This window comes from Pempheris klunzingeri, chromosome 22, assembly GCF_042242105.1.
Source record: "Pempheris klunzingeri isolate RE-2024b chromosome 22, fPemKlu1.hap1, whole genome shotgun sequence".
Lineage (NCBI taxonomy): Eukaryota > Metazoa > Chordata > Actinopteri > Acropomatiformes > Pempheridae > Pempheris > Pempheris klunzingeri.
The window spans coordinates 1,779,478-1,850,958 of record NC_092033.1 but is presented as its reverse complement, the minus strand read 5'-3'; the positions used below and the strand labels follow the sequence as shown (position 1 = coordinate 1,850,958).

General features: G+C 43.0%; 4 protein-coding genes across 4 annotated transcripts; all 4 read right to left on the bottom strand.

Annotated features, from left to right (window-relative positions):
- Positions 1-3,996: 3,996 nt before the first annotated feature.
- Positions 3,997-7,324, bottom strand: LOC139222152 (interleukin-24-like). The gene is made up of 5 exons (XM_070854130.1): positions 7,124-7,324; positions 6,418-6,483; positions 6,164-6,313; positions 5,287-5,346; positions 3,997-4,382 (listed from the first exon to the last, which is right to left on the bottom strand). The coding sequence occupies exons 1-5, from the start codon at positions 7,322-7,324 to the stop codon at positions 4,269-4,271; spliced, it is 591 nt and encodes a 196-aa protein (XP_070710231.1). The 3' UTR covers positions 3,997-4,268.
- Positions 7,325-12,404: 5,080 nt separating this feature from the next.
- On the bottom strand, positions 12,405-25,475 carry mdm1 (Mdm1 nuclear protein). The gene is made up of 17 exons (XM_070854113.1): positions 25,424-25,475; positions 24,434-24,533; positions 24,081-24,230; positions 23,601-23,708; positions 23,283-23,348; positions 23,068-23,168; positions 22,827-22,964; positions 22,317-22,478; positions 21,563-21,672; positions 21,390-21,432; positions 16,986-17,215; positions 16,741-16,902; positions 15,575-15,657; positions 14,695-14,753; positions 14,342-14,615; positions 12,749-12,808; positions 12,405-12,663 (listed from the first exon to the last, which is right to left on the bottom strand). The coding sequence occupies exons 1-17, from the start codon at positions 25,439-25,441 to the stop codon at positions 12,554-12,556; spliced, it is 1,974 nt and encodes a 657-aa protein (XP_070710214.1). The 5' UTR covers positions 25,442-25,475; the 3' UTR covers positions 12,405-12,553.
- A 4,583-nt stretch (positions 25,476-30,058) lies between these two features.
- LOC139221549 (ras-related protein Rap-1b) lies at positions 30,059-36,304 on the bottom strand. Its single transcript, XM_070853451.1, has 7 exons — positions 36,238-36,304; positions 34,726-34,794; positions 34,123-34,179; positions 33,601-33,741; positions 31,495-31,638; positions 30,847-30,939; positions 30,059-30,685 (listed from the first exon to the last, which is right to left on the bottom strand). Exons 1-6 carry the CDS (start codon positions 36,292-36,294, stop codon positions 30,853-30,855), a joined length of 555 nt encoding a protein of 184 aa, XP_070709552.1. The 5' UTR covers positions 36,295-36,304; the 3' UTR covers positions 30,059-30,685; positions 30,847-30,852.
- A 10,696-nt stretch (positions 36,305-47,000) lies between these two features.
- cand1 (cullin-associated and neddylation-dissociated 1) lies at positions 47,001-70,096 on the bottom strand. Its single transcript, XM_070853571.1, has 26 exons — positions 69,782-70,096; positions 63,525-63,600; positions 63,337-63,404; positions 62,412-62,566; positions 62,122-62,245; positions 61,227-61,314; positions 60,963-61,131; positions 60,243-60,348; positions 60,014-60,159; positions 59,255-59,406; positions 58,358-58,498; positions 57,770-57,911; positions 56,843-57,051; positions 56,578-56,746; positions 56,368-56,457; positions 54,565-54,718; positions 54,239-54,476; positions 53,281-53,469; positions 53,032-53,175; positions 52,729-52,864; positions 52,474-52,650; positions 50,771-50,866; positions 50,401-50,570; positions 49,847-50,011; positions 49,123-49,230; positions 47,001-48,395 (listed from the first exon to the last, which is right to left on the bottom strand). The coding sequence occupies exons 1-26, from the start codon at positions 69,847-69,849 to the stop codon at positions 48,171-48,173; spliced, it is 3,705 nt and encodes a 1,234-aa protein (XP_070709672.1). The 5' UTR covers positions 69,850-70,096; the 3' UTR covers positions 47,001-48,170.
- Positions 70,097-71,481: the final 1,385 nt, after the last annotated feature.

Sequence of the window (71,481 nt, the reverse complement as noted above, 5' to 3'; positions counted from 1 at the left end):
ACACACACACACGGTGGGAAGTTTGCTGTTGTTTTAGTACTTCCTGGTGTCGCCTGTGTGGGAAATCCCCTGCGATGACGTCACACACACAGGTAGAGCACCTGCTGACCCCCCACTGAGAGCTAAATGACCAGGCAGCGGTCAGGGACACAGGTGTGTGTGTGGGGGGCCTCTTGTTCTTCTATCTCTATGAGGACCGGGGAGGTTTTTGTTGGTTTTAAGGCCACATGACGACAGCATGGATGTGTCATCAGCTTCTCCCTCGCTCTGCTGATGCTAACCTGCGATGCTAACCTCCTTCGTTTTGATTGGCCAAAGCGAGCTGGCAGAGCAAAATATGTTTGCGTACGAGTGGGCGGCAACTATAAACCATATAAAGAAGGTTTGACAGGTGGAGCCGATGCCGAAGAGCCTTAAATCTGAATTCTCTCTAGTGTCCAGCAGGGGGCGACTCCACTGGCTCCAAACAGGAAGTCTGATTGGATGGAAGTCAATGAGGAAATGAGCCGACTTCTCTCCTGATTTATCAGCTCAGTGAACAGTTTCTGCTCTCAGTCTCTAGTTTACAGTCTTCTTCAGCACAGCAGGACGTTCATTTGGTAAATTATGGTCCATTTAGAGGAAGATACACCTGGAAGAGGGGGGAGGGGCTTTAGGGCGGGGCTACCTGCTGAGTAACCAATCAGAGGCGGATGTTGTGGAACGAACCTCATTTCTGGCTCCAAAAAAAAACAAAGATGGCGGCGCCCATGAAGCCAAACTCGAAGCTTCAAAGCGACGGTCCCCTCTGCCGCCGCTGCCTCATTGAAATGACTGGAGGTGTCGAGCTACTATTATTAATGCTTCAATAGGTTTTAAGGTTACAGTGGTGCACAGGTGTGTCCTTAAAATGTGCTTAAGATGAATTTCTCTTAGTTATTAGTATTAATATTTATTAGGACTAATGGAGGAACATCTTATCGTATCTCTAATTTATGATGTTGTGATCAAAAGACGTTTGGAGGGCAAGAAGGAGCGAATGAATCAAAAGGGAACCGTAAGACTGATGACAAATACATCTCGGTTTTACATCTTAGTTGTTGTTTGGTCACGCAAATATGCACACACACACACACACACACACACACACACACACACACACACACACACACACACACACACACACACACACACACACACACGGTGAGTTTAAACCAAACCTACACTACTGAAAGTAGGTAATCAGGTCTCATCTACTTGTGGTTTCTGCAGCTTTCTGCACCAGCTTAAGAAATATACAGGTCAGTGTGTGTGTGTGTGTGTGTGTGTGTGTGTGTGTGTGTGTGTGCTCCATCAGATAAAATCTAATCTAATCTGATAAAACTGATCATGATTATCAATATTACATATTTCACAAGATATCATGATTTATTTGGTAAACATGGTGTAAATTGTTCTTCCTGTTTATTTATAAAAGTGTTTAAAATGTATAAAAATAGATGTTTCTCATTAGAAGGTTTGAGCTAATGGAGACACGGCAGTTTATATCAATATTATTGAATCAATATTATTGATATACATATTGATTATTATTATTATTTTATCTCGTCAGTGTGAATTATGTTTAATATTTGTGTTATTTATCTTATTAGACCTGAAAACAGCAGCAGCATGTTAATTCAGACTTTACATCATTATTGTTCACTGATTAATGAATGATGATCAATTTTTACTGTTTTCATTCAATTGTATTTATTCATCTTATTTTTTAAAATCATTTTTAAATGTAATTCTTTTAATCTATTATTGTTGTATTATCTATTTTATTTTTGTTATTTGTCTCACTGCCAAAGTTCATTATTCATTATTTAGTTTATTTCTTCATGCTTTTATTTTGTATTCTTGCTGAGGGACCAGATTTGCTCTCTCTGCCGACGACTGTCCAGGTTCATGTTTTCACAGCTCAGCAACTGTTGAGAAACTATTTCATGGTTTAATGTCACCTAAAGGATCTTAAAGGGCAACACACACACAAACACACACACAAACACACACACACACACACACAGTCACAGTCGGCATATGAGTCACTTCAAAACTCCCACACATGTTGTTCGCTCTATGTTGGCACGATCCTGATCCTCCGCTGCCCTATTTCCCACCGTACACCTCAGTAAGCATTAACTCCTTCCTCTGTGTGTGTGTGTGTGTGTGTGTGTGTGTGTGTGTGTGTGATAACCTTGAACAGGTCGCCTGCTGAGGAGCTTCAGTCCGTCAGCATCCGTCGATGTTTGGAAAAAGCAAAAAGAGAAAACCTATAAAACAACAAGTGAACATGAAGTTCAATGATTTTAGAGTTTTTAGTGTTCGGCTCCTTTAATTGAATCTAACTGAGGAGTCTTTAACTATCATTCATTTATCTGTTGATCTGTTGAGTGTGTGGACCACAGCATGGGCCTTTTTCTTTCAAAATAAAAGCCCCCATGCAGACTTTGAATGACCAGACGTCAGCTGGTCAGAGGGCCAGCTGACGTCCAGAGGTTCATCTGGGATGGTTCATCTGGGATGTGGAGAAACACTCTGACTGTCTGTAGCTGCAGCACAACAAAGCAGGAAATACATCCAAGAAACACATTTAAAGCAGCAGCAGAAGAAGAAACGCAGCCTGTTTGATCCCGTCAGAAACACATTTACAGCAGCAGAAGAAGAACCGCGGCCTGTTTGATCCCGTCAGAAACACGTTTAAAGCAGCAGAAGAAGAACCGCGGCCTGTTTTATCCCGTCAGAAACACGTTTAAAGCAGCAGAAGAAGAAACGCGGCCTGTTTGATCCCGTCAGAAACACATTTACAGCAGCAGAAGAAGAACCGCGGCCTGTTTGATCCCGTCAGAAACACATTTACAGCAGCAGAAGAAGAACCGCGGCCTGTTTGATCCCGTCAGAAACACATTTACAGCAGCAGAAGAAGAACCGCGGCCTGTTTGATCCCGTCAGAAACACATTTAAAGCAGCAGCAGAAGAAGAAACGCAGCCTGTTTGATCCCGTCAGAAACACGTTTAAAGCAGCAGAAGAAGAAACGCAGCCTGTTTGATCCCGTCAGAAACACGTTTAAAGCAGCAGAAGAAGAAATGCGGCCTGTTTGATCCCGTCAGAAACACATTTACAGCAGCAGAAGAAGAACCGCGGCCTGTTTGATCCCGTCAGAAACACATTTAAAGCAGCAGCAGAAGAAGAAACGCAGCCTGTTTGATCCCGTCAGAAACACGTTTAAAGCAGCAGAAGAAGAAACGCAGCCTGTTTGATCCCGTCAGAAACACGTTTAAAGCAGCAGAAGAAGAAATGCGGCCTGTTTGATCCCGTCAGAAACACATTTACAGCAGCAGAAGAAGAACCGCGGCCTGTTTGATCCCGTTAGAGACACGTTTAAAGCAGCAGAAGAAGAAACGCGGCCTGTTTGATCCCGTCAGAAACACATTTACAGCAGCAGAAGAAGAACCGCGGCCCGTTTGATCCCGTCAGAAACACATTTACAGCAGCAGAAGAAGAACCGCGGCCCGTTTGATCCCGTTAGAAGCTCCAACATCAGTTTAACGACCAAACCAGCTGAATCTGAGCAGAAACACTGATCAGCAGGAAAAACGCCTGTGAAACGCTCTCTGGTTTCAGGGTAACAATACTTTCGTCAGGTTTGTGTGTCAGTATTTCAGAGAAAAGGCTCAAAAAAATATAAATAATGTATAATCACATGAAAAAAGGCCTTTATGTTGTCATTGTTTGCTTTCAGTTGCTTTTTCACTTTTTATTGTCTTGTCTTTATTGGATTTATTGGACCTTCACCTTTAAACGGTGGGAAATAAGAATGAGAATAAGTGCGCCATTCAAAAACAGTGAACTGCTCCTTTAACTCCTTCGACACCAGCGGACAGACGAGCCGACGTTTATATTCAAACCAAACTTTATTTATTTTCAAGTAGATTTTTCTTCGCAGTCAGTTGTCAAACATTTAAATACTGTGACCTGTAACCTTCATAATAACCAGCCATAAAAATGGCAACATGATCAACACCTTCAGCTCAGGTATTAAGACACACTGATCAATAAATAGATCAATAACTAATCAGTCAAATATAAATATTGTACGTTCACATAAAAAATGTTAAATATGCTCTCAAATTAAATAGATAAAATAAATAAAGTATAAAAGTTGTTGGTATAAAAGGTGATAAATATGATAAATAGAAGGCTGTTTGCTCAGTGTTCAGTAGAAACAGTAGAAACAGTCGAGGCGTCAGTGAGCGGCGGCGCCGGTGGCGTTTCTCGGCTTGACGCAGAAGTCCTGCAGGTACGTGAACAGGATGGCGATCTCTCCCACGGCTTTGTTGATGCCTTGCTCGCGCCCCATCTGACACCAAAAAAAAAAACAATAGAGACGCATCAAAACCAAGAATTCTGAGTAGAAGTCTGGTATTACAGTGGGAATATATAATGTGGATTCATCCGCCGCTGAAAATAGTCCCCAACAAAATGCACTGAGAATCATGAAAACAGGGAACAGGAAGAGATTTTGGACTTTTCATGGCTAATTTTCATTGTTTCTCACAGGATTTGTCGCTAACAGGCCTGCAACTATTAGTTATTTTCATTATCAATCACTCTGCTGATGATTCTCTTAATTAATCAATTCAGTTCGATCAATAAATAGTCAGAAAATGGCCAAAGAGAACGATTCTAAATTGCTTTTTTTTGTCTGATCAACCAAAAACATTCAATTTGCCGTCACTTAAATTGAAGAAATTCTGCTAATCATCATATTTTAGAAGCTGGAACCAATAAATTATCGATCAGTTGATCAACTAATCATTTAAACGGCAGCCTGACCGGAGATTTACAGGCAGATTTCTGACATTAAAGATGTTTGAAATCAACCAAATGAATCATGACTCAATAAAACATGATATTTTTTATAAACTTTCTGTTGATGAGCCAATTGATTGATCATTTCAGCTCTTATTGATGATATGAAATGAAAAAATAACAGCAGATGTCTTTAATTATCTTGTTGTCTTATTAGATTAAATAATGTTTAATTATTGTGGGAAAGCAGGCATCTGTACTTATAAATTAAACTATAATTGACGACAGTAACCACAGTGCGTCCTATAAAAACTGTAGGTTAAAAAATTACATTTATTCCAGAGGAAAAACTTGATATAATATAAAAATATAAAAATATAAACATAATAACGTGCGGTAGAGACAAAATGGATCTTCATATCTGAATAACGTTAATAAAAGTTCAATCTTACCGCGGCGAGCTTCCTGCGAAACTCCACAGCGTGGTGGTGATCGTGGTAGTGAGTCACATTCTGGAGAGACAGACAGGTAGCAGAAGTTAGCAGCTGTTATGTGTGTGTGTGTGTGTGTGTGTGTGTGTGTGTGTGTGTGCACCTTCCCTAACCAAAACCACAGAAAGGTGTTATCGTTTGTTAAGATCGACCACACCGCCACCACACACATACACACACTCCAAAACAAAAAAAGCAGCTCCATCATAACTATAAAGGAAAAAAAAAACTTGTGTCTGTGAGCTAAATATGAAGCTACAGCTATCAGATCATTAGCTTAGCTTAGCTTAGCATAAAGGCTCACTGCTCCCGGATATGAAGTTCTCCGGCACTAAACCCCCATAAAACTTGTTGCTTGTACAGTTTAGTTTAGTTTTATCTGTTTCAATGCTAGCTGTTTCCCTCTATTTCCAGCCTTTATGCTAAGCTAAGCTAACCGTCTCCTGGCTGCAGCTTCAATCTTCTCAGCTAAATCTTGTTAAGAAAGATTTTAAGTGCATTTTCTCCCCCACAAAATGATTAAACAAGACAAATATAGCATTTTGTTACCTTTGGACAGAGCCATGCTAGCTGTTTCCCTCTATTTCCAGCCTTTATGCTAAGCTAAGCTAACCGCCTCCTGGCTGCAGTTTCAATCTTCTCAGCTAACTCTCAGTAACAAAGCAAATCAGTGTATTTCTCTCCCAAAAAATGATCAAACAAACCATATATTGCATGTTGTTACCAGGCTAGCTGTTTCCCCCCGTTTCCAGTATCTATGCTAAGCTACGCTAACCGCCCCGCTCGCTCTAGCGTCACATTTAGCATGAGAGTGAAAATCTCCAGCAGCGATACTCACACAGCCGTGCGCCTGCAGGTCCTCGCTGACGCGGGTGAGGTCGGTCTTCAGCCGCTCCATGTGGGTGTGGTCGTTGCCACGGTGACGCAGGATGCTATGCAGGTAAAAGTCGAGGATGTTGGCGTGCAGGCAGCAGATCTTCAGGTGGTCCTGGAGGAGGTGGAGAGGTCAGAGGTCGGGCTTGGTTAGGAGAGCGTTTCCCTCAGTGTTATTCTCATTATTGCTTCTTACGGCAGCGTTTAGGTGATTCTCACCTGGTCAGTGCTGACTCTGGGCATCAGCCTGATGCTGGAGTCGTCCTCTGTCTGCAGACTCTGAGCCTGAGGACACAAAAAACTCAATTAGCATCACATATTGAGCAGATACTCAGTCCAAATTCCCCCAAAAACATAACCCGAAGACCCTAAATGTTGTTTGAAACCATTCGACATCTAAAAATCTGTCCATGAAATGCTGAATCTAACATTTATTCAGGCTTCATTCAGCCCAGAAAGTTGTTCAAATGAAAACATGAGGCTAAAAATGTTGGACTTTTAGATATATGAGCTTGAGAGAGGACGTGAAATTCAAGTTTAACATTTAACAAGATCGGTGCTTGAATCAAAGATGAAATTTTCAGATTTAAAGCCAGATTTCGGATGATAAAATTGGAATTCCCTAATTAAAGGCAGCTAAGATATTTGACTTTACTTTACTGATTAATATTTCTATACATTAAATTATATTGAGTTAGTACAAATTAATGGATACGCAGTAATAATGTAGTCGTGAAATATAATGTTGTAAGACTAACGGTGTTTTTACAACTTTTACTCGTAAATAGGTATTTATATTATTTTAAAAGAATAGCTAAACTCTTATTTGATTATGTAAAAACCTAAATGTTAATATAATAATTTAAAGTGACATTAAATCAAACCAACATTTAAAGTTAAATTCTGTTTTAAATCGACCACTCACGTGTTGCGACACCAGCCGGACGGCCTCGTACGTCTCCGGGCTTCTCAGCGGCTCGCTCAGCGGCTGGTCGATAGGGAGCGCTGCTGCCTGCTCGGCCCAGCCAATCAGAAGCAGCGCCAGGAGAGCCAGCATGGTGGCAGCTGAGCGGCGGATGGATATGGCGGCGGCGGCGGCGGCGGTGGTGGTGGTGTAGGTCTTCATAGTTCAGCCGATTTAAATGATCTTAATCCTTTCAGACTGAGGAGAGAGTCTTTGTGCTGTCACCTGCAGGGCAGAAACAGATTGCAAATTAATTAATAAAAAAAAAAAACAAAGTAATATATTTAATTAATCCTCTGAAATAAAACATCAAAGTATTTAATGGATCCACTGCATCTGTGTCCTCACCTGTCAGTGGATGCTGTGGTGGAGACGTCTCTGTGCCCTGTCTCTTTATACAGATCAACCCTCCGCCCCCTCTGCAGAAATATAGGACAGGTAACCATCCAAAAAACCCCAACACACACACACACACACACACACACACACACACACACACACACACAGGTCAGTGCTGAGCTGGTACAATGTGTTTACTGTCATTTACACAAAGAGGAAATTAACAGTCAAGGTGTGATGACGAACTCTAATAACATTTGTCATCAATTGGCTACAAGAGCATTTGAACTGTTCTTCTCCGGTGACATCATTTCCCCCTTTTTTTTTTTTTTTTTTTACAGCGTGCACGTGTGTGTGTGTGTGTGTGTGTGTGTGTGTGTGTGTGTGTGTGTGTGTGTGTACACTTGCTGGTGGATTAAAAGTCCACATTGTTACATGAACTTGACAAACAAATAAAACTTGTCCGACCGGCTTGTGTGTGTGTGTGTGTGTGTGTGTGTGTGTGTGTGTGTGTGTGTGTGTGTGTGTGTGTGACAGTATCTCTATCTATGAAAAGCCGGTTTATTTTCACAACATTTCTATCGTTGCATCATACTGACAGCACACTTCATTATTATTATTATCATGTAATCATTTCTAATTTTTTGCAGGGTTTGGTCGCAAATAGGGAGCAATTTTGCAATTTTGTATGTTTTAATGATGCAAAAGCTAAAGCAAACATTGAGTACATCATTCAGAATTTGTATTTTGCTGCAAGATTTTATATAAAAACCACTAATTTTGTGGCTCTGGTTGGTAGTTTGGTGAAAGGGAAAGGCCTTAAATTACTGTGGCTCTAACGACCTCTAGAGGATGCGGCTCCAAGAGTGGTCTGATTGTGTTGAAGTGAAAGGGCAAACTCTCACTCTAGATAAAGATAGAAACAAAACTATAACACCAGTGACACCAATAAATGCTAAAAAAAATAATAATATCTAACAGAATCGATGATCCACAACAAGATGATTTTTAATTTTAAAATGCTAATGAGTGTTTTCACAGTAAAGTTCAGCAGTAAATCCTCTTACAGCTACTAGAAAAGTCTTTTTTTACACAATTATTTCTTAGTTCTCAGTAATATTTATCGCATTTGATGTTGAGCAGGTATAATATTTACTGTTTTCCCCACCATAGCTTAACATGTTAGCATGCTAATGTTGCTAATCAGCGTCATTAGTTTTTAAGGTATTTGGACGAGCTTGTGTATTAATGTGCATTTAACCTTTTAGATATAGCATGAGGGGATCATCAAAGGCTTTAGGACTCATCCTCTGGGGATCATGAATGTATGTTTTACACTGCTAGCATCATTAAACATTGTTGTATATTGCTGGAAATAGTTGTTGTATCAGTGCTGTCTAATATTTCTGCATCACTAGTAATAATAATAATAATATAATAACTTCATACATAAAGAAAACATGTTTAAAAACAGTTCAGGACATTAGAGGAATCAAACCAGAATAAAATTTTGCAGCTAATTTTCATCAAGCAACATGTTTATACTTCTATACACACTGAAATATCAATATAATCACCTTGAAACATTAATCAAAGTGAATTCATAAGCTAGTGGTGCATTTTTTACACATCTTGTTGACATAAAACAACATCATCACTCATTTGGTGTCGTGTTTGTGTTCACCTGAGGAATGAAAGTCCAGTATTCACTCTCTTTTAGCCGTGGATGGACATTAGAACTTCAACTGGGAGAAACCGTCGGTCACTCTGCAGTTAATTTTAGACAGAAATAAGAAAATACGGGACAATGTAGCAGCAGGCTCACAGCAGAATATCATCTGGATGACAGTGAAAATCAGCACCGTGTCTGTGGATGATATCCCCTGAGGGAACCATTTATAAGTACTGAATAAAAAGGGACCCAGGATGGGCCCCTGGGGGACTCCACGACCAAGCCAAGCCACTAAACTTGGCTGCTACTACAGAAAAGGACCAATTTGACAGATATCAATTACATAATCAGTAATATTGTGGTGATGTCCAGACTTTTGAGGCCATGATGGAAACAACCATTATGCTCATGGACTCATGCCATCGCAGTAACGCCCATTCTTCCGTCTCTGAGCTTTTTCTTTAGTATTTTCCTGTCAGGATTTTCCTGTTAAGATTTTCCTGGCATTTTCTTTCCGGGTGTGAAGTGAAGGATCACGTGGACGGGTCCTTTTTCTGATTAATTGCTCATTTATTGTGTTGGGTATGGGTGTGTGAATCCCGTGGAGACCAACAATGGGATTAAAGGCCTCATGGTTAAAATGGAGTTGCAGATTTCTAATCAACTGATCAGATGTCATCAGCTGATACCTTTTTAAAGGAAAAAAGTCAGCTTTCTCCTCTATTTACATGCAGCTCTTTATTATTATTATTATTATAAGCTCAATTAGAATTAAAATGCTTCAGGTGAACACCGCCATAAGAAACTCGGTCACTCTGCAACAAACGTCATTTTGAATGGTTCATATTTACTAGTTTCCTGTAAACTGCGGCTTTTGTTGGACCATTTTTTTCTTTATTGGTTCCATAAACTCATCAAATCAAGTGTTACGTCATCTCAAAAGCAGACGGTAGTCGTGACATGTCGCAACACAGTGCACATACATAGAGAGGAAGACGCAACCTGAAGTGGAACACCCAGTTAACAAAGAAAGGGAAATAACCTCCGACACAGATGAGCAGCAGCGACTGAGAACTGAGAGCAGAGCTGCTGGAAGTTTTGAGTTCATTCCAAAAGGGATTTCATAAAGATTTCTCATCTTCCAGACTCAAGATGTTTTGTGTTCAGGAGGTTTTCGTGCAACTACTGAATTAGAGAATCCTTAAAATTTGCAAAAACACAGGAGCCTAACTTAAGCTTTATTAAACCTGTGCCCCTATTAGTATATGTGTTGGTGTCTAAATGACAAATTTAAAATTTTTCAAATTGGTGTAGTAGATTCCCTCATCCACCAGACTCCATTGACAAAAATAGTGATTTTACCTCACAGAACACAGGAGCTGCTGGTCTACTGCTGCCCCAATCTGTGAGTTTGTTTGCTTTATTTCATGCTACACAAATATTGTGTTGGATCCAAACTATTCCATTAAAACACCAAAGTCACAGAAAACAACCACCAGAGCAGGTGGTTGACCAGCAGCTCCTGTGTGCTGCAAGCTAAAACTATTGGGTTTTTTTTCAATGGAGTCTGGTGGCTTCTTCGTTAGAAGGGCATCTTTGAGGGGAGGGGGGATCCTGGTCTGAAGCAAGGAGTCATTTTTCTATTTTATAACTATTATGACACAATTTAAGAGCATTGAAGGATTTAAGCAGAATAACTGTGTCACTTTTACCCTCTCACGTTGTGTTTCACGTGTTGTCACTCTTCCTTTGAAACTTTAGAACTGGACTTATTATGATGAAATCACAGGGGAGCCAACGCCCACAGCTTTACATTGTTTGCTCTGGCCGCTATGTGTTTGTGTGGGGAATTCACAGTCAGCTGGACCATCACTTCATACCTGGCTGCCGCCGTGTGTGTGTGTGTGTCTGTATGGTGTTTAAACAGCACGTATGGCGTTGCCAGGTTACCTGGACTCTCCGTCCGGAGGAAAAGATGATGTTGCTGTTTGTTCCTCTGACGTAGAGAAATATTTAAAGAAAGGAAAAATAGTTTGAGGAACTTTGTTGTGAATTTCCGACGCAATAAAACTGGATTTACTCGAGTATTTCCATTTTCTTTTCCTTTCTCCTTTTTATTCCTCTTTAGTCACTTTGAAATTAATTACGATCAACAAGTCAAACATTATGAGAGTTTTGCTCAGAATTGTTTTAATATTTCTGCTATTTGTGGTTTTTCTTTGTTGTTTTATTATTTCCTGGTTATTTCTTTCGTAGCATCTTTAATTATGATCATTACACACATATATATATATATATTTACATTTATATTTTGATATTTTAACTCCACAGTAAAAGCTTTTGCATGTTTTTATATCTTTTTATAGCAATTATCATGGTTAATTATTCTGTAGTTAATTATCCTGCATGTAACTGAAATGAATAAAGTTGTTGGGTGTGTTTACATCCAGTTAAAGCCGCTGTGACTGTGGGAGCAAAATTCTTGTGGTTTGTTTTTGCCCCCACGCTGAGAAGTGTAAAATTACTGGGTTTTTTCAATGGAGTCTGGTGCTGCATCAACTGCACCTGTTTACAGCAACTCCAAGCTGGAGCTGCTGGAGGTACAACAGAGTAAAACACGTGGAAAGTATTTCCTCTGAACTTTGTCACCTCCAAATCCCACCAGGAGGCTGCGTTTCTTCCTCTGTCTGCTTTAAATGTGTCTTGGATGTATTTCCTGCTTTGTTGTGCTGCAGCTACAGACAGTCAAAGTGTTTCTCCACATCCAAGATGAACCTCTGGTGCTAAAAACCCTCTGACCGGCTGACCTCCCACCTGGTGCCACTGATTATAAGATAATATTGATGTAGTGGTGGAATATACGATTGAAAGTCTGCAGGGGGGGGCTTTTATTTTGAAATCCACACCTCATCCGTCCGTCGGAAGCAGACCAAAAGCGCCGAGACGCTTCTGGGAAGCTCCTGAAAGGCGACACAGACGCTCCCGGTGTGATTTAGCCTTCAAAGCTCCAAACAGCAGCTCACATTAAAGAGTTCGAGGCTCAACTTCAAGAGGAATTAAAGATTTTGAGGTTTTCACACTAACTTGAACTCAGTTTTTATGGTTTAAAATAAGCATAAAATAAGAATAAAAATAACAGAGTTGGTGTTTATGTCACTTTTATGACTTGTTTAACAACATGTTTACTACATGCACATAATCACTACACTTAGAAAAACATCAGCGCCATAAATTAATCTATAAAAATACATGATTCTCACTATTAAAATTAATCACTTAAAATCTGTAAAAACACATTATTTCCCTACTGACAACTGAAGCTTCTACGAACAGCACGCTAGTTTCCATAGCAACAGCAGTGTCCCGGCCGGGGTCAGAGGTCATCTCTTCCCCCAGAAGTTCTCCCGTCTCTTCTGAGCGCGCTCCAGCACGGCGGACGCTATGGAGCAGGACGCCGCTGAGCGCCACGACATCACTGACAGCCGGTCGTCTAGGCAACAGGAGGATAGATAGTTATATTATTTTATTCTTTTAATGAAAATTCATAACAGAAGTTAAAGTTTTTAAATGTTCACCTTCGTCGGAGCCGCAGCCTCCTGAACCCTGCAGCTCCCTGGACCTCAAACCCAAATCACCTGAGGACGCACAGGTACAGGATTATCAATAACGTGCACAATATTGATCAGCAGCACACTACCGTCACTCAGAGGGGCGTTTGATACAGATAAAATCACATTATATGTCATTCTATCATGATCACGATGTAGATATATACAGCATGAAGTCGTCAATTTTCTGGAAATCCAAAGAGACTTAATAAAAATAGTGTTTTTAATCCTGGGCCCTGTTTGCACCTGATCACAGTAGATCCACTAAAAGAGCTTGTTTGATCCACTGACAGGCTCAGAGTGTTATTCTAAGTGTGTGACAGCATCATGGAAAGGATCCCTACAGAGAGAGACCTGGAAGATCCTTTTGGTTTAACCACAAACAGCCGTTATATCGCTCTCTGCACACACACCAGACTCCATTCACTAAAACAGGGATTTTAGCTCACAGAGCGCTGTAGTTGCTGGTCTGCTGCTGCCTCAAGGGGTTAGTTTGTTTGTGGTATCGTTTGTTACGCAAATATTCTTTTGAATACAAACTGAACCTTTGAAACACCCAAACCACACAGTAACACAAACAAACTAACAGATTGCTGCAGCAGTAGACCAGCAACTCCAGCGATCTGTGGCGTAAAATTACTGTTTTTGTGAATGGAGTCTGGTGAATGGAGAAATTACTCTTTAATACAGAGAATGGGGGATTTTAAAGCGTTTTAACAATAATGCCCAGAAAATGTTAAAGAGGTGGATACAAAGGGTCATTATTGGAAAACCCTGATGACCCACGACGCAGCGTGCAGTGAAATCTGCTTTTCCTGGTTGAATATGAAACCTGATCTGTTGAGAAAACTGGATGAAAAGAAGATGAGGAGGAAGTGAAGAAAGAGGGAGAATCCCTGTGTGTGTGTGTGTGTGTGTGTGTGTGTGTGTGTGTGTGTATTCATTCATTCATTCTGTTTAACAGAATCTAATCAGTGTTCAGGGCAGATATCTGTTTCCTATCATAAAAACATTTAAATATTAAAATGTGTTCTTCTGTCAAGTTAATTGAGAATTTTAGATTTTTGATCAGATTTAAACAAAATATAGTTTTTTCTTTAAATAAAATCAGAATCAGTTGTTTCTACATTTTAATGAAACTCTAAAAGCACAACCTGCAGATTTTAATCAATTTCTAACTTAACACTAATTGATATCATTGATGTATTATTATCATTAATGTGTGTTACTATTGATATGCATCTAGAAAAAGGTAAAAATAACCATCAGAGCTGATCAGAAAAATCATCGATTCATTATCAATAAACTGTCGGCAACTATTTTAGTAACTTATTGTTTTTTTAGGTAAGAATGTGAAACATCATTTTGTCTTTGGGAAACTGTTTCTACTTTTTATGTGTTTTTGACTTTTACCTGTTTTATTTGTTTACTATGTTTTTATGTGATATTTGATTTTGTCATTATTATTATTATTATTACATATTTAGACCAGACAATCACTTGATTAATCGTAAGCATCACAGCGGCATTAATCAATAATCAAACTCTACAGACGCTCACCGTTGTGCTGGAAGTCGGGGTGCCTCAGGGTGCCCTGGATGCAGTGTGGGGGCGGGACCAGCGGGTGCAGGGACGCAGGGGACAGCGGCGATGGCGGCGGCGGCTTCGTCCTGATTGGTTTGGAGGGAGGACTGACGGACGGTTTGTGGTCGGGGGAGGGGCCATATACGGAGTTGGGGGCGGGGCTAGTATCTAGCCACGCCTCCATCTGTTTGAGCGGCTCGTTGGGCGCCGCCTCCGCCCCCGCTGCCACGGAAACGGCTGACCCACACCTCTGAACACAAAACCAGTCACCTCAGTTTCATGATATAATACAATAGAATAAACTACACGATGGTTGTTTATTGTTTTACCTGCTTGTACAGAGAAGATTCATCACTGCTCCTCAGTTTTCCCACTAGCATAGCGCCACCTGGAGGACAGGTAGAGGTCACCACTGGTATCTGTGCTTTATTACTGTCCCCATTTCAGGACACTGACTTCATCTGCTACATTTCAGAGGGAAATATCTTATTTTCATTTCAATACAAGTATGATTTCATGATATTATGTGAAAAATTAAACTACCAAACAGTATATAAAGTTTGAGGTTAAACAATTAGTCAATTAATCTATTAGTTTAAGTTATTTTCAAAGCAAAATTGACTTAATAATTTTGCGGTTTGTGCTGCCGATGGGACAAAACAGGACCTGTGAAGGCGTCACTCTGTGAGTATAATAGATAATAAATGGATCGATGGAGAAAATAATCAGCAGATGAATAGTTCAAAATTAGCTTCACCTCAACCAACAATAATCTAATAATAGAATATATAAAAGTCACAGGGGGACAATTTAATTACTTTAACTATATTATTATACTCTCAGACTTTTATTTTTACAGTTTGGTTTTAGCACTTCCTGCACCTCTGTGTGTCCAATTTGAGTTTTGGACCATGAAGTGAGGACATTTAGGTCGGTCTGACTCCAGGTTAGGATGCAGTTTAGGGTGTGTGTGTGTTCTAGTACTTGTTACACAGTGAGGACCAGAACACGTACTTCACCAGCACAGTGAGGACATTTTGGCCAGTCCAATCACACGTCCAAAGGGTTGTTTTAAGGTTAAGATTTGGTTTTCAGGTTAAGGTCAGAGCTATATTTAGGTTAGAGTTAAGGTAAGGGAATGCTATATCTACATGAGGGACCTCACAAAGATAGAAATACAAGTATGTGTGTGTGTGTGTGAGTCAATACCGGTGGCAGGTGTGGTGAGGTCATGGTGAGTTCTCTGAACCGGCAGCAGCTTCAGCCTCGGAGTCGGTAACCTTCCCTCCTCCCTTCACACACACACACACACACACACACACACACACACACACACACACACACACACACACACACACACACACACACACACACACACACACACACACACACACACACACACACACACACACACACACACACACACACACACACACACACACACAGCATCAGTTCCTGAGAAACCAGTGTGCGGCTGCAGAGAAGCTTTGATCTGACTTTGGCAGAATAACTCACTTTCAAATGTTTTGAACTGAAAAAAATTTTTTCTTGATGTCTGTCTACCAGAAATATGTTCTCGTCTATGTGAGGAGTGTGAGACTTTCTAAATACTAAATTTAAAAAATTTGATTAGAAGCACAATACCCTGTGTCGACACAGACGCCAAGCAGGAAAACGGATTTTAACCCACTTAAAAAACGCCCATCTAAAAAACGTCAATCTCAGTTTAAGTGTCAATGTCAATCTCTTCCAAGCCACCAGGTTCCTTTAACAAAAACAGTAATTTTACCTCGTAGAAGACGGAAGCCGCTGGTCCAGTTGCTGCCTCATTTGGCTAGTTTGTTTGTGTTATTGTACGACTTTGGCGTATTAGTAAGAATTAATTCAGATCTGAACTAATGTGTTAAAACACCAAAGTGACAGCAATTGGACCAACCAGCTCCTGTCTGCTGCAAGGTAAAATTACTGTTTTTGTCAATGGAGTCTGGTGACCTTGAAGAGAGTAACGTAACGGCTACAGTTCCCCATCTGAAAGGGCCATCTGATGCAGTAAATATTCTAAACATAGCGTACACTTAAAATGATATTGTTGTTTTGTAGGTGGGCCCTTTTCTGCCTCCTCCACAGCAGTACATTGCTTATTATCTGTGCCTGTCTGGTTCTCCAAACTGGAAACATGCTGACTGCCATCTTTTGTAGGTAACACGCTGACTAAGGAGAAATGTCTAAATGTCTCATACAGCCACACTTCAAAAAGCCATAACTATCCCTTTAAGTGAGATAACACATACATAAAACAGGATAAACCCGGGTTATAAACACCCTTTAAATTACGTAAAGTAGATTAATGCATTAAAGTGAGATGAGACACATACTCATCTGTATTTTCTTCTTCTTCTTCTTCTTTTTCTTCTCCCCAAGCCATGCGCCTCTCTGCAGAGGGACTCGGAGGTGCTTTAATTCCTGTGTTTCTGTTTGATGGGTGTATTTCCCCCGAGCCCATCACAGAAGACCTCTTACTGCAGCTACTGGAGCGGCTGAAAACAAGGACAGACAATCAGGAAACGAGCTCAAAAAAAGGTTTTCAGGCGACGCTCTCTCCGCCCGCTGCGTCTCTCACCTGGCCAGGTCCAGGGCCTCCACGTGGGAACAGCAGCGGCCATCTGGATCGTCGCAGAGGTCGAAGGTCAGGCGGGGGGTGGGCGGGTCGGTGGCCGTGGTGTCTGTCGGCTCCCACAGAGCGTTGTGTTCGGACAGCAGCTGGCTCAGGTGATCTCTGGAGAAATTAGCTCCCCAGGCTCGGCGGCGGTACGCTAGCGCCTGCTGCCTCAGCTCCCTCAACTCCTTCATCTGGACGGGAACACACAGGAGGTGTTTCACCCTTTTTTTTACCAACACAGTCCAAGGTGCAAAGAAAAACTCAGTCAAACCTGTACACACAGATGTGATACACATATTTTTAGATTCAGGGCATCCTACATGTTCAGAGGATATCAGTATCTATCCATAGCTGTTCACATTATGCATGAACAATAACAACATTATAACATAATTCCTCCTCACCATTACTTTAAAGTGCATTTTTACGCTGATGACACCATTTTATATACGTCAGACTCCACCCCAGCCCAGACCAGACCCCGACTACTCTTTAGTCTGCATTTTCATTCTTTCCAGGCAGCACTTGTTAATCACAGACAGGTTATTCTCCACCTCCTCCATTGACTCTGAATGTCCGGCCATTCAAACTTTAAATGGCACCCATATTGCTTTTACTGAGTCACACGGATATTTAGGAATTTGGCTTGACAGCCATTCAAGGCTCAAAAATTACATATCAAACTGGGTTTCCTGTGTAGAACTAAAGGTTGTCTGTCTGCATCCAATCGTAAAACTATGCAATCAACCTTTTTCTGTATTGCCATGCAGCCCCATCAACTCTTCAGCAGTTAAACCCTCTGTATCACAGTGAATTACGTTTTTATCCCAAATGACAAATTTAGGATTCATCACTGTACCAGAAGGTTTGATGGACGAGAAGAAACATTCCCCTCACGTTAAATCCACTCATTTCAGTACTCGATCCAGTGCCAACCTAACTTTAGAGATCAGGTACTAATTAAAATTTTATTTTAAAACCTTATTACCTGCTGTCTTTGTTGATTTCTTGTTTGTGCTTTTCTGAATGTTGCTTGTTTCAAGGTATTTTTTGCAAAACAGATATTAATCTCAATGCCTGGTTAAATAAAGATTAAATAAAAACAAAACAAAAATAAAGCTCAGATGTCCGATCCAATGAAATCCGTTCGGAAATCATAGAAATAAGACGTCTATAACTGCAGAACTTGCCTGAGAACCGTCATGCTTTTATGTTTTCTTCACTATCAAAGAAATCCCCTGATAACTGTCTAAACGTTTGTGGTCACATTGCAGCCAGGAGCTGCTCACAGTTCATTCGGCATACTTTACTTTAGATATTCATGGTTTCCAGAGGTCGGTTCGTCCTGACCTTTCCTCTAGTGCTCTACAGACTACCAGTGACATTAACTGGTCCTCAGCTGCAGCCCTAACCAATATATTCCAAAGCTGACAGACATGCTGGTACTTCATGAACCCGACAATCGCTGTGGATTGTTTAGAAAGCAGCAACACGACGGCCACAAACAGAAATGTTTAGCTGCTGCGTTATGAACACATGATGACACTGTTTTTCAAAACTTCTCTGTTGAGAAGTCGAAAACGTATGTAAATGTCGAAAAGCGAAACAGAAGTAGAGCAAAGGAGGATGTGAATGTGTAGGAATCATGTTGGCGTTGCAAGTGATGCAGTTCACAAACGAAACAGTAAATGGGTAGTAAGAGGGCAAGACTGTATCAAAATTAGTCAAATGTAATTTGTTTGAGTTGCAGCTTTTGAAAAATCGCAGGCTGTAGATTCTGGTAAACGGTAACCGGACCCTGACCCCAGTCCAAACCCTGGATAACCCCCGGCCCTGTTTTCAAAGCTAACCTCAGTGTCTCTAAACCTAAACCTCAACCCCAAGACGAACCGTAAGCCTGATGCTGCACATCTCTCCACCAGCTGTCACCCTGCTAAGTGACAGCAGCTGTGAGTCTGCAAAGGTTTATTTCCTCAGAACAGGTAGCACCTGACGTCAGCTGACAGCTTCCCTCCACACACTGAAACCCTTCACACGCCAGACTCACCGCAGGGATGGAAAGTTAACTGGACGGTTACACATCACCCACAGATTCATAGATCTCCGGCTCAGGTTCATTGAATTTCTTCATTTAGTTTGTTTTTAATCATGTGAAATAAAGAGATGCCGCAGCACAAACGGCTGTTGTATCGCTCCATTCAAACCCACCAGACTCCATTGGCAAAAACAGTAATTTTACCTTGCAGAACATGTGAGTGTCTGGTCTACTGCTGCATCCATCCATTCGTTTGTTTGTGTTGTGTTGTTGTGTTGGATCCGAACTAACCCTTTAAAACACACACAAAGTCTCACAATGGCACAAACAAAACTAAATCGAGGCAGCAGTAGACCAGAAATTCCTATGTAAAATTGCTGTTTTTGTCAATGGAGTCTGGTGGCTTTGAAGAGCGCGATATAACAGCTGTTTCTTGTTAATGGAAAAGGATCCTCCAGGTCTATCTCTGTAGGGATCCTTAACGCTGTCAGACAAACTTTGATCAGGTGCATCTGCAGCAGTTCTAGCTCTTTCCCCACATGCTGAGGTGATCCGGTCATTTTGAACCCAACATATCTAAAAACAGGGCCCAGGTTTGAAGATATTGAAGTTATCCTTTAAGTTCTTCCACACCAAACTGTGAAAACGAGCCGTTTGAGGAGCCGTCTTCGTCATGTTGAAACAGGAACACGAACTGTTGCCACAAAGCTGGAAGAACATAAGATTTCACTCACTCTTGTTTTTGTCTTTGAATGCTAAGACCAAAAAAGTGACAGTAACAGTTGTAAGAGCGGTTTCCCTGCACAGCTTTAGGGAATGTACTTCACGTCGTTTGATGTCATCTTCGCTGAACTGGTGTCAGCTGAAATCTGTGCATTTCAGGTAGAAAAGGGGAAAAGTGCTTCATGTTGCAAAAGCAGCTGCCCCCCTCCTCAGCCACACTGGAACGTACCTGTGTGTGTGTGAGTGTGTGTGAGACAAACACTGTGTTGTTTCCCTGAAATGAAGCTCTGTGGTTTTACTGCTGACACTCAGCACTCTGGTTTTCCATCCGCAACACAAACACACAGTTTAGCTAGCAGTCAAGCACTGCGTCAGGCGCTGCGCAAATCCCCCCGCCCACCCACCCCACGACTACCACATCAATGAAACTGATTGTAGTGATCACTCAGATCAACCGTCTCTGAGTAGTAAACATGCCACTGACACTTGCTCCATGGAGCTTAAATCTACACACTCATCGCTAACTTTCATTGCTTTTCATTGGATTTGTTGCTAAAAGGGCTGCAGCTATTACCCACTGTCATTATTGATCACTCTGCTGATTGTTTTTCCTCGATTAATCCACCTGTTTGGTCTTTAAGTGCCCAGCTGTTTAAGGAACTATAAGTTTGTGAGGTGTTTTTAAGATTTACGCCTTCAGCAGTCACACAGTTTGACGAGGAAGACCAACGCATCGTGCTGACGACGCTCCTACAACTGAAATGTTCGCTTTTGAGTCACATTTGTCACATTTTTCAGGGATGAATTGACTCTTTTAGCGTCCGAAGAGCCTCTTTTATATGTCTTGTGTCCTGGCATTTTTCCTATGAATTCCTACACCAGACTACAGCTTAAAAAGCCTTGAATTAAGAGCATAAATCCTTAGCGTCTCACCCAACCCCCCAGGACGTGCGCCAGGCTTTGAAGCCAATTTGACATAGTGGTGACACCGTGTGATTACAGCTGTTGGGCTGAGAAACACTGTTTTTCCACAGACTCACATTGTGAAAGAGACATATTTAGATCAGCGGATAAATTTTTTGAGTCACATCCCCGCAGAGTGACTCACTTCACCATCAGAATTTGATCCACTCAGTCCGATAACATTTGGAAAGTCTAGAAGAGCAACACGATTAAATCATATTGTCCTTATTCAAACTAGCAGAGGAAGCTAACAGGAAGTTAGCTGGCTCGGCAGGCACAAGACGCTTCTACGCCGTGATCTATGGGCCCAACGATGCAGCAACTCGGGTACTTTTATGCCCTGGAAGTCGAACTTTTTTGTCTTCATGCGTCACTGAGCAGCTTTCACAGGGATGAACAGAGCCTCTGTTAACTAAACCCAGCTGAACACACAACTACAATACTGAAGACAGTTTTTGGTTAACGTTTTTTCTCTGTAATGGTGCTAAGCTAGCAGTTTCCCCCTGCTTCTAGCCTTTATGCTAAGCTAGGCTAATTATGACCAACAGTCTGACCTGCAGCTGGATGACTGAGTCCAATAATAAAGGCTAACTGACGCCGCCCCCCCCCGTTATGATGCGTGCTTAAGAAGACTAAAGCCTGACCTGGGGGCCGTCGCGACCCGCGGCTCCGCCCTCCTCCCGGATCCTGTAGAGGGGAGAACGAAAGCTGGACTCATACTCTGTCAACATCCTGTCAGACAGACAGACGACTTCGTGAACGTAATGAAGTCACGATGCACGACAGCACACACACAGAGACGCACACTGAAACACACCTGTGTCGTCTCTGCGCTGGAGGAGGAGGAGGCGTGGCGTCCTCTTTCTGAGGGGCGTCCTGTTTGGGGCGGGGCTTCTTCGCTGACACCTCCATCCTCTTTCTGTTGGTCTGGAGATGAGAAACGCTCAGTCGGGGCCTTTTTTTGTGAAGAAGAATTACTGCAGGAACAACGGGATCATCATGCTGTCTGCCTGTCGAGGTGTCTGTTATCAGGAAGTAACGGCTCTCTGCCGCCACGTCATCCATTCATTCCTGCTAACGGACACCTTATTGGGCTTTATTCTGCTTATGTCATGGTCCCTGGTCAAAGTCATGACTAATGCCTGGAATAATCATTACCATCCCATTATGTTCTCATGCAATGACAACGTTGGTCACTTCTCCAGAAAATAGGATGGACCACAGATACGACGTGGCAACCGGAGATATTTTTTAATCCGCTCAGCTGTTAGCCAGAAAGCTAACGTTATGCTAGCAAGATTCAACGTCAGTTAATTTAATGTCACAGTGTGTTTAACAACATTATTATAATAATAATAATAATAATAATGATAACTAGGGTTTATTAATAGGCAGACATTTTAAATTCCTTTCTCCAAGCAGTTGAAAGTTGCAATAGAGCTCAGGTGTGTTTTAGAACATGTGTATAAAACTGTTCAAATGGAAACAGTAGAAATAGAAAGTGAGGCATTAAAATGATTTTGCATTAAAGTAAGTTTGAGGAGTGTGTGTGTGTGTGTGTGTGTGTGTACCACGTGTGTGTGGAACAGGGGGACCCTCTGGTGTTCCAGGTGTTTCTGAAGGCGGGGCTCGGTGGGCGGAGCCAGACCCTGGAAGCTCCGCTGGTACTCGGTTTCCACGGAAACAGGGTTCGCCTTCAAGGGCTGCACACACCTGCCGCTGGTGTGGAGCACCTGCATGGGTGGTGGGAGGGTCAAAGGTCAGCAGCAGCACCACTTACACACCAATCAATGAAATCAAAGCGCAGCGAAGTCGCCACAGACTGACTGAACAACTCGGTAGTTGTGTTAAACCTCATCAATAGAATGACCAGTTAATCAATAATTATCAGCCAGTGAACTCATCAGTAACTCTGAACCAGTAAACAGACAGTGTGGCTCCCCCTGGTGGACACACAGCTGAGCTACAGCTATTTAAACTGCACTCTGCTCACTCCTACTACATTTTACATGGATGTAGTATTAGTACTTATTAGATATGTAGTGTTTGTACTTATTAGATATGTAGTGTTTGTACTGTACCTGCTCTGCGGTCAGTATGGGTGAAGCAGCAGCTGCAGGCTTCTTCCTGCTGAACTGTCTGTGGTACTCTGACCTCGGGCTTCCTAACCTTTGACCTCCTGACCTCAGCCCCGCCCGCCACCGCAAAGCATGCTGGACCTGCAACATGGGACGGCAGCGACGCTGTTAGTTCAAACTACAACGAAGATCGTGTTAGAGAGACACGCGGTGGAGGCGGTAACATAACCACATTTTGGCTCACGTCATCGGCCGAGAGCTGCCGTCCATCAGGCGCTGCTGTCAAAGGGCGGCTGAGCTGTGGTTGGCTGTCAGGCTTGGAGGGGTGGGGCTTCGCCGAGGAGACTGAAAAACAGCATTTTGGACAATAAGAGGACGAACCGCAAAATGAAACAGCGTAGAATCATCAGGGGTCTAAAGACAGACGCAGCTGTAGGATGTAAGATGAAGTATTTTTACCAGATTTTCCAGCAGCTCCTGGTTCTACTGATGGTCCCGGATCTGGAGCAGGCCGTCGTCCCGCTGAAGGTTCCCGGTCAGCAGCAGGCCGTCGTCCCGCTGAAGGTTCCCGGTCAGCAGCAGGCCGTCGTCCTGCTGAAGGTTCTCGGTCAGCAGCAGGCCGTCGTCCTGCTGAAGGTTCTCGGTCAGCAGCAGGCCGTCGTCCCGCTGAAGGTTCCCAGTTTGCAGCAGGCCGTCGTCCCGCTGAAGGTTCCCAGTTTGTAGCAGGCCGTCGTCCCGCTGAAGGTTCCCAGTTTGTAGCAGGCCGTCGTCTTGCCGGTGTCTCAGGCTCCACCGGAGATTCGGGGTCTGCTCGGGCTTCAGGAGGTGTTGGAGGATTTGGCTCGAGGGAGGACTCCTTCCTGGGGGCTGAGCGACTCCTGGAGGCTTTTGATGAAGACGTGGATGGAAGAACAGTTGAGGAACACTTTATTAGCTTGCATAGGATGCTAACATGCTAACATTAGCATACTAACATGGTAACAGGCAGCTTCTCTTGCTAACATTAGATATGACACATTTACAATATCACACTAATGTAGGTCGACAGTAAAAACGAGCATGTTCACATCCTAACTAAGCTCAAAGCACAGCTGAGACTAAACAGACTCGTGGGATCAATATTTAGCCGGACGGTGAAGCCAGAGAAGCTCTGAACCGTCCGAAAATTGCCGCCATACTTTAACAGGTTTGCTGTGTTGTTGTGTGTTTTTACTCTAAAGTCTGTCTGAGGAGAGTCTTGTTATGGAGACATCCTACCAGCAGGGGGCGCTGTTCTGTGCACACGGGGAGTCGGCTCAGGGAGGCAGAGCTGTGGATCCGGCGGACACAGCAGGGAGCCGCAGGACCGAGCCAGACCTCCAGAGCTGAGCATCCTCCGACGCTGCAGACCTGGTTCTCTGCTGACGCCTGAGAGGAAGAGACAAGCGGCGAGTTTAGACTTTCAGAAGAATAGTGACCAAAGTCTGTGATGTTTCATATTTTCACATGAGTCCTGGCGTTCTGGGATTTTATACCATGAAGTGTCAAGTGTCTCAAATCTTGTCTCAGACTTTAAGCTACTTGACGTCAGAGACAGAACTCCATATCAGGGCTCATATCAGGGCTCTTACCCATCTGGTCTGAGCGCAGGCCGGCCAACAGGGCGCACCGCTGAGGAGACACACTTCTGGAGCGGGGAGCCCTGTAGCTCTTCTGATATTCACTCTTACACTAAAACAAAATGATGAGATTAAATGTCAGACCACATGATGTGACTGGTGCTGAATTGATTGGAGTAGTAAGTAAATGTGATAATAAATTAAAGTCATTTAACAGGAAAAACAGAAAGAATTCACTGGTTGTGGCTTCCAGTGGGGACATTTGCTGCTTTTCTCAGCTTCTCATCACTGGAATATGACTATTTCATTTAGGTTTGGACTGCTGGTTGGACAAAACAAGCTTGGCTCAGGGACATTCTGACATTTTACAGACCAAAGAATGAGTCCATCAATTGATCTTTGTGTGGCAGATGAATAAATAATAAAAAATAATTGTGATTTGAAGCTTTAGTTGTTGCACAAATGTGTTTTTCTTCTTTTCTATCCTGTCAAACTCTGGGAACTGTGATAAGACTCTCTGATGTACTGATTACCTAAGAGGTCAATCAACAGTTATTAGAATCAATAGTTGCAGCCTGAATGTCATAACTGAGTTAACATGTCCATCAGAACAGGGAAACTAAATGATAATCAATGCAGACATTAGAAAACAACCACTATGTTAACAACTGGTATTAAATGCAGAGTAGCTCTGATGTAGCGCCAGTTTGTTGTCATGTTATTAGTAGCTGCAGTTGTGTTTACTCAGTCAATCTGAAATTGATTAGCCGGATTATCTGATTACATCAGATTACATCACATTAATCCTGACTCTGCAGTCTCGTGCCGGGCTCTGTCCGGTTCAGAGGGGCCGGACAGGTTCACTACAGCTACATCTGACTGTCATTTCATCACTTCCAGCTCACATGTGTTGCACTTAGCGAGCTAAAACAGCTAGCTACGCTGGTTAGCATCAGTGTGCTCGGCTAGCCGGTTGCTAATGCTAACACACCTGTTGCTCACCTTGAAGCGGACGGTCATGACGCTGTCGCCGCGGACAAAACACCGCGAGACGTCCCTTCGCCACTAGGTCTGACTTTCTCAACTAGCTGGTTAGTGTCGTGCAGCGAGCCGAGCAACTTAACCAGCATGCTAACCAGCTGCTCCGCTTCTCCACAGCCTCAGTAACAGGAGCAAGCTGCCGCCGTTGCCATGGCAGCTCAGCGTCTTGCGCAGGCGCGTTGGCAGCAAGGTGGGTGACGTTGCCAAGTGACGTCAGCTGTAATGAAAATCTGTATAACTCAATAATAATAATGAGCTTCCCCTCTCCTGATTGATTTATATTATCAATTTAGTCCATTTCTTTTCTTTTTTTAAGACAACTTTTTTTTAAATTAAGTGTTCCTTTAAGTGTTGAGAACATTCTCCTGCTCTGTTGTGCAGATAAACAAATAAAATCCTCCTGGATCAGCTGAAAACAGGCTGTTTTTGAGAGCTCGTGAAAACTTTTACGACTTTTCAGAGATTGTAGTTTAAATAAGATAAACTTTAAACATTTACAGCAGTGAAATGCAACATGGACACATTATATTAATCCACAAACATCTGATATAATATGAAAACACCAACATTTTACCGCAACCGCAAGTTTATGTGTATTCTGCAGATAATTCCAACACAGCTGACTTAAGTAAGGTTATGAATGCGTAAAGGGTCTGAAGACTTCTTCTTCCACTAGTTTTGGACTGAATAAAAACAATCTATTTAAAGACATCACTGTCCAGAGTTAGGATAATTATAATAATGATATTTATATTTACAGTTAATTATATTTTTACTATCTTATAATGACATTTCTTACATTCTACCCATATACCATATAGTTTAATATATACAAAAGTGAATATAAGGAGAAATTGATCTTTCCTCTCTCCATCTAATCCAAAATGACTCGACTTCCCAGGTTGCTGTTACAAAATTGCACCACTTTTATTCATTTAAGGCTTTTTAGTTTTTACTTTACATTTGGCTTCACCCCCCCTACCCCCTCCCCTCCCCCACCTCCCGCTGCTGCTGTGGGTTTCTGTACTTGAGGAAACCAGTTCAGGCCATTTTCACACCAGTTTCAAACTCCCGACGGCGGGAAAACGCGAGGATCCAGCCGAGCGGAAATGGGATTTTAACTTGATGCCTCGCTGGCTGAACTGGTTTCTTTTACATTTCACTGGTCATCATGCCATTACAGAGAAAAAGAAGCAGATTTATTTCAGTAATGTAAAATAATTTCTTCTTGTTGTGAATGAATGAGTTCAGTTTGCATTTGGCTGCGGCGGCGGTCGTCACGTCAGAGCGACTTCACTTCATCTAAGGAGACATTTTACAGGAGCCGAGTCAAGTACAGAGATAGGTCCGGGATGTATTTAGCCTAGCTTAGCACAAAGACTGGGAGCAGAGGGAAACAGCTAGCCTAGTGCTAGCTAAAGTGAAAGAATTTGCCTTATAACAGCCTAAATTTGGCATGGATGTCAAGGCCTCTGTATGCTTGAAACAAGGTGCTTGTTGAATAATCTGACAGCGTCTAAAACCTCCTTTCTGACAACAGAAGCTGTCAGAAAGTCCAACAATCGCATCCAGAAACATCTTTGCCTTTAGACGTCGTCCGACAGCAACATCATTCAACCTGCATCTTCTGATGCACACAGATCTGCCAAAGGTCTGTGACGAAACCAGCGACAATCACAGTCCCAGAAGTCGCACGAAATGACGAACGCCGCCGCAGCCTCTGTTACTGTGGAAGCCAGAGAGGTGTGACTGCAGCCACGGCCAGGCATTGATCTGATTGTTCTGATCGCTGTGGGAGCTGCCGACAGCCAGTGAGCAACATGAGCGTCCCCTTCGCAGAAACACCCGATAATACCAGTTTTAATTCCACCTGTTCAGCATTTATGAACACACAAACACTTAATAAAGTGTTTATAACTCTATTAAGTAGTTGTAAAGAGGTATAAGGACATTTTAAGTGTTCACTTCCCACTGAATGATTCATAACACAGTATGACACACCTGTAATCACATAAAAATGGTGAATTAATGAGGTATTTATACATTTATAAATACAAAATCCATTTGTTTATGAAAACTAGTGAGCGACTTTGAGACGAGATTTTTTTCCGACATGTTTTCATGACTTTTAAACACATTTGTAAGCCATTTTAAACCCACCTGTGAATCATTTGTACATGTGTATAAACAGTTAATAATGATAATAATATGGCAGCTGTGTTATCGATCATTCATGAACTGCCTTTACACCAGGAGCAGTTATAAATATTGATATTGAACAGATCAATTAACACCTTAAAATGTCCTTATTTCTTTACAACTACATTATAGCAGGTTACAAACCATTAATTAAGCCTTTATGTGCTGATTATAAATGATGCAAAGTAGAATTTAAAGTAAAATGTTGGTGAAAACCTTAGGGAGGCTGTGTACCGCTCTTTATCACAGGAGGAAGTTCACCAAACGTGCGTTTTCAAAACAAAGTAGTAGTACTAGTCTGTTTTCGGGTGTGGAACAGACTCGCTGTTGCTCCTTGTGGCCGAGAAACAAACTCATCTCATCAAGCGAACATGCAGCGAGTGTTTTCTGCCCTCCGACCACAGGGGGCGGTAGTGAGCCCATTAACGCATAGGAAACACTGTACACTGATTTATCAGAGGGGTTTCACAGCCGCTTCCCTAAACCTTTCACTAGACATCATCTAGGTTCATTTGCTGCCCTATTTGTTAGCATGCTAGCAGCTTTATGCTAACAGGAACGCCCCGCCATGGCTGCAAACAGACCTTTCACCTGGAAGCTTCTGCTCGGCATGCAAACTGTCGCAGCACATCCTGGAGGTCAGACTGAGTACTGACAGAAACATCAACATGCTACATGACTGAACGTACTAGAGGAGAACCAGAATACTGACAGCAGTACCACGCCGTAGTACTCCCGGTAGTACAACACTGTGCACAGCAGTACTCACAGAGGTCACTGGTCCAACACACCGAATCTGTAAAACGACCACTCTCACATTTCAAACAGAAGACGGATATTCAAGCTTTCTGTGCCTGCTGCTTCACAGGCCACGCCCCCTCGCAACGGAAGGGGCGTGGCTTCAGCTTCAAGCCCAACCTGCTCTGATCGGTCTCAATCTAAGCCGTGCTACCGCTAAACAGAAACACTGAGATTTCAGTTCCAGCTCTCTGCTCTAACTGATTGAGCCCGTGTACTCCATGCTAACACTTTAACACGTTAGCTTTAAGCTACAGTCACTCAACCCAGTGTATGCTATCGTGCTAGCATGAAATACTACACCCATGCAAGGACATGGACGACCAGCTACAACATTTTTTGGTCAAGTCTGGTCCTCCATATGTGGATAGTTTAATATAGGCCCATCAGTTCGAGGCAGCATTGACAAACAGGACGCTAAACTGATAAGTCAGTGTTTCCCTGTCAGATGTGTTGTGTTAATAACTTTAATAACTGGGTAATAACATGGTTAATAATATAGAAACAACACCTGCTGGCTGCCGTACTCAGTAAATATAACACAAACCACCCCCAGGCCAAAAAGGTCATCACAGAAACTGGCCTGATTCACTGTTGTTATGCAGCTCACTTACTCACAAACACACAAAAACACACACGCACACGCACGCACGCACGCACACACACACACACACAGAAGGTACTGGACCAGTGTGAGTCTGCTGTCGAAAGGCAACATGTCCGCCCTGAGCAGCAGATCTAGAGCCAGCTCACCATGCTGCTACGCTAACATGTTAGCATGCAGCTAATATATTCCTTTGTTTCTTTGAGGTTATGGTAACGTTAGCATCCCCTTACAGCAAACCAAATATATTGCCGTTAGCCAACAAACTAGCCCTCAACTAGCATCACCCACTACTATATTTGCTGCTTAAGTTTTGCCTCCAAATACTCAAGTTTTTCACAGCTAGCTGACAAGCTAGCACACAGCAACAACCACCCATTTGTTTGTGAATATACCAACAACTCTAAGACTCCACAAGCAGTGTGTTAGCATTGTTAGCATGTTCTCACAAAACAGTTAATACTTTCCACTTGTCCTCAGTACTAGTAGCTAGCTGAGAGATAGCCAAGCTACCATCTTAATAATGCTAACATCCAAAAAACAGCATTACAATGTGTAATACCAATTGCTATGCTAATAGGGTGCCCGTACCTATAAGTACACATTAATTTATTTCAATTAATGTTGAAAAAGCCAATAATAATAGTTAAATGCCAAGGCCTTTTATTTGCTATTGGGACTAGGAGCTAGCCCTTAGCCGATAGCTAATTTGGGGATAAATTTGGGGGATAATTTGCTCCCAATATTTTCAGTGTATTTTTCTTTAGCTGTAAGAATAACAAGGTAGCCCAAAGCTACATAACATCACATTAAGCTCTTTAAAATTTGCCAATGAATAAAAACAACAAATAGCAAATTTGGATGGTTAGCATTCTCTCCGAATAATTCACGCTCACTCAAGTTAGCTAAAAGCTACCAGCGCGGTGAGCTGACTACATGACCTGCTGCACCCCCTAAAACCCCCCCCCCACCACCCGCCCCCACCCCCCAAAAAACAAAAACATTAAATGACTTTTATATCTTTTCACACATAATCATAATAATAACCACTGTAATAATAACCACTGTATGGATCCACAGGTTCCGCCAGAGCCACACACACACACAGAGTCAGCCATGTTGGCCATGACATCACCATGGTAACCTATGGTGGTAACCGTGGCAACAACATGGCTGACGGTGAAGCGGTCGAACGGCGTGTGAATGGCTCGGGATTGTTGGAAAAATAAGTAAAAAGGAAAGGAAAGGAAAGAAACATTTAAAAGAAAGAGCAAGAAGCCACTCCCCAGCACAAAATGGCGTAGCAGAGAGCATGATGGGAACCGTAGTTTAAATTTGGGCAGTTGTTTGGACAGCCCCCCATTCCTGCAACAGCAGAATTATTTATCTTCATCATCATCATCACCACCACCGCAGTCTTTTGATGTTTGGTTTTAATGTTTCCAAGGCAACCGTCTCCGTCAGACAGTGTGGTGAGGGGATGGAAGATGTGGTCGTCACGGTAACGGAGGTCAGAGGTGGCTGATGCTGATGATGACACGGTTGTGTTAAAGGGGCGTGGCCAGCTGGAAGATGTGGTGTGATTGGTTGGTTGGTTGGTTGTCGGTCAGGTGAGCAGGAAACTGAAAAGAGAGAAAAGCAAAATAACAAGTTTGTACAAGTGTGTGTGTGTGTGTGTGTGTGTTTAAGAATAGTGTGTGTGTGTGTGTGTGTGTGTGTGTGTGTGTTTAAGAATAGTGCGTGTGTGTGTGTGTGTGTGTGTGTGTGTGTACTGGAGACCTACCTGTCATTAGAGAAGTTGACAGGTGGACTTTTTGCGAGTTTTCCCTGGAACTGGACTCTTCCTGTTAATCTGTCGCACAAGATCATAGAAGATCTACACACACACACACACACACACACACACACACACACACACACACACACACACACACACACACACACACACACACACACACACACACACACACACACACACAAAGTTGAACACAATACAACTTTATTACACCGTGGTCCATTGCAGATACACAGCCGTTATATATTGCTCTCTTCCAAGCCACCAGACTCCATTGAAAAAAACACAAATTTTACTACACAGAACACAGGAGATGCTGGTCTACCTCTGTCTCTATCAGTTTGTGTTATTGTGTGACTTTGATGTTTTAAAGAGTTAGTTTGGATCCAGCACAATATTTGTGTGACACAAACTACTTGATGGAGGTGATTTAGTTCGGACCTAAATCACCTGAACTTCTGTGTCCTGTTCTCTAAAATCCCTGTTTTAGTGAATGTAGTCTGGTGTGTGTGCTGTTTGTGGTTAAACCAAAAGGATCTTCCAGGTCTCTCTCTGTAGGGATCCTTTCCATGATGCTGTCACACACTTAACACTACACTGTACACTAAATGTGTGTGTGTGTGTGTGTGTGGTCACCTCATTGACGTTGATCTTGCTCTTGGCTGAGGTCTCCAGGAAGGCGCAGGAGTTCCACTGGCGGGCGAGGCCGATGCCCGACTCTTTGGCCACCACACGCTCCACCTCCAGGTCGCACTTATTTCCAACCAGGATCATGGGGACCTGCAACGCCACACCGAGTATTCAGGCTCATATTCAAGCTCATATAGTTCAGCGTATGGTTACACGGCTCTCTTCAAAGCCACCAGACCCCATTGACAAAAACAACAATTTTACCTCGCAGAACACAGGAGTTTCTGATTGACCTGCTGCCTGGATCGCTTAGTTTATTTGTGTTATTGTGTGTTTTAAAGGGTAAGTTCGGATCTATATTAACATGTTAAAACACCAAGTCACAGCAACTAGACCTTCTACTCCAGCATGCCAGGCGTTAAGACTCATGCTGCAAACCTTGTTCGACTTGCTAAAATTTAATTTTTAGTTGTAGTGAAGATCTTAAAGATTATAAAGATACCAAGTAAATCAGACTGAATTTTGAAGAAATGTGAGTAATATTTAAATTTTATGAAAAAATGCAGGGTATTTGTGTAGTTAATGTTACTCAATATGTGTTGCACATAAAAAAAACGCTGAATAACCAAAATTATTGCGCGAGTTTGCTGTTTTAAATGGTTAGTTCAGACCAAACAAATAACACAAACAGATCAATCAAACCAACGCCTGTGTTCTGAGGTAAAATTGCTGTTTTTTTCAATGGAATCTGGTGTATTTGATTTCACTGCAGTGCCTGAGGGTTGGCCTGCAGGTGTCACCATTTACACTCACATCTCTTTGCAGTCATCAACCATTTTCAGCACAACAGCTCCAAACTCATTAGATGTTTTTGGAAAGCTTAATTTCCCCCATTGCTTGTTGAACTCTAGCGCTGAAACAATTAGTCAGATAATCCTTTAAAAGCTTGTCAAATGTGAGGATTCACTGAGGATTTTATGTGTTTATTACATATAAATTAGATATCTTTGGATTTTGTACTACTGGTTGGACAAAACAAACAATTCACAGAGGTCATCTTCAGGTCTAGGAAACGTGGATGGTCACCTTTTAGTTATTTTACATTTTACAGACCAATTAACGGAAAAACGTGTCCACTTTTTAGCTCCACAGCCCGTTTTTCCAGCTGGATGAAATGAGCTCCAGCAGGTTAGAAAACGCTGCAGTGCAGCACCTTGAAAGCACCTCATGTAAAACACATCCAGTGAATGTGAAGAGCTGCCCTGGATTCAGACGTCTGCGGGTGTCACTTTACTTGATTCATTACTCCAGGCTGTGTCTGCCTGCAGCTTTGTCCAAAAGCCAAATCAAGCACTTTTCAAGCACTTTTCAAGCTTTTCCAGCACTTTACGGCTGTGGTTCTTTAAATATGTCAATCAGGCTGTCTCGGATTTATGTTGCTTCTTTATCTAAAAACGCTTCAGTCAGATAGTGATTTTATAAATATCGATTTAATTAGAATTTCAAGTGTTTTCAAGCACTTTTCAAACCTTGAAAACGTCACATCAAAATTCAAGCATTTTCCAGGATCTCCAGCACATTATTATAAAACCTCCCCCCAGCAGGGGGCAGCAGAGAGCTCAGACTCACCCTCACTGGGAGTTTGTCAGACAGCTACAACCACCGCAGTTTAATTTACGAGTTACAGACGCGAGTTGAACGGAGGCTAAACAGGAAGTGACATCGTGACGTAAGCCCCTCCCACAGAGAGGCGAGGTCCCGCCCCTTCCTGTGTTTGTCAATTTAAAAGATAATTTTTAAGTCAAGAAAGTGTGTGTGTGTGTTTGTTCTTGTTTGTGTGTATGTCCGTCCTTCTGTCCGTCCGTCCGTGTGTGTCTCCATCTGTATTGTGTGTGTGTCTGTCCGTCCACGTGTGTGTGTGTGTGTGTGTGTGTGTGTGTGTGTGTGTGTGTGTGTGTGTGTGTGTGTTTGTGTGCGTCCGTCCGTTCTTGTTTGTGCGTTCATGTTTTTATTGGTGTCTCACTATGTGTGTGTATAGTGTGTATAATGTGTATAGTGTGTACGTATATGTGTGTTAGTGTGTGTGTGTGTGTGTGTGTGTGTGTGTCGTACGTCCTCGGTGTCCTTCACTCTGAGGATCTGCTCTCGGAGGTCCTGGAGGTCGTTGAAGGTCGATTGAGCCGTGATGGAGTAAACCAGAGCGAAGCCCTGACCGTTCTTCATGTACAGGTCTCTCATCGCCGTGAACTGCTCCTACACACACACACACAGGTGGTCAGGGAGACGGACAAACACAAACTACAGCCAAAAGTATGTGGACACCTCTGAATACTTCAGTGGCTCCAGTGACGAGGAATCTTTTAACAAGGTTGAAAGATTGAAGCGTTTTTTTCCACACAGATTAAGTTAAGATGCATCACTGTGAACCACGAGAGAACATTCACACCGCTTATTGGCCAGATGTTAGCGAATGTAGCGTGCTAATGTAGCATGCTAATGCAGCGTGCTAATGCAGCATGCTAATGTAGCATGCTAATGTGATCAGTGTTCTACTGCATGTTGCTGCATGCACCAAATCTTATTTTCCTATTTTCAACTTTTTGTGTGAGAGAAAGAGAGAGAGACAGATCTTACTGTTCCTGCTGTGTCCAGGATCTCCAACATACACTGCTGTCCATCGACCTCGACTTGCTGCAGAGAGACAGACAGACAGACAGAGAGACAGACAGTCAGTCCTCAGTGCTTCAATCCAAACATCACTACCAAACTCTTCACCATCATCTCACCACAAACATCAGTGGAAACTGCAGGATTTTCTGTGTGTGTTTATTATTTACTTTTGACTTCTTATCTCATTTTCATTTAATCTCATAGTCTTGATTTATTATCTAATCATTTTGATGTATTAAGTCATAATCTTTTTTATTATTTAACTATTCAACAATAAATTGACATCATTTTAACTCACTAAGTCAAAGTTTTGTCGCACTGTGAGCATTTTTATTTTCATCATGAACTTTGTTTTCTTCCATATTTGACTTTTTCTACATTTATTTGTGTTTTGTTTTCCTCCTCCTCCTCCTAGGAGGTTAGCGGCTAACGTTAGCATTCAGACGACCCTCCAGCCATCCCATCAGCCCCTGGGAACCAGCCCCCCCCCCCGTCTCACCTCACTCTCACTGTAGACTGACTGACATGTTTCAGCGAGGAGAGACAGACGGGCCAGAGCTGTCTTACCTTCCTGTAGGAATCCTCTATCGTCGGGTCGTACTTCTCCACAAAGATTCCCTGAACAAACTGGACAGTCTGGAGCCGGACAGACAGACAGACAGAGAGAGACAGACAGATACAGAGAGAGAGAGAGAGACAGGCAGTGAGATAAAGAGAAGTAGGCCAGTGGTGTTAATGGAGCTCTGTTCTGGTCTCCATTGGAAGTCATTAGGATGGAATTAATGTGACACACTGACACATCTCCATTATATCATCTGGAGTGAAGCACTTCATTGTAGTGAGACTTACAGCAGTGTGTGTGTGTGTGTGTGTGTGTGTGTGTGTGTGTGTGTGTGTGTGTGTGTGTGTGTGTGTGTGTGTGTGTGTGTGGACTGAACAGAAAAACAAAGTGACATCAGTTTGCATCCGTTTCCGCGGAAAAACTGAGTGAAAATCCATTTGGGTTATTCGGACCATAAATAACGATAATTAACCAGATTAATGGACGAATGTTTAGAGACAGAACGTCGATCCAGGAAAACAGTAAACTACATTTATATATACGTTGACTTATTTAACTTGTATATTAAGTTTTCTGTTATAGTTAAGATCCTAAAGTTTATGAAGATGAAAAATAGGTCAGATTACATTTTGAGGAAATGTGTGTAATATTTTGATTTGGTTGAAATATCTCACTCACTATGTGCTGTGCAAGTGTGACAATTGAGTCTCAATCAAACCTTTTCGTTTAACCAAAAATAGCCGTTATATCGCTCTCTTCATCGCCACCAGACTCCATTGACAAAAACAGTGATTTTACCTGGCAGAACACAGGAGTTGTTGGTCTACTGCTGCCTCAGTCGGTGAGTTTGTTTGTGTTACTGTGTGACTTTGGTGTTTTAAAGGGTTAGTTTGTGATCCAATTAAATATTTGTGTAACACACAATAACAAACAAACTAAGTGATCAAGGCAGCAGTAGACCAGCAACGCCTGAGGTAAAATTACTGTTTTTGTGAATGGAGTCTGGTGTGTTTGCAGAGAGCATGTAAAAACAGGGCCCAGGTTTTAAAATACTTTGATGCTCACTGTAGTTTTTACCAAACAAACAGGAGGAAATAGAGTACGTGTATTTGGGGACTACTTTTACTACTTTCAGCGGCGGATGAATCCACATTTATTGTTGTTGGTGGTGCTGAGGGAAGATGTCACCAAGTGCAACAGTGAGGCTCATTGATGAGTTTTTAATAGTTTTGGACAACAGGAGCTCTGTGAGCTCAGAGGAGGAAGATAAACCAGGCTGTGACACACACACACACACACACACACACACACACACACACACACACACACACACACACACACACACACACACACACACACACACACACACACACACACACACACACACACACACACACACACACACACACACACACACACACACACACACACACACACACACACACACACACGCACGTTAGTAGATTGGACTGATCCTTTAATACAAACAGCAGAAACATGGAGGTTAAGTGACTTACCAGAGCCGACTTTCCAACTCCTCCTGAGCCTAAAACAACCAGTTTGTATTCACGCATCCTGTCTGTCTGTCTGCTGGGCGAGAGACACAGACAGGGAGAGAGAGTGGGGGGGTAGAGGGAGAGAGAGAGGGTCAGAGAGAGACACAGAGAGGGGGAGAGAGGGGTGGGGAGAGACAGAGAGGGAGAGGGGGGGGGAGAGGAAGAGAGGAGTTACCATGTTAGTAAATTCACTCATGGACTTCATTTCCCAGCAGCCAATCACAAAGCAGCATCACTGTAAGCTCCTCCTGTAAACACCTGGAGCTGTAAAACTATCAGTTACACACACAAAGATTCCCTCCCTCTCACTGGGAGGCAATAATTACCCAGCATGCATCTGGGTGCATTTATGAAAACGGAGAGGTCACGTGATCACACAGCTGGTGGTGATGTCACAGCTGTGGAATCCTTCCTGGTTACTGTCGCTGCACACCCTCCTCTGTTCGTGTGTGTGTGTGTGTGCGCGCATACCAGTCATGCCTCGCTGTCGTGGCAGCAACAAGAAGCAACACGACACACACACACACACACACACACACACACACACACACACACACACACACACACACACACACACACACACACACACACACACACACTTATCTCATCGCCATGGTAACCTTGGCAAACCCTTAACAGAGATGAGAGGCTCGGGGTGTGTGTGTGTGTGTGTGTGTGTGTGTGTGTGTGTGTGTGTATGTGTGTGTGTAGTTGGGCAGGTGGTGTGAGGACCAAACATTAACATCTCTCTCTAACTGCCATTTTCCAGTGTGTTATTTACCCAGAATCCCCTGTTTCTGCACCATTACGATGGTGGCAAACACCAAAGCTGAGCAGGGCGACACTGAGGGTGACGAGTGTGAGTGTGTTAGCGATCCGATGTGTTTTCTCCCTTTTGTGCCATTTCATAGTTCAGGTTCTCCATTTTCTCCATACAAACACCCTCAGTGATTAGAGGCAACACTCAAAGTCAAACTGCAAAATGGTCTAATGTGTGAAATCTGATATTTGACACATTAAACGTCCAAAAAAAAAAGATAAGAGAAGCTGATTTTACACTGATGTTGAATTCTGACATTTCCCACGTGAACATTACCAGAAAACGGCACAAGCTTCTTCATGTGAAAAGTCCAAAAGGCCCACAGAAGTAATTCACATACATTTCTACAATGTTAGAAAACTGAAGAAATAGAGAAGTATTCACGTTATTTACAGTGGACACATAATCAATATAATATAATCATTTTGCTAAATTAAGTCCGATCTTTTCCCACTAAGGATCAGTGTCGTTAAATGTGACGGATTTATTCTTGATGTGAAATTATTTCTTCGTTTCCTTTTCGGACCGAAGAGGAACAGAAGCTACGACCTGCATTGATACTTTATGATCAAGTTTGTGATACTTTATCGATACTTTATCGACAGCTATATTCTGTGTCAACATTATAGCTAGTGACAGCTCCATCATTAGTTTGATGTGTCGGGCCACGGCAACACACGTAGCAACCACCCTGAGCATTCTAGAACTTCCACACGATGCCCTTGCAGACACCTAGCAACACACGTAGCAACCACCCTGAGCATTCTAGAACTTCCACACGATGCCCTTGCAGACACCTAGCAACACACGTAGCAACCACCCTGAGCATTCTAGAAGGGCCAAGAAACACCCCAGCAGACACCTGATAGCATCTAGCAGTAACCCTGTGATAACCACGAACCAGCACGATCTTAAGTCACAACAGGAAGTTTTCTAGAGCTCGATATTTCTGTAACAACTGCCACCGTTTGTTTTAAATTAGTTTTCATATTCAATTCAACAGAAAATGACACATATTGATAAATATAATCTATATATAATTAATATCGGGGCCAATTCATTTTGTGTTGATTGACTTATTGATAAATTGACTTATTTCAGCTCTAAAATGCTCCATTTAAAAACATAAGAATGCATTAACACAAACCCAAAACATGGGGTCACCACATCAGACTTGAATTTTCCAGAGTGGAATCAATAAAGATTACTTTGTCTTATTTAAAATATGATGCATTTAAGACTAAACCACACGAACGTTATAGTTGAAATTAGCTCCACCTCAAATAGAACCAACACTAATAACAAAGTTCAGTTCACACAAGCTTTCATTTTCATTGCAGAGTGTTCCTCATGAATCACCCGTGCGCCTACATCTGTGCTTATAGTCCCGATGCTGAGGATGTATGAAGCAACTGGGCGTTAGTTGAATGCATCACCAGTGCCTGGAGGTCTGGACAGGTCCCGCCTCGCTACGTCTATCTGCAGTTTGATGCAACAAGTCCGGGCGAGTTCAGGGAACTGCAGGAAGTCACAAACTGAAGCGGCAGCAGCAGGCGAGGTTGATGAAGGGAAAGTGAAGCTGCTAAAGTCAAACATCGACCTCTTTGTGCTGAACCCTCCTCTGTGGCCTTTCTTACGACCCCTCGTACACCTCGGCGTCCATCTGTGAGTGTCTGGATCTGGATTTTACCCCCAAGTAAAGCAATAACATTTAAATCTGGATTAGTTTTCTTGGCCACTTGGGGGTCAGACTGATAACCCCGATATATTATCCCTTTAGGATCATGGTTGTGTTGCCTCATGAACTTAAGTCCAATATCATCTTTCTTTTAGCTCCGTTTTTGGTCTCCACCCCCTCCAATGTCTGGTTCTTTGGCTGCTAAACGCTCCACTTTGGTCACCAGCTAGTCTCTAAACTATGTCCATGTGCAGGCTGTGGACAGAGGATGTTCACCACAGGAAGTGTGCCACAGAACCAAAACAAGGAACTTAAAGAGGCTGAAAAGCTCCGTAGTTTTGGGTGAGACAATCTTTGTGGTTTTGAAAGAGTGAACGAAGCTTTCACATTACACAACATCCACTATCTCTAAAGGAAATACACTTCATCACAGGAAGGTCTGGATAAATCGACCTTTAGTTAACCTGAACTAAGTAAACTCTGTCCAGATATCAGATTATATATGAGGACAATTCTGTTTTTTTTTTTATTTACTGTCTTAATAACAATTATTGTTTCGACCATTTTTCAAGCCCTAATGCCAAAAATACTCTGGTTACAGCTTCAAATGTGATGATTTGCTGTTTTTCTTTGTAATATTTGATAATAAACTGAATATTTTGGGATTTTAAACCGTCGGTCAGACATCTAAAGCCCTTAATGATGTCATTTTTACTGTTTTCTTTCATTTTGTAGCCTAAATGAGTCGCCATTTAATTGAGAAAATGATCTGCATTTTAATCAATGTGGAGAATGATTATTTACAAGCCTCATATGTTTATATTACTCCATAATATGTTTCAACCAGTCAAATAGTCAAGTAAATAAAACTGATGGCCAAGAGAACATCTGTACAGTGTTGCAACTAATAATTATTTTCATCAGCTGATTGCTTTATTGATTAATCAATAAATTATTTAGTCTAAAATGGTCAAAAAAGTTGTCAGTTGTCTGGTTTTGTCCAAATCCCCAAAATATTGAGTTCACACTCACAGAAGATGAAGAAAACCAGCATGATTACATCTGAGAAGCTGGAAGCAGAGAATCTGCTCTATAGCTGCAGAACATATTGATAATACAGCACCAGAACAAGCTCCCCTGAGGAAACACTTCATGCACCGATGACTTCATGAACTGCATCATTTCAGGCCACAAGGAATTAACGACCTTAAACAAGGAGCCACAAAAATCTGTTTCGTCACAGCCAGTAAACGAATGCAACCAGTGACGGCAATCACAAGTAGTTTATTCAAAGTGCTGCTCGTCCTCAAGAGGTCTCTGAAGGTAATGATTATTTATGATCTATTTATCTAAACTAGTGAGGAATATCCATTATAATTTCCCAGACACCAACGTGGTGTCCTCAAATTCTTTGTTTCACCAGAACAACAGTCCCAAACCCACAAATATTCAGTTTGAAATCATATAAAAGAAGAAAGATTATTTTATGTTAAATCGCCGTTCAAGATGGTCGCCAGTTAATTTTCTGCTGATGGTTTCGTCTTTTGTTTAACGAGGTCACAAGGTAAAAAGGTCGGGATGCTCTCTTCCAGACAGCTCCTGGTGCATTTAGAGGATATCAACTCAAAGACATCAGAGACAGAAAGTCATAACGACAAACAAACACACAGGTTCTCAGTGTTTGCATCGCTCTCCTGGACTTTAAGCAACTAAATAATGGCTGAAATCCGTGCCAAAGTTGGGTGCGGTGTCTCTTTTAAGCTATGAGGACTTAATCTAGTCACACTTGACAATATCAGTATTGTGATGATCCACCACCAGCTCAGACAGACTCTGTGTTTCAGTGTCCAAAGCATGCAGTGCTGCTTTTTCCTGCAGGCTCCGAATGCAGCATGATGTTAATCTACTAAAGTAAAGTTGGTGGAGGAGAAAGATGGACACACAAACACACACAGATCCCTGAGTCAACCAGAACTAGGTGGGGCCTGTCAATACTCAGTCGGTGTGTGTGTGTGTGTGTGTGTGTGAGAGTGTGTGTGTGTGTGTTGCTGACAGTACAACAGCAGAGGAATAAAACCAAGCCTTGTCTACACACTACAGTCAGACAGACACTTTGACAGACAGAAAGGCAGACAGGTTACTCTAAACTCCTCAACTCCGCAGTTGGTAATAAGTTACTTCCTCTCTTATTTTCTCCAGCAGAGCAGCGGGAGTTCCGCAGCTCTGTGGCCGCCTCAGAACGCTCCCTGCCCGGCCACCTCTGGCAGCAGGCCCCGCTGCCTGGAGGACAGGAGACAAACGGCAGGCTGGAACACACAGACCTGTGCGGGCGTGAGACAGGCGTGCGGACAGACAGCCAGCCGCCATGTTGCTGCCCAGCTGTCTGTCTGTCTGTGTCTAATATCAACAGTATTATCATTAACGGGGCTCCTGTCTGTCTGCCTCTACGTCCGTCTGTCTGTCCGCCGGTCGCTTCCGCAAACCCAGCCCAGCTCGGCTCGGCTCGGCACCGGCCTGCCCGCGGCTCCCTGTCTGTCCCTGTCACGGTCCGTCCCGGGTAGAGCTACATCTACATGACGGAGGGAAGAAAGGAAAGAAAAGAGGGGAAAAGGAAAAGAGAGAAAAGAGAGAAAGGAAGCGGTACTCACAGTCATCCACCCGTCCGCTCCGCTGCTCTCTCTCTCTCTCCCTCCCTCCCACTCTAAGTCTATGTCGCTCTACCAGAGCCGCTCCCTCCTGCCGCCGCTGCGTCCTGACGTCAAGCGCCACGTACTGCACGCAAGCGCTTCCTGTCCGTACCTTCAAATTAAAATCACCAACAAGCGGGCACACTGACGTTAATTTTACAGCTTTTTTTAAAGTCAGAATTTAATTGTTTTCTTGAATTATTGATTATTAAGACACGGTGGTAAACAGTTACAGATTGCACTGATGAAGTCAGTGAAATGTGGTTAAAAGCTGTCGAAAGTTACTACGAGGAGTTTGAGTAAGGATTATTTTGCTGACTTGATAAATATGAATTAATAAAAATTAATAAATCCAAGGCAAAGACTGAATCTGAACTTTTGAATTTGTAATTGTTCACTTTGTAACACAACAAATCACAGGGATTTCCGGTTTATATTTTCAAAATAAACGTTTGGAGCGTAAGCATCCTTTGCAGCGTCTTGAGAATATAAAGTTGGATCAACATATTTATGTGAAAATACTTGAGATGATCGATAAAGTGATGTCATATCAACATGAATTAGACAACAATAACAAACTTCCATCTCAATGTTTCAGAATAAAAGCCCATGGGGAAATATTTTATGATCATTTGTGAGGTCATAATGAAAATTAGAATACATAATTCATAATAAAATGATAACTAATGTTTATTATTTAAATTTTGGTGTTTAAGTGACAGGAAATAAACTAAAATCAGAAATTGTTCAGCCTAAAATTTCAAAATAAAGGCCTTACATTGACCTAAAAGTAACAGATAATCAAAATAAAATATTGCTGGATGAATTAATTATAAATTAAAGTCAATTATAAAGCCATAGACAAGCTCACATTATTAATGGACACAAAATAAAAGATAAACATAGAAATTTCCACAAAAAATATATAAAATAAAGCTTTTCTTGTGTTTCCATGTTATACTATTTTAAGAAAGGTTAAAAGAAAATACTTCAGTCAAAAATGTAACTCCCAAAAATAAACTTTGAAACGTAAAGTCAAACAATATTTGGCGTTTAATGTCCTGCTTTTATTCTGAAGGTGGTCCACACTTACTTCCTGTTTCGCTGTAACTTCGTCACAGTTTGGCTCCACTGCTCAGCCTCCTCTCAGCTGCTTCCCGCTTCCTGCAGAGTAGAAACACCAGAGATATTTTTACTGTGGTTTCTAATTTAAAGTAGAACAGAATGAAAATAAAGGAACAGTAATGATTTTAATCAGGCGCAGCTGCAGCCTCCTGGACAATAAAACAAAGATAAATATGTTTTTATCTTATTTTACATCACATACTTAAAAATAGCCACCAACACATTTAGAGTTGCTCCAATAAAGATTATTTTTATGAAATTTACAAGCAAAAATTGCATTTTTAGGTCTGATTTTAGCCTTTTTTGTATATTAATTAAAGAATTTTCTGTTAATTATCTGCAGTAACAACACAGCTCCAAAACTTTACAAATATTAAAACGATGTGGATATTGATATTGTGTTCCCCGACCCGGCTGTTAGCACGCTTACAGCTCGTCGAGACTTTTATTAGATTTATTTAATTTGACAACAGCCGTTATATCGCTCTCTGCACACACACCAGACTACATTCACAAAAACAGTAATTTTACCTCATAGAACACAGGACTGGCTGGTCTACTGCTGCCTCGATTGGTTAGTTTTCTTTTTGTGGTATTGTTTGTTACACCAGTATTTTGTTGCATCTGAAGTAACAATTTAAAACACCAGTCACACAAAAACATTAATAAACTCACTAATCAAGGCAACAGTTGACAACCAAACTCCTGTGTCCTGCAAGGTAAAATCCCTGTTTTAGTGAATGTAGTCTGGTGTGTGTGCTGTTTGTGGTTAAACCAAAAGGATCTTCCAGGTCTCTCTCTGTAGGGATCCTTTCCATGATGCTGTCACACACTTAGAATAACACTCTGAGCCTGTCAGTGGATCAAACAAGCTCTTTTAGTGGAAGTACTTTGATTGGAGAGTTTCGCCACAGGATTACACTGCAGCCTGTTTATCATAGGCGATCTACTGGACACATTCCAACACTTTTTTGTTGTCTGTGTGCTTGTTTCAAAATGTTCACATGACCCTCATAATGTCTTCTTGTCGCTGATGATGCTGTGATGTCACGCTGGAGGTCAAAGTGACTCCTGAGCTCGCCGAAGATAAACCAAACATCAAAATGACAGTGTGTGTGTGTGTGTGTGTGTGTGTATGTGTGTTACTGCAGAGTCAGAAAGCAACCGAGCATGCCAGAGCGTGTTGATGGAAACATGCCTCGACACACACACACACACACACAAGTGTTTACTACAGTCAGAGATACAGCACTGTGAAGCCACACCCAAACAGGAAGGAGTCACCAAGAATAGAGTTGCCCTCCACCCATCCAGCTTCCCTTTCGCTGACACACACACTTCCTCTGTGTTAGTGAACTTAGTCAGTGCTGGAAAAGGTGACCATAATGTAATATATAATATTCAGAAGTACTCCAGCTGTATCACTCAGCTCAAAGCGACCAGACCCCATTGACAAAAACAATAATTTTACCCTTTTCACTACATAGGAGTTACTGGTCCACTGCTGACTCGATAAATTAGTTTGTCTGTTTCATTGTGTGAATTTGGTGTTTTAAAAGGTTATTTTAGACCCAACACAACATCTGTGCAACACACAGCAACACAAACAAACTAACTGATCAAAGACAGCGGTACCAGCAAAAATGATGTTTTTATCAATGGAGTCTGGTGGGTTTGAAATGGGGCCAAGGCTTGAAAACAGTCGAGTTAAGAAGAGGTTCTTAAAGACATATCTGCAAATTAAATGGGCCTCCTTTGATTTTTGATCAACAGAGATAATTATTGTTTTATCTCTTAGTTTAACTATGTGGTTTTTATGTCATTTTATTGTTTACTGTATGAAACATAGGTGTAAATATTGCAAACTATTTTATTTGAATAGGGACGTCAGCGACTAATTTAGAGAACAGGGTTGATCGGATGTATTTTTTTTTGTCATTTCTGATCCACAAAGACGCATTAAATATTGATTTAGATGTAAGAAAATTGATTAAAGTTTAACACAAACCTCAAAATTCTGTACTCAGATCTAAAGATGAATCTGAGCAATGTTGGTTTAACCGGTTAAAGAGCTGAAACGTTTTAACTAGTTGCACATATTTTAATATATCAGAGTTTATAATTGAAGACAGAGCCAGATGAGTTTATTGTAAACTCGATAAATGTAGCCTGTTATACACGGTCCGTCCACGTCGGGACGTCCGATATTCTCTCTGTTTTAGCTCCATTTTTGGTCTCCACCACCAAATATCGGTGAAATATCTGGTGATTTAGCTGCTGGAGACTCCACCGTGTTCACCGGCTCGTCTACAACTGCGACGTAATGAGAGCCGTGAGAGTCAACCAAAGCGGTAAAGTCGCAGCTTTCTTTTTTGCGCTTCACTCCGAAATGTTTTTGTTTCAGTAGAATTAGTGAGAGGACTGTGTGAACACTGAGGTTTGCAGCATCAGTCCACGGGGGCAGAATACATTACTGAGCCTCAAAGAGGGAAAAATCATCAGCATGTCAATGATCAGCCAGGCTGTGACACAAGCTCATCAATTCAGCTGTTGCTAGGAGACCAGATGGACGAGCGTCATCCGTTTTGTTTGCCATCTGACGAGTTTCCGCCTCGTCGAAAACAGACAGGATTGCTCTGAACGGGAAGTTGTGTGTTTTAATTCTTACCTGAGTCGTCTTGTAGGCAAAAAACGGGGGTCCAGCCTGTCATCAGATCACCGTGGTAACAGCAGGTGGTCCCGGCGGACCCTGGATTCAGACTCTCAGGTAAACAAGAGGCCAGGAGTCGGAGTCACAGACATTTTTCTTCAGATAAAACTCAGCAGGATTCATGAGAAATAAAAAAAAGTTAGGAAGCTCTTAAGATGTGACACAGTGAATGCTGATTCACTTTATCGAAACAAGAATATTTTAGGGTTCACAAAGAACTAAACTAAACTAAAAATGTCCAGACTGTTAAAAACTTATATCATCACACACAAAGTGTTAAAAATAAAGATTGCAGGATTCCTTCAGCGATCAATGCATTCGTCATTTAGTTTATTTTACCAGCTGGTGGAGTTAACTTCACAAAGTCTTTTCAGTTTAAATATTAAAACTGAGTGGTTTTTTTTTTTTTTTCAAGATTGTTCAAACCATGACAGATAAAATTAAGTGTTTTCTAAACTTTCCGATGTTTGTCAACATCATTGAAGTCTGGAAGAAAAGATTTAATTGTTAATTTGTTTGCTTGTTTTCAGTGGACATGAGATTTAGACCAAAGACAAGGAGTTAAAAATAATAAAAGTTAAGATGAATGCAAGTAAACGGAGATGAAAATCCAAATTAAGCCGTCTATCATGTGTTTAGGTGTCTGGATTTAGAGGTTTACCTTTTCCCTGTACCGATGTTAAGGCAGGTGTGGGGTCACCTTAAAGGTGGGAAGAAAAGTAAGAAGAAATTTAAGAACTTCCCTTTTAAGAGTAGAATTTATTCTCAATGTTGTTGAAGAAGAACATAAGAACTTTATTCATGAATATCAATTTTTTCTTAAGAGAGTTAATTCGGCCCCAGTGAGGAAGCCTGGGAGGTTGAATTCAGGGCAAAGAGTCTCTGATCATCAGTGTCTGTTTTAATAAACTGTATTCTGGCTCCCTCTGCTGCCACAAACGATACTTAAACTACTGACAAACTGCACATGAACTCTGGTGTGTGTGCAGAGAGCGATATAACGGCTGTTTGTGGTTAAACCAAAAGGATCTTCCAGGTCTCTCTCTGTAGGGATCCTTTCCATGATGCTGTCACACACTTAGAATAACACTCTGAGCCTGTCAGTGGATCAAACGAGCTCTTTTAGTGGACCTACTGTGATCAGGTTAGTTAATGTTATTGTATGTTACACAAATATTGTGTTGGATATTTAAAACACCAAATTCACAAAACAATATTTACTGACCAACTGATCGAGTCAGCAGTAGACCAGCAGCTCTGAAGAGGTAAAATCAATGTTTTTGTCAATGGAGTCTGGTGGCTTTATAGACACTTTGTGTACCTACCAGTCATTTCAAACCACAAATATGTAAAAAAAAAAAAAAAAGGTTTAAAAATACCAAAAGTTATCCATAACATATAAAACAAAGCCACCTAATGGGTTTGGAAGATCCTTTTGGTTTAACCACAAACAGCCGTTCTATCGCTCTCTGCACACACACCAGACTACATTCACTAAAACAGGGATTTAAGCTCCCAGAACAGAGGAGCTGCTGTCAGTCAGTTTGTGTTATTGTGTGACTCTAGATTAAACACAGTGACACAATATGTAAAACACATGATCACAAATACTCTCAGACAAATGAGGCACCAGGAAAAGTGTTTCAGACGCTGCTGAACCGTCCAGAAAGACACACAAAGACAGAAGAAAGACAGAAATCAGAGTATGAAGGCAGGCAGAAATGGACCTTTTTATTTTTCTTGGGCGATAAACAACAGTGGATGGTCCTGACCAGACCAGACCAGACCAGATCGAACCGGATCAAACCAGACCGGACCAGACCAGATCGAACCGGATCAAACCAGACCGAATCAGATTGATCAAACCAGACTGGACTGAACCACATCGATCAAACCAGATCAAACAAACCAGACCAGACCGAACCAGATCAGACCAGACCGGACCGGACCGAACCAGATCAAACCTGACCAGAGCGCAGTAAATGAAACCGGTTCTGACCAGACTGAACCGGTTTGGAGACTCTCAGGCCGACACACAAACAAACTGGTCAGAACGTGGTTACTGTGTGTCTCACACACACACACACACACACACTGCGTTACCGCGGCAACAGCCACGCGTGCTAGCGTCCAATCAGGTCTGGTCAGGGTGAACCTGGTCCAATAATCTCTCCTCGAGGGCGGGTCTATTGAATCAGGGGAAACAAAGAAGCTGATTGGTCCACAAACAGTAAAACCCCGCCCACCAGTCGTCACAACCGAGCATCCTATTGGTTGCCTACGTCATTCGCAAGAAAAACAGAGCGAGCCCTTCTCCCATTGGTCGCCGCAGCCTCGGGCATGGAAAGGCTGTTTTCCCATTGGTCAGTTTTGATAACGCGCCAACTGTCAGTCACTCAGCGGCGGCCAATCAGGTTACAGTACCTGCGGAACTTTCTGGAATAAACAAGAGGAAAAAAATAAAAAATAAAAGAAACAAAGAGAAGAATGATGATGAACAGGGAGGTCGGCCAATCAGACGACCCCGCAGGAAAAACAAACAGGAAGTGGGAGGAGCTTCCAAGCCTCATATGGAACTTATTAGATTTTTTTTTTTTTTTTTTTTTGTTCTTTGTTTTTGTCCTTTTTGTCCGTGTGTGCGAGCCGTACATCAGTCTTCTTCCTTTCTCTTCCAACTGCTGACTTCAGTGCAATGCATCATGGAACGATCGGTCGCTAGGAGAGGGTGTGTCACTACGTGTGTGTGAGAGTGTGTGTGTGTCTGTGTGTGTGTGTGTCTGCGTCCTGTTGTCATGGAAACATGCTGCAGGGTTAGCGCTCCAACAGCGGGGGTGGTGCCATGTTGCATCATGGGGCGTTTGTTCATCCGCCTCTCTAGCTGGTGTCCATGGACTCCATGTTGGCGGAGCTGGAGTCCCTCTGGATGGAGTCGAAGATGGCCGCCAGCTCCTGATTGGACGAGATCTGGGACTGGAACTCTGACATCAGCGGCGACTTCTCCGCCTCGGGGATCGTCAGCAGCGCCACGACGGCTCGCATCGCCGACCGCTTCAGCTCGTCCTGCTTCTCGAACTCCTGCTTCACCGAGTTCGCCTTCACCTGCACGGACGCAAAATTTGATTCAGATTATTGATACAGAGCAGAAATTAACTAATAAATGACGGTGTATTATTATTGATTAAGCTACCAGCACACACATTAATGCCTGAGTAACCATAGCAACAGAGCCTCTGTTCAAAACACCTCACCAAGCTAGCTTGTTATTATAGTGTTTTTTACGTTGAAGCTTGCTAGCATAACGTTAGCTTTGCGGCTAACAGCTGAGCTAGAGTACCAAAACGTTTTGTGCTTTAACTTAATCAAAATGTTAAATGCAGTACTTTTATTATTGACTCCTTATTGGTGCTTCAGTGACTTGTTTTTTTTTCCAGAATTGAAAAATCAATCAATAAATGTGTGGGACTATTTGAATAGAAAAGAACAGAATAAATCTTTAAGCAACACCAGCATAAAAAACAGATAAACAATTAATAAACGAGAAATAAACCAACACGCAGACACGTCAAAATACACATTTAAAAAGCTTTCATGTCAATATCTGTGGCTTCGATCTGCTCGCTAACGACACAACCCCAGATAATTAATTCTTAGATGTACAGTTTAGGTAACCATTAAGCAGATTTATACACTTGACACATTTTACAGCTTGAGTGCAGCTCAAAAAACCACAATACCCATGATGCAACTTGATCAGAAGACCTTAAACACCACCATTAAACACTCTGACATGTGATACTGGCGTGTGTGTGTGTGTGTGTGTGTGTACCTTGGTGGTGCAGGTGGCCCTCAGCGGTTCCACCAGTCTGTCCAGTCTCTGTAGGACGGCACTGGGACACAGAGACGACAGCCTGGCCAGCATCAGGAACGTCAGCATCTGAGAACAGCAGCGACAACACGTTCAAGGTTTGACTCTCGGCTGGTCGTCATAGCGACACCGAACATTTACCGTTGTTAAACGGACACATTCACCGCTAACCGTCTCTCAACCACTCGCTGCTGGAGACTGACTGGATGTTACAATAGAAATAAATATAAATATACATAAGTAGCAGCAGGTAGTACTTGTAGTAGTACTAGTAGTAGTACTAGTGTGTGACCTTGATGTCGTAGTATTACCAGTAGTAGTACTAGTACTAGTATCTGACCTTGATGTCTTAGTGGTACTAGCAGTAGTAGTAGTAGTAGTACTAGTACTACTACGACATCAGGGTCAGATACTACTAGTATCTGACCCTGATGTCGTAGTAGTACTAGTAGTAGTACTAGTATCTGACCTTGATGTCGTAGTATTACTAGTAGTAGTACTAGTACTAGTATCTGACCTTGATGTCTTAGTGGTACTAGCAGTAGTAGTAGTAGTAGTACTAGTACTAGTAGTAGTACTAGTATCTGACCTTGATGTCTTAGTGGTACTAGCAGTAGTAGTAGTAGTAGTACTAGTACTAGTAGTAGTACTAGTACTAGTACTAGTAGTAGTACTAGTGTCTGACCTTGATGTCGTAGTGGTCCTTCAGGCCGTCCTCGACGTGGTTGAGGAAGGTGAAGATGTCCAGTCGGTCCAGGCAGCTGTCCAGCAGAGTGTACATGCACTCGAACGCAGCCTTCCTTAAATCCAGACCGTCATCCACCGTGTGTTTGAACGGCCCCATCTCCACCTGCGACCACAAACGCAACACCGTCAAACGCCAAACCCACGCCTGTGTGCCCCTGTGTGTGCCCCTGTGTGCCCCTGTGTGCCCCTGTGTGTGCCCCTGTGTGTGCCCCTGTGTGTGCCCCTGTGTGTGCCCCTGTGTGTGCCCCTGTGTGTGCCCCTGTGTGCCCCTGTGTGCCCCTGTGTGTGCCCCTGTGTGTGCCCCTGTGTGTGCCCCTGTGTGTGCCCCTGTGTGTGCCCCTGTGTGTGCCCCTGTGTGTGCCCCTGTGTGTGCCCCTGTGTGCCCCTGTGTGCCCCTGTGTGTGCCCCTGTGTGTGCCCCTGTGTGTGCCCCTGTGTGCCCCTGTGTGCCCCTGTGTGCCCGTGTGTGTCCGGCTATTCCCGCCGTCCTCACCTCTCGGATCAGCTCCTTCCTGACTTTGGTCTCGTTGTACAGTTGCGGTAAAACGGAGTCCAGCAGCTCTCGGATCAGACTGGGTTTGTTGTGGGCAGCGGAGTTGAACGTTACCAAGGCAACGCGACGCACGTTGAGGTCCGGGTCCTCCAGCGTCTTCAGGAAATCACCTGAGGAAAAAGAAAGAAGAAGAAAGTTTGTTTATGATGGACAACATAAATGCATGTACCAAATTACACGATAATCAATAATGATGATTTACTGAATAATGAGCCACAATGAGTCTTTAATCTGAAGGCTAAATCACATGTTAACGGGGAAGCTTCATTATCAATAAAGCCAATCAGGGATCAATAAAGTTAATTTCTACCTATGCAGTTCTTCAGCAGTGGGTCGATGGGTTGTGGTTGGTCAGAGATGGTGAACTTTACGGCCGTTACCACGGAGCTCCTGGCGTATGATGAACCTACACACACACACACACACACACACACAGAAACTGATCAGAAATCAATAAATCATCATTTGACATCCTACATCATTCAACTGGTTCAGCTGCAGCACAAATTCATGAGAAACAACTCATTAATTCATACATTCTGCTCTAAACCAATGAGATCCACTTTAAGGAAACAGAGGCAGTTTGATTGGCTAACAGGAGCAAAGGGGCGGGGCTTGTCACAGTGTTCAACGCTCCTATTGGCTGGAGTTTATATTCTAAAGATTCACTGTTTCCAGGTAGAAAAAGAGACGTTAATCAATACGTCCTTTAGACAGAACAATGGAAAGACTTACTGATCGATAAACTGATCATAAACTGGACTTATAACTATACAGGTTTTATTGATTACCTGACAGCAGATAGAATCACATGGTCCCGTGTCAGTGTAGGCAAGTCAGTATTGATTATTCATTCATTACCTGATCAAGAGGCTTCAATCAATCAATAAATCAGTTTGATGCCACTACACGATTTACAGATACATATTGATCTTATTAGTTGTGATTAATTCTGAGAAGTTTGTTGGTTATTGATCATTGAGTATTGATTACCTGACAGCAGGTATCCTTTGAGGCGTGGCAGCAGGGTTATATTGATCATTGACCAGAGTATTGATTACCTGAAAGCAGGTATCCTTTGAGGCGTGGCAGCAGGGTTATATTGATCATTGATCACAGTATTGATTACCTGACAGCAGGTATCCTTTGAGGCGTGGCAGCAGGGTTATATTGATCATTGATCAGAGTATTGATTACCTGACAGCAGGTATCCTTTGAGGCGTGGCAGCAGGGTTATATTGATCATTGATCACAGTATTGATTACCTGACAGCAGGTATCCTTTGAGGCGTGGCAGCAGGGTTATATTGATCATTGATCAGAGTATTGATTACCTGACAGCAGGTATCCTTTGAGGCGTGGCAGCAGGGTTATATTGATCATTGATCAGAGTATTGATTACCTGACAGCAGGTATCCTTTGAGGCGTGGCAGCAGGGTTATATTGATCATTGATCAGAGTATTGATTACCTGAAAGCAGGTATCCTTTGAGGCGTGGCAGCAGGGTTATATTGATCATTGACCAGAGTATTGATTACCTGAAAGCAGGTATCCTTTGAGGCGTGGCAGCAGGGTTATATTGATCATTGATCACAGTATTGATTACCTGAAAGCAGGTATCCTTTGAGGCGTGGCAGCAGGGTTATATTGATCATTGATCAGAGTATTGATTACCTGACAGCAGGTATCCTTTGAGGCGTGGCAGCAGGGTTATATTGATCATTGATCAGAGTATTGATTACCTGAAAGCAGGTATCCTTTGAGGCGTGGCAGCAGGGTTATATTGATCATTGATCAGAGTATTGATTACCTGACAGCAGGTATCCTTTGAGGCGTGGCAGCAGGGTTATATTGATCATTGATCAGAGTATTGATTACCTGACAGCAGGTATCCTTTGAGGCGTGGCAGCAGGGTTATATTGATCATTGATCAGAGTATTGATTACCTGACAGCAGGTATCCTTTGAGGCGTGGCAGCAGGGTTATATTGATCATTGATCAGAGTATTGATTACCTGACAGCAGGTATCCTTTGAGGCGTGGCAGCAGGGTTTCGGGGTCGATCAGCGTCAGTTTGCCGAGACACTCGGCCACCACGTTCCTGGTTCCTTCCTCCTGACACTCGCAGTGTTTGAGCAGCAGGGACCAAACCGACTCCACGTACGGCTTCAGACCGGACACCGACGCCGAACCTCAACACACACACACACACAGATTAAAACCGACACACACACACAGATTTGTTCACCACGCCTCTGAGCTGCTCTTACTGATGATCTCTTTGAGCGAGTGCAGCAGCAGGTACTGTCTCTTGGAGGAGGAGATCTCCTGCAGGACGAAGGGCAGATACTCCGGAAGATTCCCGACCGCGATGCTTCCCAACGCGTAAGAGGCTGCCGACTTCACCTGAGAGACAGACGGGCAGGGAGAGATGAATAAAATGCTAAACATCAGCATATTAGCATGCTAGCATTAGCACGTTAGCATTTAGCTCAAAGCATGGAGTGACTAGACTCTCAGTGTTGTTAAACTGCTGTCACATGTCACTTCCTGGTGAGCCTGACCGGCGTTACCTCTTCGCTGGAGGAGGAGAAAGCGTCCAGGATGACGGTCTTGAGCTCTGGTTGGCTGCTCAGGTCCACATGGTGTCCCACCTCGCCCAATGAGAGCAGAGCGAGCAGTCTAATGGAGTCTGTGGAGCGGCTGTTCTTCACGTCCTACCAGTCAGGAAAAAAAAACTTTATTTAAACCTGCTCCAAGATGTTTTTACTACATGTTGATCTGGGCAGGGCGACAGCAAGTCAGACAGACAGGTAGTTTACCTGGATGAACTGTCCCACCACAGCAGGTCCCTCGGTGGGACAGGCTCTGGTCAGAGCGGCGACACATTTAGCGATGGAGCAGTAGGCCTGTTTGTGAGGAAGAGCGGCACTCTGGGAGTAAACCGGACCCGTCAGCATCCTCAGCAGGTCCATGTAACCCAGACCAGGAGTCTCTGTAGCCACCAGAGCCTGAACACAGTGACCACAGTTAGTCAGGTTTAAGAAACATGGGCCATAGTTTTATATATTTTGGTGTCTAAATGGCTAGAAGGTACAAACATTTTTTGAATGGGATCCAGTAGATCGTCTCAGCTGGCAGCCGCAAAACAGGCTGCAATGTAATCCTTCAGGCAGCTGCACCTGATCACAGTAGGTCCACTAAAAGAGCTTGTTTGATCCACTGACAGGCTCAGAGTGTTATTCTGAGTGTGTGACAGCATCATGAAAAGGATCCCTACAGAGAGAGACCTGGAAGATCCTTTTGGTTTAACCACAAACAGCACACACACCAGACTACATTCACTAAAACAGGGATTTTATTGCAGAACACTGGAGATGCTGGTCTAATGTTGCCTTGATTGTTTAGTCTGTTTGTGTTATTATGTAGCTTTGGTGTTTTAATGAGTTAGTCTGGATCCAACACCATGTTTGTATAACACACAATCACACAAACACACTAACTGATCAAGGCAGCAGTAGACCAGCAGCTCCTGTGTTCTGCGAGGTAAAATCCCTGTTTTTGTGAATGGAGTCTGGTGTGTTTGCAGAGAGCGATATAACGGCTGTTAGAATAACACTCTGAGCCTGTCAGTGGCTCAAACAAGCTCCTTTAGTGGACCTACTGTGATCAGGTGCAGTTGTCCCAAAGGATCCATTTGCAGCCATTGCAGCCCGTTTGGTGGCCAACTACTAAGTTACCCTTAGAACCTTTTTATTTGAGACCATTTGTCTGTTGTACCTGGTAGAAGTCCAGCATGGCGGCGAGCGCTCCGCCCTGCAGCAGTGGGGATCGCACCAGCGCGATGAGCTGCTGGAGGATGTTCCCTCCGCTCAGCTGACCCAGCGAGGACGGGTGAGTCACCGCCAGCGTGGACAGGAAGCTGAGCGCCATCTGGGAGACGTGCATGTCGCTCTCCGAGATGAGAGGAGGCAGCTCGGCCAGGACCGCGTCCACCATGACGGGAGTCACCGCAGAGCTGAAACACACAAAATCCAAACAGTGTTACTGGCGGGGCGGAGGACTGGGTGCTGTGTGCGTGGCAGCCAGGTGTGTGTGTGTGTTACCTGTAGTTTCTGAGCAGGATGTCCAGAGCTGCCAGCGTGCAGAGCTTCAGGGCTCGCTGGTTCTTGCGGAGGAAGGAGGCGAGGATGGGAACGGCGTCGGGGAGAACCGGCCTCAGGTCGATTTTCAGCGGGGAGCCGGCGATCAGCGTCAGAGCTGCAGCAGGAACAAAGAGAGTCAGTGACACACCACAAACCCAGTGACAGCAAACCTCTGTGTATTTTCATCTTTTAACTCTATAAATCAGTGTTTTGACATAACTAAGAATAAGAAGCCTTCGTCTTTACTGCACACACCAACTCCAAACTCTCAGGAATGTGTGTTAAACCTCAGGAGACCAGACTCCAGCAGAACGATGTGATTACACTCGAGTCTAAAAACACATCTGTTATCAGACACCACAGGGACTCTGCTCATTTAGATCTCTTTAATAATGATATTTCAGTGTGATGACCTCATGCAGGCAGTCGAGGAGGCGAGTGTTCCCCGCTCCAAGTCAAACATAAAACCTCCCGACTCTCCACGACTACACGGACCCGCGTTCACCATAATGAGACGTTCTGGCAGATTGAAAAGTCGCCTACATCACGTGCCGACAGCACTAAACCCAGGTTGTATTACATCCGCAAGGACAAACATGATTAATGTGATATTATGTTTGTTTAGGTTTTATCTGGTAAAACCCCACGAAAATCGATCAGCTCCTGTGGGCCTGATCGTTCGCTCCTCCTGAAGTTAATTTCTCCATTTTGATGTTAAACTTTTGATGTTAAAAGTTAAGTTGAGTGGATGTTTGGTCGTCCTGGTTGTGGAGGTAAAATCCAGTATTACCAGTCTGGTCTTAAGCCTCCTACTGGTCAAACCAGCCCAATCCTACACGAGTAAGGAGCTGAAATTCCACCGTAATCATTGTAATCAGAGTCTGGTCCTCAAGGTTTTGTGTAACTGCAACCAATCAGATCACATGAAACCAGAAAAATCCTGAAGAAAATTACTGATGTTACAAAAACTGGTGAATAAGCAGATGACAAAATTCCCTCATTTTCCATGACTTGCTCCAACAATTTATTCCCTGACTTTCCAGGAATTCCAGGAGCTTCAGGAAGTCACAGAAAAGCCACATGGTGGATAATCTGATGTAAAGGAGAGTGTGGAGGGATAGTTGAAGTGAGGTGCATGCTGGGATACAAAGGGATAAAAAAACACTTCAGGGCATTTGGAGAAACTCGGACTTGGTGCCATGACCTAGACCCAACAGGAAGTCAGCCATTTTGAATTTATTTAACTTTTTGGTGTATTTTTGGCGATTCTGAGGGTTCATAACAGGTTAATCAGATCCACCTAACACTTACCTCAACATGTAGAAAAAGACATTAATGATGAAAAGTTGTTAAAAGCTCGAGCCATGAAACAGGAAGTGTTTAATAATGGGACTCTATAGGCCAAGTTTCAGTCATAGCGCCACCTACTGGCAACAGGAAATGACATTCCCTATACTTTGATGTACTCCTCTCCCAGCTGGCTAACCACAGCCACCTCAGATTTGGTCCAAAAAGTCCCAGGATGTAGCTGAAGCTAAATAGTATAACCTTAAAGTTTTCATCGAACACTGTTGCCATGGCAACACATTGTTTGCCATGAAACAGGAAGTTGCTTTTGATTGGTGAGGAATGGCTGAAGACCCACAAAATCTGGCACACCAGAAATGTGTAATCTGGTGTCTGCATCAGGGTTATTGAGTGTGCAGCTTTCACCCACTTCCTCTGACTTCCTCTGAGCGTGACCCCCCGGAGGGCGGGGCTTACCTTTCACCGTCGTCAGCCTGGTGATCTCGTTCTTGAGGCGCTCCAAGAAGATCAGCAGCGTTCCGGGAAGTTCTGCGGGAAGCCGGTCACCTGCGCAAACCAGACGGGAAAGATAAGACAACAAACCGGCGAGGAAAACAGGAACTGACATCACAGCACGGCGACTGACAGACGGCGGTCACAGCACGGCGACTGACAGACGGCGGTTACCTAGGTTACAGATGATCTGACCCATACAGGAGATGGCTCGCTCTTTCACTTCCTGGTCGATGTCAGCAGCTTTCAGGCGTTTGATTGTGCAGGTGAACAGGTCGTTGATGTAGGGGGAGGGGTCAAAGCTGTCGGAGCCCTCTGATTGGCTGTCCAGAGGTCGGATCACCTGGAGAGGGAAAATGGCGAAGAAGCGGCAGTAAGCTCACCACGTGGCATGAGATGACGAAGAGGTTACAATGGAGGCCGCAGGTGTGACTCCCACCTTGACGAGCTGCTGGGTGACGAGCAGAGCCTCAGAGGTGATCTTGTAAAAGGGGTCTCCCACGCATGCCACCACGGGCGGGACGAGGGCGGGGACGTGGGCGTGGAAGGCGTGGGCGGGGTGCGTGACCATGATGACGTGGAGGCAGGCCAAGGCATCGATTTTTAGGTTGGAGCTGCTCGACTTATCGTTCAGGGAGAAGATGATACCTGAAAAACGGAGACTCACGTTACCGACACGCACACAGAAATCAACCCTTTCCTGTCATGTGACCTGGTTCTCCATGTAGAACCACCAGGAACCACAAGTGGTCACCTGACTGGGTCACTGGGTCCTACTGTTTTTCACCACTGTGCCGAAAAACCATCCCAAAAACAGAATGTTATTTTACTTTATCATTTCTACTTGTTAGTTATTAGTATAATATTATAAGAAGAACACAATAATGAAAATAAAGTTAAAACATTGAGGAAGCAAATGATTAACTCCATTAGCTGTTAGCCATGTTAGCTCTATTAACTCCATTAGCTGTTAGCTATGTTAGCTCTATTAACTCCATTAGCTGTTAGCTATGTTAGCTCTATTAACTACATTAGCTGTTAGCTATGTTAGCTCTATTAACTACATTAGCTGTTAGCTATGTTAGCTCTATTAACGACATTAGCTGTTGGCCATGTTAGCTCTATTAGCTCTTTTAGCTGTTGGCTATGTTAGCTCTATTAGCCAAACACACAGCAAGTTTTTTTATTGAATAAATTTCTAATAAATAAACTTCTTTGTCTTCATGAGGTATTGAGTTTAGATTGATGAAAAAATGTATTTCAGCATAAATGTGCCAAAGGAGTCTGAATACTTTTAAAATAATGTGAGTGTGTGTCCAGTGGGGACCAGGACTGTCTGCAGCAGCAGCGGTACTAACAGTATTACCTGGTATTAGTACTGGGATGTGCTGAGTCAGGGCTCCTGGGAGGACGTTCACCAGCTCAGTCAACATGTTGAAACAACACTGACGAGTTTTGACACTTTTCTCCTTCAGCTGCTTGTGAAGAGCTTTCACTATCATGGGGACCTGCAGTGGGCGAGAGACATTAACAGAGACAAGCAGAGTGAGAGAGAGAGAGAGAGAGAGAGAGAGAGAGAGTGAGAGAGAGAGACTTCCTGTTTTCTGTGGTGATGGTGCAGGATGCTGAGGGCTTCCTGTCACCGTGACAACAGAATCTAACCACATTAAAGCTACGACGGCGACGTCTGCTGCACAGACACAAAACTGCAATTAATGAAAAGATATAATATAATGATTATGTGCTTTAGTCCAACTAGTAAAATACTTATTTTCTACATAAGTTATCAATTAGTCTGACAGTCATTGATTGTTTGGTCTATTAAAATGCTCACAAATCAATCTTCAGAAAATAATTAGTTTCGAATCAAAAGTGATTATTTGTATGATGTCAGAACTTGTGATGTAACTCATGTGTGGTTAATTGATCATCGATCATCATTTCTTCCCGTCACCTGGCTCTGCAGCATGGTCAGCGGCGTGTCTCCCTGCTCCATGGCGTCTGGATCGGCCAACCAGCTCTGAGCCGGTCTGGTCTGTTTGAGCAGCGACAGGTAGGCGTGGAAAACATCCGCCTTCACGTTCTCCTCCCTCTCCTGCAGGCAGACAGACAGGCAGGCAGACAGACAGGTATGGATCACATACGTCAGGACGACAGGAGGGGATCAATCCGATACGTCAGGACAGCGATCGGTGGAACATTAGTTTAACTGACAGGCAGAGAAAATCTGATCCAAAGTTATCAATAAGTCCGATCAGTTTGATCTCAGATTCAAGTTTGGATCATTGAGGATACTTTTAAAATGGCTGACGGAGTGATGGAGGAGGAGGAGGAGGAGGAGGAGGGGGGCATGGAGGAGGTGACATGGACACTGTTAGCAGTTAGGCAGAGTTTGATGGTAGGAAGTGACGGAGGAGGTGATGTTCTTATGGAGGAGGTGGACGGAGGAGCAGAGAGACAGAAGAGGAGCAGGGCAGAGAGTGACGGAGGAGGAGGAGGAGCAGAGAGTGATGGAGGAGGAGGAGGAGGAGGAGCAGAGGAGGAGCAGAGCAGAGAGTGAGGAGGAGGAGGAGGAGCAGAGAGTGATGGAGGAGCAGAGTGAGGAGGAGCAGAGCAGAGAGTGATGGAGGAGGAGCAGAGTGAGGAGGAAGAGGAGCAGAGAGTGATGGAGGAGGAGCAGAGTGAGGAGGAAGAGGAGCAGAGAGTGACGGAGGAGGAGGAGCAGAGAGTGACGGAGGAAGAGGAGCAGAGAGTGACGAAGGAGGAGCAGAGTGAGGAGGAAGAGGAGCAGAGAGTGACGGAGGAGGAGGAGCAGAGAGTGAGGAGGAAGAGGAGCAGAGAGTGACGGTACCTTGAAGCGACAGACGAGAGCAGGAGAGACGGAGCGGTAAAACTCCGGCAGCATCTCATGACGAGTTGAAACGACGGCGTCCAAACACTTGGCAGCCGCCCGTCGAACCTTCCAGCTCATGTCGTCGTCATCGCTGTACTCATCATCACTGCCTGGACAGACGGACGGACGGAGCAACCTTCATCATCATCATCACCACCACCATCACTACCATCATCATCATCACTACCATCATCATCATCACTACCATCATCATCATCACCACCACCATCACTACCATCATCATCATCACCACCATCATCATCATCACTACCATCACTACCATCATCATCATCACTGCCTGGACAGACGAAGCAACCTTCATCATCATCACCACTACCACCATCATCACCATCTTCACCACCATCACCACCACCACACCTCATCATCATCATCATCATCATCATCATCACACCTCATCATCATCATCTTCACCACCACCACACCTCATCATCACCATCATCATCACCACCATCACTACCATCATCATCATCATCACTGCCTGGACGGACGGACGGACGGAGCAACCATCATCATCACCACCACCACCATCATCATCATCATCACACCTCATCATCATCATCTTCTTCACAACCATCATCACCACCACCACACCTCATCATCATCATCATCACACCTCATCACCGTCACCTTAACCTGTACTTACCTCAGAAATGCCATTAACACACACTAAACTTGTCCCGGTGAATAATTCAGTACCTTGGTAGTCTTCATCGTTCTGCTCGGCGTCCATGGCGTTGTCGTCCTCGTCTTCATCGTCAAAGTTGTAGTTGGGGTCGTAGGTCAGGTAGCGCAGGCAGATGGAGATGACGGTGGGAACGTGGGGGTAAACTTCTTTAGGACACCTGCAAATAAAGCCAATAAAAATTAACCAGGACCAGGACCAGGACCAGCGACGGGGCTTCTGCAGCACTACTGCGTGTGTTACCTCCTGACGAAGGACTCGAAGGCCTGGATGCAGTACTCTCTGAGCTCGTCGTCGTCAACGTTACAAAACTTCACTACCAGAGGAATGATTTTCTCCAGATATTCTCCTGAACAGACGCACAGACAAGATCCAAGTCAAACCCAGAACACACACACACACACACAGAATGGTGGAGTTTGGCCGTTTAGACAGGCTCAGAGTGTTATTCTAAGTGTGTGACAGCATCATGGAAAGGATCCCTACAGAGAGAGACCTGGAAGATCCTTTTGGTTTAACCACAAAGAGCCGTTATATCGCTCTCTGCACACACACCAGACTACATTCAATAAAACAGGGATTTTATACTTTGCAGAACACAGGAGTTGCTGGCCTGCTGCGAGTTGTTTGTGTTATTGTGTGAATTTGATGTTTAAAAGAGTGAAACGCCATGTTTGTATAACACACAATAACTCAAATAAAGAAACTAATCGAAGGAGGCGGTAGACCAGCTACTCCTGTGTCCTGTTCTCTAAAATCCCTGTTTTAGTGAATGGAGTCTGGTGTGTGTGCTGTTTGTGGTTAAACCAAAAGGATCTTCCAGGTCTCTCTCTGTAGGGATCCTTTCCATGATGCTGTCACACACTTAGAATAACACTCTGAGCCTGTCAGCGGCAAAAACAAGCACTTTTAGGGATTGTTCTCCCATAACGAGCACATCTCGTTGCGTCTCGTCTGCCTCACCGATCCGGTGTCCGGCCTGTCTGCTGATGGCGGCCGTGCACTGGATGTAGGTTCTGGTTGTCGACATGTTGTCGTTCCTCCCCAGCTCGGTCAGAAGGTGCTCAATCAGATCGATGAAGACCAGGTTCCCGCAGGACATAACCAAGTGGCCCAGAGCCATGATGGTCCGCTGAAACATTCACATAGCAAGAAGACAGAAGCTGTAGGAGCTGCACGGCTGTCACACTGGCTTTTAAAACGATGAAGGTCAGACATCACATGTACCTTTCTGACAGCCAGTCTGGGGGAGGTGAGCTGAGGAAGGAGACAGCTGAGGATGGAGGGATGGAAATTCACCAGGAGACCTCCCTGTCTGCAGAGAGACGGGCAGGTAGACGGTTAATTACTGTGCATTGTGTTCCAGACAAAACTACAGCAGAACTTGGCTGGTGCACCGGTTTTATTAAACTATCCTCTGGTGAAGCACTTAGCCACGATTAGCATAAATATGGCTGCTTTCAGACCACAATTCATTTATTCACACACTCTGAGCTCGACCAGGCTCCTCGTACGTCTGGCTGTGGCTACTGTGGCTTACTATGCTAACATTAGCTAGTTAGCCTTCTGAAGCTAGCTGCTTTATATGGAAGCGGAGTAATTTCAAAACAAAAGTTAAAAAGAGCATCAATTGTAAACATTACATTCTTTTTCCACAAATCTACAACAGTGAATCAGTTAAAGATAAAGAAATATAAAGAGCAGAGGGAAAAAATATTCTCTCGTAATTTTGCCATTTACAAAGTTCTTTCAAGTTCATGACTTAATGTCAGAATATACAAGTCTTTTCATGTATATTTGAGTTTTTCTTGTATATTTAATACTTTAATTTAATCCCTGAAAATATGTACGTTTTTTTTTCTCATACACTGATTTTCTGAGATTAAGATGTAATTTTACAAGAGAAAAATTATTATATATTAATTATTATTACTTAACTGTTCAGTTTGGTCATTTGTTTCCCATATTTAAGCACCAATAGTTGTTTCTCAGGAAGGTTTACTGTGATGGTTTTGGCCAAAGCTGATCCTGTCACATCCCTGTACTAAACATTAAATCTAGTGCTGCAGTCACTGTATGTACAGGTGTAATAGACAGACAGGTAGACAGACAGGTAGTGCACCTGCACAGCATGTCAGCCATGATGTCGAGCGCCTCCAGCTGGACAGACACGTCTTCCTGTTTGGCGATGGCGCTCGTCAGACGACCCGTTATCTTCTTACAGACGCTGGCAGCTAAAGCAGAGCCTGAGAGACACAGACGGGTGTTATTGATCCTGATATTCATGTATTAACCTGTGAAGAGCAGCCGACTCAGCATCAGCTGCAACAGTAAAATGAGACTTTGTAGTAGGAGTGTGACGCGTGGTGATACTCTGAAGTAACAGTGGTGGCAGCTGCAGTGTGTTTTTACCACTGGAGGCTGGCGGTAACTCTCCGATCACAGTTTTGAGGCCGATGGAGGAAATGTCTCTGAGCTGTTCTTTGTCCGACAGCATGTTGGTGCACAGGGTGTCCACGATCGTCTCCACCTGGTACTCCTTCACCTTACTGACCAGTGGCCCCAGGCTGACGAAACAAACGCACCCACAGTTAACATATACACAGGGAGGTAGAAACAGAGATAAAAAGGGCTTCCTGGATAGTTTTACACTAGACCCTTTTAAAAGTGCTTTAAAGAGGCTCAGATTGTTAGTGTGTGACAGCATTATCAAAGCCACCAGACTCCATTGACAAAAACAGCGATTTCACCTCACAGAACACGGGAGTTGCTGATCTACTGCTGCCTCAATCAGTTTGTTTGTTTGTTGTTTTAAAGGGTTAGTCTGGATCCAAGTCAATATTTGTGTAACACATAATAACACAAAGTCACTGATTGAGGCAGACGTACAGCAGCAGCTCCTGTGTTCTGTGAGCTAAAATCACTGTTTTAGTGAATGTAGTCTGGTGTGTTTGCAGAGAGCGATAGAACGGCTGTTTGTGGTTAAACCAAAAGGATCTTCCAGGTCTCTCTCTGTAGGGATCCTTTCCATGATGCTGTCACACACTTAGAATAACACTCTGAGCCTGTCAGTGGATCAAACAAGCTCTTTTAGTGGACCTACTGTGATCAGGTGCAGAATTACGTTGCAGCCTTTGCAGCTTGTTTTGTGGCTGCCGGCTGAGATGATCTACTGGACCAGTTTCAAACACTTTTGTACCAACCAGTCATTTACACACCAAAACATGTAAAACTATGGACTAGGTTTAATAAAAGATGAAGCTACCTCGTGTTAAAACAACACAGAAAACACACCAGGTGTACAAGTGAGGCTGAAAACAGACAGAAGTGTTTTTACCATTTGACGGCCAGGTTCTGAACCTCTCCATTCTTGTCTTCCAGCAGTTTGAGAATCATCCTCACCACCTGTCAAGCAATATACCAATCAATCAATCAATAAATCAACCCTTCAGCCTGGAGATAAACACCAGATCAGATACAAATAGTTAATAACTCGTTTCTTTAGTAAAACCAGCGTAAACCGACCTTCCTCTCGCTGTCGTCGTCCAGTTTGATTGAATCTTTTTGTAGCTCCGTCATCAAGTCGTTCGTGGCCATAAACCTGGAGGGGAAAACAGAAAAACAAATAACCAGTTAATGAAACAGTTAATCAGAAGCCCAAAGCTCAAACCGGCTGTGAAGTCATGTCAACTATTCCTGCGTCGATGCAGCAAATGTGACGTGAAGAACCGAAGTCTCTAATGAAGCTGCACAGAACAGTCGAGCCTCGGTCGACCTCGTCATCAACTCATTTCATAATCCCTAATAATGTTAGAAGTGGGATGAATGTGTCCGTTTGAGGCACCGACGTGTGATCGACTCTGAGCAGGAAGAACGTTGATCTACAGCAGAATAAATATCTGACAGCTTTACAGACTGCAGGGAGCTTTACTGTTTTATTATGTCAGTTTCTAAATTGTCCCAAAGTCTGTGCGTTCCTTTGCATAGTTAAAGACATTCCCACCATAACTTGCTGCAGAAAAGGTCCAATGCAGGAATTTAAGCGCTTAAGGTCCAACATTTGACCCATTGTGAAATCAAACAAACGTCCTTAATGTTCTCCAGCCTTTAGCACCTTAGAAACCAAGAAGAACCCCGAGGCCCCGAGTGTCTAAGATCATTTGTCCAAACTCTGGAGGGAAAACAGAGGAAGCTTCAGACTGAAACAGACATTTTCTTGCCACCTTTTCTTGTTGCCATCTGTTCAAAGTGCCGCTTGCACTTCCCCTCTTTTCCAACATTTTGGAAGATGCAGCCATCTTGTTTAAACACGAGGTTACTGGGAAGCTTCAGCTTCCTGCTTAAAAAAGGGCTGACTGACACGTGTAGCATGCCCAAACATTGATCAGGTCCCGCAGCGTCAGCCCAACTTAACGTTTACAATCTACTGCATTTGATTAGCAGAGCTTCTTGGACACAGTCCGAGAGCCTGAGGTCGGGAATAAGAGAGGAGCCAGAAGAGCTAAAGCTACATTTATGTTGTTAAATGGCTTTAGTGAAGCCAAAATATTGACTTTTATACCCACGCTGACCTCCATTCACACTGCGTCTATAAATAGGGACAAGCAGAGGAAGTAACATGGGGGAAATGAGGGAATACTCTCTCCTCCATCTGGTGTTTGGGGCTCCAGACGAGCAAAATCCAAAGTAAAGTACATTTGACGACATACAAGCTGTCTGGAGTCTCTGTTAGGATGATGATGATGATGATGATGATGATGTTTTCTTCACCCTGATCACATTTTTTGCTCCAGATCCGAGTCCTTTAATGCAGAGTTACATCTGCTGGGACCGTGTCCAATCCCATATTTGTGTTCCTCTCTGTGAGTTTCACAGTCGGCACATTAAAATTAGAAAAGCAATTTAGATATGTTTGACAGCTGGAAATATGCTGTGAATTCAGCGGCGGAGACGCAGCACCTAAAAGTAAAGCGTAATTATCTCTCCTGCTGATGCAGGCGCCGTATTAAAAGCACTCGGATCGGGATTGAAGCGGCTCCTCTTCCTTTTCTTGTACAAGGTCAGCAGCAATTTTCCCAGCGACGGGAGCGGACACTGACAGGCTTCACAATTTCACGGGTTCCTTGTACCGAGAGGGCCGCTGTCAGAAGTGATGAAACTGATTAGTTGTGCTGCCAAGTTGGCGGTTGAGATCGCCCCCGAGCAGCTTACAAAAGAGGCCGGCTCTGAGTTTTGACTGTTAAACACGAGGGGTTTCTTCAGGGACGGCTGGAGGTTCAATCCAACCGTCGTCTGCCTCTCTCTTATTAGCACACACTCACTTCCAGAGGCAGAGGAAGTATTTACTGCAGTAAAAACACTAAAACCACACAGTGAATTTGTAGATTTCCCCGTCGTTGGACTAACAAAGGAAGGAATACCTTATCTTATCTTAAACATGCTGTGATGCCAGTAAAACTCCTGTTTAAAATGTTCCTGCAGTAAAAGTCTGTGAGTTTAATGAGGAAAACGTATATTAATGTAAAATAGTGGAGCAGAAAAGTGTCACTTTACTGGTGGAGCTGGAGCTCAGACTGCAGCTGCTCTGCTGACTATTTTCTCCATCAATACATCGATTGATTGGCTTGTAAAAACAGAGAAAATGGTGGGAGGTTGCATCACAATGAGCCAAACCAACAGTCCAAATCTCAAAATGATTAAAGACACGGCGAAATTATTAAAATCATTCAAAAAGGAAAAAGCAGCAAATCTTCACATCTGAGAATCTGCTGCTGTAACACAACCGAACCTCAGAGCTCAGCTTGCATTCTGGGTAATGTAGGCAGCAGGTTTTACAAAGTAAGAAGAACATGTGGAATAAAAACAGACGACTCTCTGGTTCTGCTTGTTTTAAACAATAAGGCAGCAGACAAACACAAACTGTGAAGCTCTTAAATTATTTGTACTTTTTCTTTCTTTATTTCTTTTTTTAATTTTTGCTATTTTAAAAAAAATTATTATCTATTATTTTACTGTTATTTATTTTCTTTTATTTTTCTTTTTTATTTGTATTTAATTTTATTTATTTATTTATTTTACTATTTTCATTATTAGTCAAAATGTGGAGCCCATTTTGAATTATTTACTATCAGACTGCAGCTGGTGAATATTTTCTCCATCAAAACATCGATTGATTTGTTTGTAAAAACGCTGTAAATTGTGAGAAATTATGTCACAATGAGCCAAAGTGAGTCCTTCACAATTAGTTTGGCCCAAACAACTGATTGATTAGTCAAGAAAATGATCAACAGATCAATCGATAGTGAAAATTATTATTATTTCCAGTCCAAACCTCAAAATGATTAAAATGTAGATTTAAAATCACGATAATCATTTAGAGGAAAAGCAGTAAATCCTCACATGAGAAGCTGCAACCAGAAAACTATCAAAACAATTATCAGTTCATTAATTGATTGTTGCATCTATTCTTGTAGAAAGTGTTTAATTTACAGAACAACAAAAACGACACTTTATGAACTCTTCATATGTTTAGTCTAGTATTTACAACCACGTTATTTTCTAACATCAGTAAATGTGGCAAATGTATGTAAAACCACATAACAACAACCAAACAGAGCCGCTGCTGAGAATTATTCTCATTATTGATTAATCCGCCCATTAATCGTCTGGTCTATAAAGCGTCAGAACAAAAAGTGGAAAACATAATTTCTCAGCGGCACAAACAAAAAGACGTCTCCATTTGTTCCACCGACAACGTTTTCTCTTTAATGTCACAAAAGACAGAAGAAAGCAGCAAAATCCTCACTGGAAGCTTCACAAATGACTTCAAATCACGTCAGAAAATAGCTGCCGATTAATTTTCTGCTGACTGACTAATTGTTTCAGCGCCTTCAAGGATGTTTGAGGCACTGAAATGCGTCCTAGTCTGCATGCAAACAGATTCTTTAACTATGATGTGTGAGTAATACTTAATACCAGAGCGTGTGCACGTTTTACACCAATTCATTCCACTTCCTGTTCATTAGTGTCCTAATCACAGGTCAGACGGAGATAACTTTGTCTGGGTTCTGGCTTCAGTTTGTGTTTCTGTTTCTGTTTCACCACCTGTTGGAGGATCAATACACTTGATCTGACAGGGTTTTTAGTTAGATTGATTTATAATTTTCCAGGCAGCCTCTGACTTCTGCTATGTTCTCCAAGAACCAACATGCAGAGACTTGAAGCTGGCAGATAATCTGTCACAGCGAACAGCAGGTCTGCGTTTATTTCCATCATTTTTACGACACACTCGCCTGCCGGAGATCAAAACAACTTCATACGACCAATCAGCCGCGTTTATGTCAGCAACGGCAGAAAGAATATAAGGAACCACAGAGCAAATACAGCCGATCAGTATCAGTGACATGACAGAAAACAAAACATCTACTGTCAATTTGTCAGCGTGTGTCTGTGTTTCGGCTTTAAATCACACTCAGAAAAATAATCCACACCGGGTGAGGTTCGCCAATTTCACATTTAGGAAAGAGAAAACACTGATATTGGATCAATACTCAGTGTTGGCAGACGTCCTGAGCTGAGGCACAGAGAGGGAGAATAGATGTAAAAATACAGACCTTGCTTTTAGCAATGTCACTGCATTCCCAGATCTCAGTTATTAATTTGCAGAGTACAATGTTGGTATAACGATATACGATTTTCTTCATTAAAGGGTGACTGCAGTATTTTTAAACCTGCGAGATATTTGTACATATTCTGCTGTGTAAGGTACAGGAAGTGCTCAGCCAACCAAACTCCATTGACAAAAACAGTAATTTTACCTCACAGAGCGCTGGACTTTGTGTGACTTTGTTTGTGTTTTAAAAAGGTCAGTTTGGATCTGAATCAACTCTTTAAGAACACAAACAAAGTCACATAAACTCTCGTGTGACTGTTTACGGCGATGCTTAAGGACGCCAACTGCCATGACGGCTTTCACAAACCAAACTATCAATGAATCGATGGAGAAAATAATCAGCAGATGAATCCGGAGTTTAAGGTAAACGGCTACACGCAAACCAAACACTTGATGTCCTTAGATTTGTTTGTGTCGCATACAAATGACACCACTGGAGTTTCGGGCCGCCTTGCTATGACGACCCCACCCATGTTGAGGTGGTACTCAATTGTAATGGAAAATGACCGAAACCGAGTCGAGACGAGTCGAGTAGAGGCGAAACTGTGTAATGAAAAAGCGCCATGAGTGTGTGACAGCATCATGGAAAGGATCCCTACAGAGAGAGACCTGGAAGATCCTTTTGGTTTAACCACAAACAGCCGTTCTATCGCTCTCTGCACACACACCAGACTACATTCACTAAAACAGGGATTTTACATTGAAGAACACGAGGCTTTAGAGAGCATTGAAACCTGCCTCGTCAATCAAAAAGTCAAACTCAAAAAGTGGAAAAGCCAGAAGATCCTGAAACATAAAACTAAGGAGTTGAAACGGACAGCTCAGGTTTATACTGTGTTTTTATATGTTGTGAAGCTGATGATGATAAAAATGTCCAGCAGCTGAATTATAGAAGTAAAGACTTAAATGTTCCTTTTGTTAAATTGTCAAATATCAAAGTGAAAGTATGTGTACCAGCGCGGTGGAAGACGACAGGAGAGGAGCCATTTTTGTTGACCGATGATCTTTTAGTGCATTTAACATCCAACAAGTTTGCCAAATATGTAGTGATGTTGAAATGACTGGTTCGCTCGCTCCAGATATCCAGACAGACGTAACCCTGCATCACCGCTGCTTACATCCACCGGCACTTTCCCTGAAATGTTCCTGCAGTTTGGTGGTTTAGATTTCCCTGAATATGGATCCACGCATCTTTACTATGCTGATCCTGTCCTCACCTGTTCTCAGTATGCACATACATTACTGCCCACCACATCCTCTTCTATACAATTTTTGATTCTTGTATTCTAACATTTGCATCATTGTTTTTTTCTTCTCTCTCAGATTTTCATTGCCAACAACTGCTTCACTGTAAATAAAGAATCTGAGCCTGTTTTTAAGCCCCAAAACGAAAGACAGGCTGCTTCTAAGTGTGAACTTTCTCGGCAGCACCTTAAAGTGAAGCTCCAGTCTGTTTACATGTTGTTATTACCCGAGTTACCAAAGCTACCACACCCCCCGGCGCATCATGCTAGTTAGCAGACACGACTCACTAACCTGCATCACCTGTTAGCTTCTCAACTACCCGCACGGCTGAGCACCAGTTAGCTGACATGCTAACATCACATTTAAACCCACAGCGCAGCATGCACCGTGAAACACACACACACACACACACACACACACACACACACACACACACACACACACACACACACACAAATGTTAGCTGACATCACGCTAGCTTGCGGCATGACAGAAGTTAGTGCAGGCAGTGAGCTAGCAGGGAAGCTAACAGCTAACTGGCGCTATTTACCTGCACCTGGGCTGTCAGTTTAGCATGACGAGCAGCGGGTTAGCATGCTAACCTGCCATTAACGCTGCGGTGGGCTTTAAAAGGCTGTCAAATCAAACGCTAACGAGTACCAACGCTTTGGGCTAACTAGCTAGCTAGCTAGCTAGCGATGTGACGATGATCAGACAGGTGGCAGGCTAGCAGCTAGCATGACAGCCTGAGGCCCGACACAGCCGCCGCTAGCTGACAGGACACAGTTTTTAAGACACAAACAAACAGTTTGAGGTGTTAGCGTGAGCCGGGAGGTTAGTTTGCTTTGCTGGGGTTTCATTTTACCTGAAATCCTTGTCGCTGGACGTCATTTTCTCCAGCAGGTTGGAGATGTGGTACGAGGCGCTCGCCATGTCGGTGCTGTTAGCCGTTAGCCTCCTGCTAGCAGACTGCGCTCAGTGTGTGTGTGTGTGTGCGCGCTCCGGCTGCTGTCCGTCTGTCCGTCTGCCTGTCTGCGTCTCTGTCTGCCTGTCTGGCGGTCCTGGTGGTCTGGTGTCTGCGGTGAAGGTGCGTGTTTGTGGCTCTTGCGCTGCTGCTGCCGCCTTTCTCTTTTTCTACAGCGACTGTCGCATCCCGGGGCGCGGAGTTGGGTTTGTTTGAATGGAGCTCCCGTTCTCTCTGCAGAGGGGCGGGGTTAGCAGGGTGGACGCTGCGGGGTCGAAGGTCACAGTTTGTAGTGTCCCCCCCCCCCCCCCCCCCCCACACACACACACACACACACTTCAAATAACACTTTAAGATAAATATGTGCAAAAAATAATAAATCTCTCTGCTTCCTATCAGATTTTGTTTCTTTCCATCTGCAGCCATTTCACCACTAATCAATAACTATCAGTATCAGTATCAATAAACTGGGATGTGCTGTGAGTCCCAACATCAGGCAGCAGAAACAGCACTCAGACACTGTTACAAGTAAATATCTTCAAAATAAAGTAAAAGTTTATCAAAATAAAGTTAAAGCAGCAAAAGTAAAAGTTCCTTATGTAGAATCACACATTTTATATCTAGTTTATATCTATTTTATATATATTACTGATGATTACTGTGTTCATCACTTTAAGGTTGCTGCTGCTAAAGTCGAAGCTCTTTTTATCTGCTTAATAAGATAAGATGAGATAAACTTTACTTATACTTCATTAAAGATATATATATATATATATATATATATATATTTATTTATTTATTCATAACAAATGTTATCTCAAGACGCTTTGACCAAACTCTTTAATTAAGAGAGAGAGACCCAAAATGAAAATAATCATCAGCTGCAGTCTGGAAAAAAGTGAAAATAATAATAAATAATAATAATAAAAACAGTATAAAATAGTAATTAAAAACAAATAATGGTAAAAAAAAAAAAAAGAAAAAATAACAGTAGAATTAATAGTAAAAATCATTTAAAAGAGCTCCACAGATTCAGAGTTTCTTCGCTGTTTTATTGTTAAAAACAAAAAGGGTCCAAACCAGAAAGTCGTCTCTTTTATTCCACACGTTCTTCTTCCCTGTCAAAACCTGGTGCCTACATTACCCAGAATGCAAGCTGACCCCCGACAGTTTAGACTAGTTTAGTTCAGTTTAGACTAGTTTAGTTCAGATGATCGATGGTGTAAAAACATTTCCTGGTTGCAGCTTCTCAGATGTGAAGATTTGCTGCTTTTTCTTTTGAATTATTTTAATAACTTTGAAGTTTGGACTCATTGTGACGCCATTTTTCACTATTTTCACACTATTTTGCAGTCTGATACTAAACAGTTCAAAATAAGCTCCGCCTCAACCAACTCAGTAAAATCCTGCTCTAACAGAACAACAGTCACAGGTCACTTTTACTTTAATACTTAAACTACATTTTCCTCATTAACCTCACAGACTTTCACTGTAGGGACATTTAGATTTTTGTACACAGGTGGAGGACGAGTCTGTGGGTGTCTGCATCTTTCTTTTAGCTCTTCGATGAGCTCTAAAGCGTTTTGGATCAACTGAAGGGC

Coding starts and splice junctions, on each gene's coding strand:
- LOC139222152 (XM_070854130.1), bottom strand. CDS start 7,324: ATGAAGACCTACACCACCACCACCGCCGCCGCCGCCGCCGCCATATCC. Junction 6,484..7,123: donor TCCGGCTGGTGTCGCAACAC/GTGAGTGGTCGA, acceptor TTGTGTCCTCAG/GCTCAGAGTCTGCAGACAGA. Junction 5,347..6,163: donor ACCTGCAGGCGCACGGCTGT/GTGAGTATCGCT, acceptor CTGTCTCTCCAG/AATGTGACTCACTACCACGA.
- mdm1 (XM_070854113.1), bottom strand. Junction 23,349..23,600: donor TCCGGTGGAGCCTGAGACAC/CGGCAAGACGAC, acceptor ACCGGGAACCTT/CAGCGGGACGACGGCCTGCT. Junction 23,169..23,282: donor AGGAGCTGCTGGAAAATCTG/GTAAAAATACTT, acceptor GCTGTTTTTCAG/TCTCCTCGGCGAAGCCCCAC.
- LOC139221549 (XM_070853451.1), bottom strand. CDS start 36,294: ATGCGTGAATACAAACTGGTTGTTTTAGGCTCAGGAGGAGTTGGAAAG. Junction 34,795..36,237: donor GAGTTGGAAAGTCGGCTCTG/GTAAGTCACTTA, acceptor GTCCGGCTCCAG/ACTGTCCAGTTTGTTCAGGG. Junction 31,639..33,600: donor GAGTGAAGGACACCGAGGAC/GTACGACACACA, acceptor GTGGCGTTGCAG/GTCCCCATGATCCTGGTTGG.
- cand1 (XM_070853571.1), bottom strand. CDS start 69,849: ATGGCGAGCGCCTCGTACCACATCTCCAACCTGCTGGAGAAAATGACG. Junction 61,315..62,121: donor ATGGCTGACATGCTGTGCAG/GTGCACTACCTG, acceptor GTCTCTCTGCAG/ACAGGGAGGTCTCCTGGTGA. Junction 49,231..49,846: donor AGGACCACTACGACATCAAG/GTCAGACACTAG, acceptor TGCTGTTCTCAG/ATGCTGACGTTCCTGATGCT.